General features: G+C 41.2%; 3 protein-coding genes and 1 long non-coding RNA gene across 4 annotated transcripts; all 4 read left to right on the top strand.

The window, feature by feature from the left end:
- The first annotated feature begins 4,072 nt into the window (after window positions 1-4,072).
- Window positions 4,073-5,440, top strand: LOC131023073 (uncharacterized). The gene has a single exon (XM_057952616.1). It carries the CDS (start codon window positions 4,073-4,075, stop codon window positions 5,438-5,440), a length of 1,368 nt encoding a protein of 455 aa, XP_057808599.1.
- Window positions 5,441-44,208: 38,768 nt separating this feature from the next.
- LOC131023072 (uncharacterized) lies at window positions 44,209-44,598 on the top strand. The gene has a single exon (XM_057952614.1). The coding sequence runs from the start codon at window positions 44,209-44,211 to the stop codon at window positions 44,596-44,598; it is 390 nt and encodes a 129-aa protein (XP_057808597.1).
- Window positions 44,599-57,710: 13,112 nt separating this feature from the next.
- LOC131023071 (uncharacterized) lies at window positions 57,711-60,242 on the top strand. Its single transcript, XM_057952613.1, has one exon. The coding sequence runs from the start codon at window positions 57,711-57,713 to the stop codon at window positions 60,240-60,242; it is 2,532 nt and encodes an 843-aa protein (XP_057808596.1).
- A 2,976-nt stretch (window positions 60,243-63,218) lies between these two features.
- Window positions 63,219-66,166, top strand: LOC131019864 (uncharacterized). Its single transcript, XR_009100509.1, has 3 exons — window positions 63,219-63,275; window positions 65,195-65,273; window positions 65,869-66,166. It is a non-coding gene; the product is annotated as an uncharacterized LOC131019864 (long non-coding RNA).
- The last annotated feature ends 5,923 nt before the right edge of the window (window positions 66,167-72,089 follow it).

Raw genomic sequence — 72,089 nt, 5'->3', positions numbered from 1 at the left:
TCGCAGGACAAAAGGGACCAGGCCAACAACCACCTGAACCAAACACAAGCCAGAGCCATAGGGAGCCAACACTAAACCAAAGGAACGAGAGAGACTCGGAAACACGTGAAGAAGGGGCAATCTCCCAAAGCCAGCGGACCCAGGACCACCCACAAACCAACAGAAAACAAATTAAAAACCAAGAAAAGGACAGAAACTTCTCTGGAAGACACAACTCTCTTAAATGACAATACGAACATAAGGTAGGCGTCTCCTGTCATCGCTAACCAGCTGGAGGATATCTGGAATTGCAAAGGGCCAGAGTCCTTCCTCCTCCACCGAAGAGGCCATGAAGTCAGCAACACGATTCCCTTCCCTGTAAATGTGAGTGATAATAATATGGAGCTCAGCAATGGAAGAAAGTACTTTCCGCCAACGGCTAAAGAACCTCCAAGGAACCGTGTGGGAGCGCGAACGGAAGAGATCGACCATGTAAATGCAGTCCGTGTCAATCCACACATAATCCCAACCCTGCACCACAATCTGCTCTAAAGCATTGATGAGGGCAAGAAGCTCCGCCTCAAACGCCCAGCCACGGCCAGCAGAGAAATGGAAGCAACCTAAAACAGACGAGGAATCCCGAAAAACTCCTCCAGCATGAATAAGGGGAGGGGAGCCATGAACCGAGCCATCAATATTAATCTTCCGCCACGGATGAGGAGGAGAAAGCCAGAACACATAAATGTAAAAAGTAAGGCGACGGGGTCTACCCGGCAGCCCAAGACCATGCAGAATAAGCAGCTCCTCAACAAAATTAGCCATCTCCCCCAAACTGAAACGACAGGCTTCCAGGATGAAGGCTTTGACCTGAATAGCCAGAGCCACAGCAGAAATCGGAGCCTCATAAAAAATAGCTCTGTTCCTGATGTTCCAGAGGCTCCAAATGGCAGACATAACACCAACCCGCCGGAGATTGTTCACCTGCTTGCTCACAGGCCTTTTCATAGCCCAAATGATCAAACTCCCAATCTCCTAGATCGACAAACCATCCACCCTGAACTAAGTGAAGAGGGAGCCCCAAACCTGTCTAGCAATAGCACACTCCCAATACTGATGACTGATATCCTCGTTCGCATTCCTGTAAAGAGGACACCAACCCGGACCAATGTAACCAGAGCGACGCATAGAACTGGCTCTAGGGAGCCTGTCCAGAAGAAACGCACCAAGTCACAATGGACGGGTGCACTGGAATAAGCGGCGCCCCAATCCACTTGCCCCAATCCACAGCCACCCAACTAGGACGAACATGATCCATGGCAAGCGCAGAGGAGAGATCTCCAAAATGAGAATGAGTCCAAGCCCGGCGATCCTCCCCACCACTGATAGGAACAGGCAGAATGTCCAAAAAAGCCTGCAAGAAGTCTAGAGTGAAGTGCCAAGTGTCATCAAAATAATAGTCCGAGATAGGCTGCATGAGAAACTGATACTCGACAGCCAGGATCCCAATCGTGTCAACCAGCCGGTAGCCAAGCCAGCTATCTAACCAGAACATAATAGAAGAGCCAAAGCCAATAGAGCAATGCGTGTCACTGACCAAAGAGCGGATAGAATCCCGCGAACCCAACCAAATCGTAGAAGAAAACCAAGGAGAATGGGGCCGCAAACAGGAATCCAAATAACGTTGTCGGAACAATTGAAACCCAAGGAATCTGAAGTGATCAACAACCACCCCAACCTAAGCATGAAGCTCTGACTGATGTGAGAGAAAGACTTAACGTTCAGCCCATCCTGGGCCTTAGGAGCACAAACTCTATTCCAAGCCACCGAAGACCGTGGCTTGGATTTGGTGCTGCCCGTCCAAATAAAGGACCGACAAGCACGATCCAGGTCATGCAGCAGCTTAGCCGGCCACTTGTAAATCAACATGCTATGAACAGCCGCACTCTGAATGACTGAGGTGACCAAACAAATACGACCCGCCATTGACAGTTGCATGCCTTGCCACTTAGGAAAGTGAGCAATAATACGATCCCGAATGCAAGCCTGTCGAGCAGAAGAGGCTCGGCCTGCGAAGATAGGTACCCCCAAATAGACAAAAGGCAGGGAACCAGAGGAGAAGCCCAAATCCCTATGAAGCCAGAGACGCAACTGAAGGGGGACCCCTTTGCCAAAATAAACCGTGGACTTGGCTTTATTGCAGAATTGACTAGAAACGTTAGCATAAATCTGGAGAATAGACTCTATCATCCTGCAACTGCGTTGATAAGCCCAGGTTTGTGCTCTGTTTTTATGTGTATTTTAAGTCTAGATCGAGTCTTTTTCCTTGTGTTTGTGTCGTTTGGTCGCCTGGGAGGGCGTAGTTCAATGGCAGGGACCAGCTTGTGGGAAAGAGGCCAAAATGCCAGAGAAACGAAGTGCCAGAGGATTCAAAAAGGCCAGAGGAATCAAAGCCGCCAGCGAATTCAAAAAGGCCAGAGAAATCAAGACGCCAGAGCGGAGGTCATTCCTCTGGACGCCAGAGCGGAGGTCATTCCTCTGGACGCCAGAGCGGAGGCCATTCCTCTGGACGCCAGAGCAGCGGAGTCGGCTTTGCCAGACGAATCAGCCGAGCAGCGGAATCCTCCAAGCAGCGGAATCAGCCGAGCACTCCAGGGGTCGAAAGTGTTGTCACCTCTCGTGAAAGAGGTATGTGCCGGAAGCAAAGGGATTTTGGAGGCAAGACCATCCCTTATGCCCATAAGTACCGCACGAGAGCTGGCAGGCAAGAGAAGGAAGGAAGGCAAGAGAAGACGGAGGCACAACAGACGGGCGAGGAAGGATTGCAAGTGAGAGTCCGAAAAGGGCGGAAGGCGGCAGCTATCCAAAAGAGACCGATAAGGCCAAACCACAGCCTTATCCAAAAGGAAACATATCTTCATGAAGATTAGGTCTGAAAAAGGATACGCATCTCCATGCTTGCATGGATCCGGCCACACATCATGGGCTGGGTCTTGCTGCCCTAGTTACTCCTATAAATACCCGAAGAGCTTCACAAGCCAAAGGTGCTGAAATTTCGTTCTGTTGTGCATTGTTTGAGAGTTGAAGCTAGCCCAGGCTGTGGGCATATTCTCGTACTTTACTGTTTATGTTTTTCACGGCACTTTCGGCCGTAGGTACTTCTATTTTCATTTAAGTAATTTCAATTCCAGTTATGTTTTCCTTTATATCTTTTGCTTGTGTTATTTACGTTATGGTTGGCTAAGTTTATATTCTGATTTGGGTAAGATGATCTAAGCATGAATGAATAAACTCGAGAGGTCTAATTTGAGCATAACAACTATATGAGCATATTCCCGATACACTAGGTTTGATTCCAATAAGGCTTTAACAACTTGGTTAATTAATTGATCACTAGTTAACTAGGGAGTTTTGGTCACAAGTAATAATTTGGGTATAAGGCGAGTTGCCATCGACCTCCAAAATAGTACAACTGGTGTTGGAGCCGTGACTGCTGTGAAATATCGGCGTAAGAGTCAAGTGGGTCTATCTAATTCTTAAAGCATTATGGGCAAAGCACAACTAGTGATAGGCCATCGCAGAGAGCGTGGATGTTGTCCGGGGTAGTTGATTTCCATTAGCTGACCCTTCTAAGGGATCATAAACTTAAAGGATAGATTGGGCAGGGGGTTTGTTGTGTGCGTGACGAGTGACAATAGGGGCACAATAATTCTTAAGCCTATAACCACTAGTATGCAAATATAGTGATTAATCTTTGCACCAATGATCGAGTGTTAATTCATGTTTAGTGATTCAAACCCAAGTCAGAATTATTTTGTTATTTGATTTATCTCCTTTGTTATTTCAGTTTAGGTTGGATACCCGTTCTGCCCATAACCACGTTTTGGTCGGAACACTGCAGAAAACAAAACCTTTTTAGTGACACCCTTGCAGGAGAAGTTACTGCTCAGTTCCCTGTGGATTCGACTCTGGACTTACCGCTAGCTAGTCTAGTTGTGGGCACAGGATTCATCAAATTGGCGCCGTTGCCGGGGAATTGAGAGCGCTAGTAATTTCTTTTGTGATTTTTGTGTGAGTTTTGCCTTCACGTTTGTGTATGCGTCGTACCAGGAGTGCAGGTAACGAAGATCTTTTGTTCCACGAGGAGATTGAAAGACTTGCTCGAGAGAACAACGCTGCTAGACGCAGGGCAGAACAAAAGGCACAGGCAAGAGAGAGACAGATAGAAGCAGAGAGACAGATAGAAGCGGAGAGAGAGATGGCAGATAATCCAGAAGGGCAGAATGACAACGCCAACAAGACTCTCCGAGATATGATGTTTCCGAACAACTTGAACCTCCGGCCATCAGCCATAGTACTACCGGAGATTATTGGAAATTGGGAGCTGAAGCATACTCTGATCCAGATTTTGCCCAAGTACAGTGATATGCCCGGAGAGGACCCTCAAAGACATCTCCAAGACTTTGAGATGGCATGTGGAACAGTGCGCACCGCTAGTCAAGCACTTGGCGAATACATCCGACTCCTTACTTTTCCGTTCTCTCTGTTAGAAGGAGCGAGGGAGTGGTTGTATGATTTGCCCGAAGGAAGCATTCGGACCTGGCAGGAGTTGCAGAGCAAGTTTTTGGAAAAGTACTTCCCAGCTGCTCGGATCCAAAATCTGAGGACTCGAATAAGCAACATAAAGATGGGATTGGCAGAAGTTCTATATGAGTACTGGGGAAGGTTCAAGCAGATGCTGGCCAAATGCCCACAACACCAAATACCGGATCATGATCTTATTTGGTATTTCGTGGAAGGACTCCGAAGGCAAGATAGGCAATGGTTACACGCTGCATGTGGAGGATCAATCTTAAACAAATCTGCAGCGGAAGCTTTCAAGCTCATAGCCGACATGGCAGAGGAATCGAGAGATGAGGAAGGGACTATAGTCAGAACTACTCCAGTGCCGGCTCCTTCTGCCCAAGACGATAAGTTGGACAAGCTTTGCAACATGTTCGAGAAATTTATGACAAATCAAGGAACACCCAATCAAGGGATCCCCAACATTCGGAAGCCTGTGAAGGCATGCCAGCATTGCACGGCGACTTCACATGCAACCGATGAATGTCCACAACTTTTCGAAGATGAAGAGCTTAATGCTATTGGGCAACAGCAAGGAAGAAGCAATGGAGGACAAAGCCAGAAACCTTTTGAGCCCTACAGGCAGCAGTACAACAATCAAGGATGGAGGCAACATGAGAACCTGAGGTATGGCAACAACAACTTTTTGGGGCCAAACCAAGGGCGGACGAGTAATCCACCGCAATACTCGCAACAACTGCAACAGGCAAGAGGATCCTCCCTATCAGAGCTCGTGCATCAAATGGCCCAACAACAAGTGAAGTTCCAGCAAGAGACCGAAAAGTTCATAATGGAGACTAGAGGAGGAATGCAAAATGTGAACTCCCTGAAGGAATATTAAACTGAATTAATACTCGGTTTGCCCCGAAGATCGTTTCTTGGAATATTATTAATTTATCATACAACGATTAATCCCTAACATGCTCCTATGAATTTAACAGTTGCACATTGGAGTTAGAAAATACCTGAAGAATTCCTAAGAATTCGTCAATCCGTCGCTGAACAGGTCAGCCAACTTCAACGCTCTGTTTGACCCCTCAAACGACCTCCAATCGTATTTTGTGCAGAAATACGACTTCTTCGTCTTCAAAAGAGCTTTCCGTGGCCGTCTGTTTCACCTCAATCGGACTTCTTTAGAGGAAGTTATGGCTGTTCTTCGGAGACTGCCAGAACTTGATTTCCTGCGAAAATCTGACTCCAGCTCAGATCTTCTGAACTGTATCCCGCTCAGCTTTCACCGTTGGATGGACAACGTTCTATGAAAGTCCCAAGAGAGAATGCTCCACTCGATTTCCTGCGCCCCACACAGCTCTCAAAACCCTAATTTTATCAGTGTGTTTTCCTGAGAGCTGACAGCTGTATTTATAATAAAATAAATACGTGTAGGCACATAATTAGTGTAGGAGGAGTCTTTCTCTTCTTCTAGGGCTAGGAGACTTTGGGCCAGTCCAAGGACCAGATACAAGGAATAAAGATGGGCCTCAAATAAATTAATTTATCTATGGTCAGCCCAGACCATAATTAATTTATAAATATCAGTTCATTCCACTAGAGAACCAATATTGACTTACCCCTTTATTGCCGGTGATGAGTCGGGGCTTGTATTTAGACTTATTAAATCCTCGTATTTAAAATCTCCGACATCCATTAATTAATTATAGGCTCTGACAGCCTTAATTAATTAATCTCTTTTGTAATCCTTAAGCAGTACCACTCAAACCTTATTATTGCGCCTGAACTTAATCAACCTGCAGGGTTTAGCGCAATAAACATTATTGAGCTCCTTAAGGGGATGTCATTATCCTATACGGATACGAGTACTAATACAGATAATCAAATATCATATATTAACCGCTATCACCCAAGGTACAGAGTACTCAAGTTACTATATAACTCTCACCCATAGTAAGTCAAAGTGATATACGAATCAACATATATATTTGAAATCTTATTAGTATTAAGATCTTATAAGTTACCGAGATCTTTAATTCTTCACTTAAGTCAGATAGAAGAATATATCTCACTCTGGTCCTATCAATACGTAATGACGTACTAGTATAGATAAGTAGTCAAGACAAACTACTTCCATCTATACCGCAGCCTAAACCAATAACTTGTCCTAGAGTTATTTCGGCTGTGATTATATTATATCTCTTAAGGTTATTGCAATTATATGGTCTTCTGTGATCTACAACACACCATATAATCTACTTATATAGAGATAAAGAACATACATATGCAATCATGAACACAATCAGATAGGAGATTAGATAGTGAACTTTCGGAAACATTGTATACAAGCATAAAACGTTCTTGCTTTCAGTATACAAATCCAACAATCTCCCACTTATACTTAAAGTTTCCTAAGTGGGTGGCATCAACCGCATTCCCATCTTTCAATGACCATTTGCGATAAGCCTTTTGTGAAAAGATTAGTAGGTTTCTCCAATATGTGAGAATTTATTCTATGAGCACAAAAACCTCGATTTACGAATAATCGTATAACTTGGTACTTACTATCCATGTGTTTAACCCCTTGTGGTTCTTGGATTCCTTAGAGTTCGCAACTGCACTTGAGGTATCACGAAAGTGATGCTCTCACGCAAACTAGGAATTACCCTTAGATCCTGGAGGTAGTGGTCAAACCAAAAGGTTTTACCTCCCAAGAAAAACACATAGCTCGAGGTAATTATTCTTTGTTCCGGTTAGCCTGGAAATCCAAAATCATATAATCCAAAAAGGAACTAAACTGTCTAACTAGTAAACTATCCTTATTCTCTAGTCATGGACTTGAGAATATAATTTACCACAGTTCAGTGTCCACGCTAATTGCATAGCAAATATAAGATCTCGTACATAGTAATCCATACATGAAGCTATCTACTGCGGAAATGTAGAATACTGATGCATGCCATGGAGGCCCAAGTAACGTTGCATATGTGGGCTGATTTAATAGAGTCTTTTATTTTGTTTTATCTTATAATTTTCGTGGGTTATGTTAGGGTGGCTGAAATTAGGCCTTAGTTGAGTCAATTTTGAGTTTTATGCCTTGTTTTGACTAAAGATATGTTTCCTTATTAGATTAGGAGTTATTTTCCATGTTTATTCTCCTAGTTTGGTTAGGTTTTCGCATACCTTATTTGTAGTCTTTATGATGGACGAAAATTAGGGTTTCTTTTGCTTGTTAGTCAAGTTAGGTTTAGTCTTTACTTTGCCTATATATAAGGCTTTGTGTTGGACGAAATATCAACATACTTTTATCAATAAACTTGTGAGTTTTATTTCTCTCTTGAGATTTCCGAATTCCTCTTGATTATTCCAAGACGAATTCAATTTATCCGGCGTAACGGCGAGTCAACCATCCCTCGTCGCGTGTCATTCATCGTCCCCGAGTTGCTGCGTCAACTTCACGTTGGGGTTTAGGGATCCGTTCGCCTAAATCATTCCGTGGGTTAGATTCAGAGGTTTTGGGATACCATATTTTATCTATCTTTAATTTTATTCGTTCGTTTTTCAGTCTTCCGCTTGCGTATTCGATTTGATCGGCAAGGATCATATCAAATACTGCCTTCATTTCCTCAACCTCAACAGGCATCTTAAGACATAGTCTTTAGATAAAGGAACGCCATATCTAAAAGGTAGCAATCCTTTCTTGGCGGTATTCATACTAAAACGAGCATTCACAGTATCAATGTAAGACACTCGAGATAAGCCCAACATCCTTTTCTAGTGATCCCTTATATCTTTGATCACAGAGACGTATACTGTACCTCCTTAGTCTTTCATCGAGATTATAGGCTAGTTTACCAATCAGACAGTCTATCTCCTTTGGGTTACACCGATTCGGATTTCCAGGCTGACCGGGATGAGAAGAGATCTACCTCTGGATATGTGTTTACCTTGGGAGGTGGAGCCGTATCATGGCGGAGTGCAAAGCAGAAATGCATTGCAGACTCCACCATGGAAGCCGAGTACGTAGCTGCTTCCGAAGCTGCTAAAGAGGCTGTATGGTTCCGGAACTGATGCAGCCCAAGGTTCGTTGGTGCAAGACCCGGTGCATGTTCCTGTTGGTTCGGTTACAAGAGCACGAGCCAAGAAGTTCAAGGAGAGCTTGATGAGCTTAGTTCAAGAAGTGTGGGCTCAAGAGTTGATGAAGAAACCCATTGGAGATGGTGGAGTCGGTCCAAGTCTAATTAATCTCATTACATGCGAGTGGGCCGAAGCTTGAAGATTTGATTTATTTTGAAGACTTCATTTATTTATTTCAGTATTGTTATTTTTCGCAGCCCATTAGTTTAAAGGGCTTGTTATTTTCGGATTTTTAAAGTAAGGGCCTTGTTTGGCCTATTAGGGCTTGTTTTTAAGTTGTTTCCTTATTAGACTAGGTTTAGTTTTGCCTATATATATGGCTGCTACATGTTGGACCAAAATTAACCTATTTTTATCAATAAACTTGTGAGTTTTATTTTTCTCTAGAGAATTCCGAATTCCTATTGATTATTCCAAGACGAATTCAATTATCGACGTAACGGCGAGACAACCAACCCTCGTCGGGTGTCATTCAGCGTCCCCGAATTGCTGCGTCAACTTCACGTTGGGGTTTAGGGATCCGTTCGCCTAAATCATTCCGTGGGTTAGATTCAGAGGTTTTGGGATTCCATCTTCTGTTCGTGTTTTCAAGTCTTCCGTTCGCGTGGTGTTCGATTGATCGGCAAGGATCATTTTCTTGCAGCATCTTGTTCCTACAGTTTCACTGGCATCGTATAGAGATTTTGGGGCAGTTTCTGCGTACTTTTTTCCGATTTTTGTTTAATTCTCGTTGTGTTTTCTGGAGTCCTTGGGTAGTATAGAGCCTTTCGGGACAGTTTCTGCGTACACTGTTTCCGGTTTTCGTTTACTTCTCGTTGTGTTTTCTGGAATCCTTGGGTAGTATAGAGCGTTTTGAGCTTATTTCTGCGCAGTACTTTTTGGGTTTTTCAGTCTGTGTTTTTGGTTCTCGTTTTCGTTTGGAGGTTTCCCACCCTTTTCGTGTCCGTTTAGTGTTGTTGGTGTGGTCTCTTGTGGGACGTTTCATTGAGTGCTCTCGTTTAGACAGTTTGGGCAATCTCGTTGGTACAGTTGGTTTTTGAGTTCCGTTGGTAGATTGAGGGAATTTGATTCCTTGAGAGAGAAATTGAGCGGAAAAAGGCAAGAGTGGTGAGATTATTAGAGGGAAAAAGCCGTGATTTGTGTGATACATGAGCGCTGAGTGATTTCATCTTGAGTGATACACGAGTGTTTGTGAGGTGGTGAGGTCCTTTTATTTTGTTTCACTAACCGTTTCTTGTTTTCTGTCTGTGTCACTATGTCTAAGAAAGATGAACAGGGTGCGGATTTGAGCGATAGCCCTGTTATGGATCCACAGTTAAAACTCGTGGTGGAGGCACTTCGCTCAGAATTTGGCAAGATGCTACACTCAGAAATCGAGGGAGTGTACGACAAGATCGAGCTGATGGAGCAGTCTCATTCTCGAGAGACCACTTTCACACGAGGAGGTCGCCGCGGGCGAGGAGGCCGTGGTGGTGGCGGAGGTCGATTCCACCGTCCGTATGAGGAGCATGTAGATGATACAGGTGTAGACAATTAAATTGTCGTCGAATTAAATCGTGCCACGTGTAAATTCATGAATTAAATATTCAATTATATTTTCTATTTTATTAAATGGGATTTTATTCCTAATTAAATAGATATATATGATTAATATTTAATATAATGAATTAATGGGCTTATTGGCCACCTAAGGCCCTAAGGCCCATACATGAAGGCCCAAAGCCCATAAAGCTGATATGATCCTGCCGATCAAATCGAACACCACGCAAACGGAAGACATGAAAAACGAACAGAAGATGAAAATCCCAAAACCTCTGAATCTAACCCACGGAATGATTTAGGCGAACGAATCCCTAAACCCCAACGTGCAGTTGACGCAGCAACTCCGGGACGCTGAATGACACCCGACGAGGGATGGTTGACTCGCCGTTACGTCGATAAATGAATTCGTCTTGGAACAATCAAGAGGAATTCGGAATTCTCAAGAGAGAAATAAAACTCACAAGTTTATTGATAAAAGTATGCTGAAAATTCGTCCAACATAAGAAGCCTATATATAGGCAAAGTAAAGACTAAACCTAACTTGACTAACAAGCAAAAGACACCCTAATTTTCGTCCATCATAAAGACTACAAATAAGGTATGCGAAAACCTAACCAAACTAGGAGAATAAACATGGAAAATAACTCCTAATCTAATAAGGAAACATATCCTTAGTCAAAACAAGGTATAAAACTCAAAATTAACTCAACTAAGGCCTAATTTCAGCCACCCTAACATAACCCACGAAAATTATAAGATAAAACAAAATAAAAGACTCTATTAAATCAACCCACATATGCAACGTAACTTGGGCCTCCATGGCATGCATCAAAAGCCCATGAAGCCCATCTCTAAAATCTATAAATAGAGGTGTTGGGGTGCTCATTATAACAACGTGAAGGGGCGGAAGATCGAAGAGTATAAAGAATTCTCTCTAGTATCACAAGTTGAAGTGGAAGATTGAGGAGTTCAAAGAATTCTATCAAGTATCAAGTATTCATCAAGTATCCTTCAAATCTTCAAGATCTTCAAGGCAACATTCAAGTATCCTTCGAATATTCAAGTATTTGAGCATTCAACATTCAAGTATCCTTCGAATATTCAAGTATTTGAGCATTCAAATCTTCAAGTATCCTTCGAATCTTCAAGTATTTGAGCGTTCAAATCTTCAAGTGTCTTCAAGAATTCTATCAAGTCTTCAAGTATTCTTCAAGTATCTTCAAGTGATCAAACCTTCAAATCTTCAAGTGATCAAGGCGTTCTTACAAATTCCAAGAACGATCTTCTTCAAATCAAATCAACCAAGTCCCAAAGCTTCAAGGCGTTCTTACAAATTTCTAAGGACGTTTTTCTCAAATCAAATCAAGTTCAACGTTCAATCCAAAATCATGACTTAAGTCCTTTGGATTGGCGTCATCAAAACAAGTATTTCAAGAACCTTCGAGTTTGTTCAAGAATCAAGTGGAAGAGAAGAATCAGAGGATTAACTAGAGATTGCAACCCGCATAAATCTATCTTCAAATCTATCAAATTATCTTTGTAACGCGTTTTTGTATTTTATCAAATTGAAATACAAAAAATTTGTGTTTACAAATTTTGGCACGCCCGGTGGGACATCTCTACCTCTCATCTCTACTCTTCACCAAAAATCTTGAACAATGTCAATTCAACCAAATACAACTGCTCCAACTTCATCTAAAGGTTCTTCGGAAAGCATCGGTATGATCACGCGAAGCAAAGCAAAATTGATGCAAGAGATGTCCAAGTCGACCTCTCGTCTTCCATCTATCCATGAAGAAGATGACAACTTTGAGAAAAGCTTCACATTCCCAACTGAAAATTATCAACTCCATGCAAGTGTCATGATGACAAACACTTCCACCATGGAGGATCAACTCTTGAACTTGACAAAGATGGTTGAATCTCTAACCAAGCACATCCAAGAGCAAGATGCCCAGATTGCAAAGCTCAAAGGAGAAAAAGGAGATTCAAGCCACGCCAACAACGATAAGGAAGGCGAAGAAAGCGAAGAAGATGGAGAGAATAACGATGAAGAAATCTCCAAAGACAAGCCAAAGAGTGATGGAAAAAGGCCTTCAGGAAATGATACTCTCTTCTCGTCTGGTGGCCTCATTCCCATCGACCAACTCAAAGAGTTCATCGAAACAACAATGAAGAATAACTCCGGTGGAAGCTCCAAATCATCGTTGACTTACTCCAAGCCATATACTCGGCGAATTGACAGTATGAGGATGCCTCTTGGCTATCAACCACCAAAATTTCAACAGTTTGATGGCAAAGGAAATCCGAGACAACATGTGGCTCATTTCATTGAAACATGCAACAACGCTGGTACTTATGGAGATCATTTGGTCAAACAGTTTGTTCGCTCATTGAAAGGTAATGCCTTTGATTGGTACACCGACTTAGAATCAAACTCAATTGATAGTTGGGAACAACTGGAGCATGAGTTCCTCAACCGCTTCTATAGCACTAGAAGAACTGTCAGCATGGTGGAGCTCACAAGTTTGCGTCAATTCAAAGAAGAGCCAGTCATTGACTACATCAACCGATGGAGAAACCTTTGTCTCAACTGCAAGGACCGATTGTCTGAATCATCTGCCATCGAAATGTGTATTCAAGGGATGCATTGGGGCTTGCAATACATCTTGCGAGGAATCCAGCCAAGAACATTCGAGGAACTAGCCACAAGAGCTCATGATATGGAGTTGAGCATGATGGCAAGCGGGATCGAAGAACCACCCATCCGAGAACCTCGTAAATTCAAGCCAGAATTCAAGAAAGGAAGCAAACCATCCGATGAAACACCAAAGAAAGAATCCATGGCGATTAAGGCAACTTCGGTGAAATTCTTAAAGAGAGAAGCTGGACAAGAAGGCAACCAGAACTCTCCACGAGACAATCAGAACTCTTCCCGAGACTTGGGGCAAAGAAGACCTACCTTGAAAGAAATGCAGCAAAAAAAATATCCATTCTTAGACTCTGATGTTTCAGGAATTTTTGATGACCTGATCAAAGAAAAGCTTATCGAGTTGCCAGAAATGAAGCGACCAAATGAATCAGGGAGGACAGACGATCCAAGTTACTGCAAATACCATCGTCTGGTTGGGCACCCCATACATGATTGCTTCATCTTCAAAGACAGGGTCATGCGGTTAGCTCGAGAAGGGAAAATATCTCTTGAAGAAGACGCTACTGCTGTAAATATGGTCTCCACAGACTTGAATGACATAATAGAAGGTATTGGAGCTCTGTATGACACATCCAATCAAGTAGATGAAGAACCTGAGCTAAATATGGATGAAGACGATGATGCATTGGCAATCACATTCTCCAATGAAGACTTGCAGCTTAGATCTGAACCTCATAACAGGCCATTGTTCGTGAGTTGTTATACACAGGAGCAGAAGGTCAATCGAATTCTCATCGATGGAGGCTCGGCAGTCAATATCTTGCCACTAAGGACTTTGAAGCAATTGGGAATCCAAGCAGAAGAGCTGTCAAACAGTCGATTGATGATTCAAGGTTTCAACCATGAAGGGCAAAGAGCTCTTGGAACTATAAGGCTGCGATTGCAGATGCAGGACATGGAGTCCACAGCGTTGCTTCATGTGATTGATGCAAGGACATCCTACAACATGCTTCTGGGTCGACCATGGCTTCATGAAAATGGTGTTATTCCTTCTACATTGCACCAATGCTTCAAATACTATCAAAATGGCGCCGTAAGAAAAGTGGTTGGTGATCAAAAGCCGTTTACGGAAGCAGAATCACATTTTGCTGATGCTAAGTTCTATTTGGAAAGAACCAAAGTCTCAATGGTGAAAGATGATACATCACATGACGAGTTGAGATCTTGCCAGGAGAAAAAGAAGGAAGAATCTTTTCTGAAGATGGAAGGATTCACCATGCCTTTAACGAAGATTGATGCCAAGAAGCCAATTCACCAACCATTTGAAGGGTTTGTCCGACCAAAGCAAAGTAGCATCACAGAGCATGAAGATCTCTCAAACAAAGAACTCTCAAAGCACTTTGGTCCGAAGGCATATAAACTCCTCGTGAATGCTGGATACAATCCTCAAGAAAGCTCTATGTCAAGGTCTCATTTGGAAAAGACTGATAACGCAGGCCAAAACTCCAAAGCAGGTTTGGGATATACAGTGCAAAGCCCCATTCGAATTGCCATCAAGAGAGCCACTGCTAACTATGCTAGCACCAAGCAAATCCTGAAATCTTCAAGCAATCGGAGAACCCAAAGGGTTTATATTTTCAATAGGATGGGTAGAAGAGAAGCTCAACAAGTATCTGTCTTTAAAAGACTTGGCAAAGACAAATCATGGAAACGAAGCAAGACAAAAGGGAGTGATGAACTGCACATAACAGAGAAATGGAGAAGTTTGATCCCTCCTCGAATGAAAAGATACACCACTTTGCTTATGTCATGTGGGAAAGAAATGAAAGCTCGAATGAAGACCACCATCTTCACACGAGATGCCATAGATCAAGAAGATAGAGAAAGTGTGGCTTCCTCTTACTACACTACTAATAGTGCTAGTAATCCAGTTCCTCTTCCTCATACTACTCAAAGTCAAGTGCGCCGTGAAATTGCAAGTCTCGTTAGAAGTGGCGTTATCACAACAGGCGTCGCAGAGAATATAGCCTTCATACGTCAGAGAAATGAAAGCATAAAGAAGTGTTTTGATTGCAAAGATCATCGCCGAAAAGATGAAGACATTGTCACAGCAAACCATATCACCTCCTGCGAGAAAATGGTCGTTGGAGAAGAGAATTCGCACTTGAGCCCCAAAGAACTGGAAACTCTGGATGAAGAGAGACTAGAAGTCCAGCAAAAATTGGAATACTATCAAGCTCTTCCTTCAAGATCCTTCAACAAAGCAGTGCGAGCGCCCTCTTTTCAAATTGGAGACATGGCCCTCGCTGCAAGGAGGCCAATTGTTATCACTCTCAACGGAAAGTTCTTGAAGTACTACTATCCTTGAAGGGTGGTAGAAGTTGAAGCATGTATATATGTGTATAGTTATTAAAAAAAAAAAAAAAAAAAAAGAAAAAAAAAAAGCCAAAAAAAATAGAAAAGCAGAAAAGCCAAAAAAAAAAAAAAAAAAAAAATGAAAAGCAGAAAAGCCGAAAAGATGAGTCAGATGAGAAACCAGAAATGAAGAAAAACAACAAAATGAAGCGTATGAAGACAGCTCCTTGACGCACGAGCCTAAACTGCATGTTACTCCTGGCCCGCATGAGTATAAACTGTGCACGGCACCCAATCTCAAACACTTGTTGATCCTATGAACTACGTTTTGACTTGATCCCTTTCAAAAAGGGTACGTAGGCAGCTTAGATAATTTCTAAGTTCAGTCATGAATTGTGTTTGGCTCTTTTCAATTTATATCATCAAAGTTATGATTTAAGTTGATTATGTGAAGCCGAATATGTCTCAAATTGGGAAGAAAATCAAGCCATCAAAAGAAGCACAAGCATTTGGAGAAGATGTCAAAATATCCATCACAAACCAAATAAGAATCATCAAGAGAGAAATAATAGAAATTGCGGTTTGCACCAATACTAAGCAAATGGGTCTTGATCCTCCAAAGTTCTCTGAGCATATATCAAAAGTGACTCTGAAGTCTTCAAAATTCCGCAGCATTTCCTCATCAACATGTGCAACTTTATGTTTGTCAAACTCTCTTTTGAATTCTGGGATTGCACCTCGGACAATATGAAAAGAGGCACTATCTTGCTTAAAGGACAACGTCATCTCTGCCTTCCACCTCTCTATCATAGCAAGCACTTCCTTGATCAAAGCAATTCGGACGATGGCTTCATTCTCCTTGGCTTAAGCATCAAGAAGAAAATACTCAATCTTCTCGAGCCGTTGTGCAGAATTCTCCCAACTTCGTGAGATGCCAAACATAACAACAACCTCACTCTAACCAGATTCAAACAATCCCAGGCCTGAGCGCACCCAAGACCTGTCAAAGAATTGAGTCATCTGCCATTGAGGTCAGCTATGCATCGACAAATTCACTTCTCTCCAAGCTAAAGTTGAAGCCACTCATGAAGTTGAAACACACGTTCGCCAAACATAATAGAACACCATTGAGTCATCTAGCCTGCTCAAATGCGCGTAAAGAGAAAATGTAACCAGCAATCTTCAAAGGTTGGACTCGCAATGGCCCAGATCCGAGCGCACCCGAAATCTGATTAAAAGCCAGTTGAGCCACCTGAAGTGCAAAGTTTACATCACTCAAATAAGGTCTTAGATGGGCTGCTGCCAGATTTTTGGATGAACTCTCCGGACATGGTCTTCAGTCAGGTCGGTGGAGACGTCGAGAAAGAAAAATGACAATAGATTCCGAACTTTGCAAATACTCAAAGCATCTCGTTTGGGGCAAAATCTGCCATGAAGTTGGTTAATGAGACCACGCCCATCTTGAATACAGCGATGGAATAAAGCATCAGTCTTTTGAAGATCACCATCATTAAGTTCTTGCGGCCACCAACTACAAGAAAAAGAAAAAGAAAAAAAAAAAATCAGACTTAGAAATTTACTTGTATTAATAAAAGGTGAATTCAAGATTTGGTCAAAAAAAAAAAAAAAAAAAAAAGAAAAGGGAGGCATCTTAAGTTTTCGTTTCAAGCATATGGCCAAACAAAAAAAAAGAGAAGCATGCTTAGATAATTGATTGATGGATAGAATGGGGCCAAAAAAAAGGGAGAGCCCAATTTTTTCCTTCTCTCCAAATTCTCTTGGGCCTGTTTGAATAATTGGTTGAGTAAAAAAAAGAAGAGCCCAAAGAAAGGGCCCAAATCTCCTTCTCACTCAACACAAATCTCCCTCATCGTCTAAAAAAAGAAGAAAAGAGGAGTTTACCCTCTCATTTCTCTCGGTTGCCTCTCTGCCGCCGCCACTGCCTTCACGACGGTACCGCCGCCGGCGAGCGCCCCCCCTCTTCCTCGATATCTCCCTCTTTTCCTCACACAACCGTCATCGTATCTCTGCCAGCAAGAGACAGGGACACAGCATCGCTTTTCTCCCTCGCGAAATCTGCCATTGTGGCTCCTCCTCTTCCGGCGAGGTCGACGCATAGTCGGTTGGTGTTGTCGTCACTGACTGTCCTCCCTTAATACTAACACTCCTCTCCGGCCGCACCGACAACGCCATCAAGAACCACTGGAACTCCACCTCAAGCGCAAGTGCTCCTCCCTCACCTCCGACGACGACGCCCCGCCGCTTAAGAAATTCGCCAGCGCCGGCTCGGGGCCCATGTATTTGAGCCCCGCCAGCCCGTCCGGCTCGGACTCCAGCCACACCAGGTCGCCCCATCGCCTTCTCTCGATCTACTCCATCTCTCCTCTGTCCGAGAACCGCTGTTGCTGCTCCAAAGACTTCGATCTTCCGCGAAACGTCACCGCTGAAACCTGGAATCCGACCGCAAGGCTGCCGCTCTTCACTGGCTGGAATACACGGAGGCGTCGCCTTATTAAACACCATCGCTGGAGTTGTCAAACGCGACTCATTTAGCCTTGGAATGCTGGTTCGCCTTCCTCAATCATATGTTCCAAGCCTCTGTTGATTCATCTCTCGATGGAAAACTTCGATGCTGAGCGGGTATGGGGGCAGATAGATTGACCTCCAAGCTCTCCCTACAACTCCTACTCCATGCTGGTCTCAGCTGCCGGGGCTTCGCTCGACCATTTCTCGACCCATATGCATCTGATAAAGTTGGCCAAAGTTTATGAAGTCAATCTCACTCCCCGCTCTCGGCGCACTCACAGACCGCTGCTGTTCACTGCTGCTAAAGCCCACGAGTCAGCCGCCGTTGGTCCACCGACGACGAACTTTCGGTCCTTTGAAAGGACCAGCTGTATCGTCGTGTCTGCTACTTCAGTGAAACGAGGTTGCCGAACGCCGTCGCTTCTCAGAAAACGAGGCACCGCTGCCCCTACCCTATCCATGCAGAGAACAAATAAGAATGATGAAATAACAGCTTGTAGTAAGCCAAAGACAGAAGCTCGAAATGAAAGAGAAATGGTGAAAAGGAACCAACCTCGATGTAACACGGTTTCTGCGTCGTCAATACAGCCCTTTCGCTGCTCGAAAACTCTCGACCTCTTCACCTGTGCTCGACGAACCCAGCAACACGCCAAGTTCTAGTCCTCCGACCACCTTCAACCCTCCGTCGGCACTCCGCGAGAACTAGAAGCAAGCCGAGCTTTGTTTTGAGAACTATAGCTATAGCTATCAAAAGATACTACAGCTATCAAATGAAAACTCCTAGAACAGGCTACTGTAGGCAGCCGAGAAAGAGGAAGCTGCGTTTGTTTTAAGATGCAATACATAGGGAGGGTTTACTCTATTTATAGAGGAGAAAAAGGAAGAAGCAGAAGCAAAACCAGAAGAAAAGAAAGAAATAAAAAAAGGAAGAAGAAGAGATTCCCTAGCCACCAATGTGTACGAGAACAGAGTGGAGTTCTAGCTGTACACGAAGGAAAGAAACAAAACTCCAGCTGTATCAAAGAGAAAAGCACCCCAGCTGTTTCTATAGTTTTCTGCAGAGGCTCCATGGCCTTTCGCAAACTTTGATATGCCTAAAGAGGCAAAGTTGTTGCAAAGAAAAATGGTGGTACAAAAATGGTGGAGTTCTAGCTGTACAAAAAAAAAAAAAAAAAAAAAAAAAAATGGTGGAATACTCTACAGTACATGCAAAAAAAAAAAAAAAAAAAAAAAAAAAAAAAAAAAAAAGCAAACTTGAAATGAGAAGTGCCATGTGAAGCTTCCGAAAATGGCTTAAGGAAAATGTGGTTTGGGCTGATAAGTTTATTAGCCCACAAATATTTGTTTTGGACCGAAAATGGTCCCAAATATTAACTAGGGGTGGTAGTTACACACCTCAAAATGTAATTAAGCAATTAATCTTTAATTGCCAAAAAAAAAAGAAAAAAAAAAAAATCAATCAAATTGAAAATCAAAATCAAAATGAAGAACTCCTAAATACGAGTATAAACTATTTACAAAAATCAAAAAAATTCAAGAACTCCTAAATACGAGTATAAACTATTTACAAAATTCAAAGAAATTCAAAAACTCCTAAATACGAGTATAAACTATTTATAAATCCAAAGAAATTCAAGAACTCCTAAATACGAGTATAAACTATTTACAAAAATCAAAAAAATTCAAGAACTCCTAAATACGAGTATAAACTATTTACAAAATTCAAAGAAATTCAAGAACTCCTAAATACGAGTATAAACTATTTATAAATCCAAAGAAATTCAAGAACTCCTAAATACGAGTATAAACTATTTACAAAAATCAAAAAAATTCAAGAACTCCTAAATACGAGTATAAACTATTTACAAAATTCAAAGAAATTCAAGAACTCCTAAATACGAGTATAAACTATTTATAAATCCAAAGAAATTCAAGAACTCCTAAATACGAGTATAAACTATTTACAAAATTCAAGAAATTCAAGAACTCCTAAATACGAGTATAAACTGTTTATAAATTCAAAGAAATTGAAAAACTCCTAAATACGAGTATAAACTATTTAAAATTTCAAAATAAAATGAAGAACTCCTAAATACGAGTATAAACTATTTATAAATTCAAAGAAATTCAAGAACTCCTAAATACGAGTATAAACTATTTACAAAATTCAAGAAATTCAAGAACTCCTAAATACGAGTATAAACTATTTACGAAATTCAAAGAAATTCAAGAACTCCTAAATACGAGTATAAACTATTTAAAATTTCAAAATCAAATGAAGAACTCCTAAATACGAGTATAAACTATTTACAAAATTCAAAATCAAGAACTCCGCGATAAGAGTTTAAACTATCAAGATATATTTCGAGACTCGTCTATTACCAAAGACGTTTCGTCCATAAACAAGTCTCGATGGGGCAATTTGTAGACAATTAAATTGTCGTCGAATTAAATCGTGCCACGTGTAAATTCATGAATTAAATATTCAATTATATTTTCTATTTTATTAAATGGGATTTTATTCCTAATTAAATAGATATATATGATTAATATTTAATATAATGAATTAATGGGCTTATTGGCCACCTAAGGCCCTAAGGCCCATACATGAAGGCCCAAAGCCCATAAAGCCCATGAAGCCCATCTCTAAAATCTATAAATAGAGGTGTTGGGGTGCTCATTATAACAACGTGAAGGGGCGGAAGATCGAAGAGTATAAAGAATTCTCTCTAGTATCACAAGTTGAAGTGGAAGATTGAGGAGTTCAAAGAATTCTATCAAGTATCAAGTATTCATCAAGTATCCTTCAAATCTTCAAGATCTTCAAGGCAACATTCAAGTATCCTTCGAATATTCAAGTATTTGAGCATTCAACATTCAAGTATCCTTCGAATATTCAAGTATTTGAGCATTCAAATCTTCAAGTATCCTTCGAATCTTCAAGTATTTGAGCGTTCAAATCTTCAAGTGTCTTCAAGAATTCTATCAAGTCTTCAAGTATTCTTCAAGTATCTTCAAGTGATCAAACCTTCAAATCTTCAAGTGATCAAGGCGTTCTTACAAATTCCAAGAACGATCTTCTTCAAATCAAATCAACCAAGTCCCAAAGCTTCAAGGCGTTCTTACAAATTTCTAAGGACGTTTTTCTCAAATCAAATCAAGTTCAACGTTCAATCCAAAATCATGACTTAAGTCCTTTGGATTGGCGTCATCAAAACAAGTATTTCAAGAACCTTCGAGTTTGTTCAAGAATCAAGTGGAAGAGAAGAATCAGAGGATTAACTAGAGATTGCAACCCGCATAAATCTATCTTCAAATCTATCAAATTATCTTTGTAACGCGTTTTTGTATTTTATCAAATTGAAATACAAAAAATTTGTGTTTACAACAGGATTTGAGGATGAGGAGGATGGCGGCAGAACGTGGCAAGATAACAATCTGGGCAACATCAAGATGAACGTTCCTCCCTTCCAAGGGAAGAATGACCCAGAATTGTATCTTGATTGGGAGAGAAAGGTGGAGCTTATGTTCGATTGCCACAACTATTCAGAGCTCAAGAAGGTGAAGTTGGCAGCAATTGAGTTCTCCGATTATGCACTTGTTTGGTGGGATCAGATGGTGACGAGTAGGAGGAGAAACAGTGAGCCGCCCATTCAGACTTGGCAGAAGATGAAGGCTGTGATGAGGAAGCGTTTTGTGCCGAATCATTACTACCGCGAGCTTTTCAACAAGTTGCAGACTTTGAGGCAAGGCAGTCGGAGTGTGGATGAGTACTATAAGGAGATGGAGGTTGCCATGATTCGAGCGAATGTGGTGGAGGAGCGAGAGGCGACCATGGCGAGATTCTTGACTGGTTTGCATTGGGATATTCGTGATAAGGTGGAGTTGCAGCACTACGTTGAGTTGGAGGACATGGTTCATATGGCCATCAAGATCGAGAATCAACTCAAGAGAAGGGGCAACAACAGCAACAACCAGCGCCAGAATCAGGGCAATTGGAGGCAATCGCAACCAGTTTCTAGTGGTTCCTCATCAAAAGGGAATCAATGGAAAAAGGAGGCACCGCCGAGAGAGGAGAAGAAGCCGTTCATTAGGTCCCGACCCGAGGGATCCGGTGCAGCAAATCAGGGCATTTCGGCCGTTTCTGATGGTCGAAATCGAGATAAGAAGTGCTTCAAGTGCCAAGGCTTCGGGCATATTATGAGTGACTGCCCGAACAGGAGAATTATGATCTTGAGAGATGACGGCGAAGTCGTGATGGATGGTGATGAGACCGATCCTGATATGCCGAAATTGGAGGATGGAGATGGTACCGATGATGAGGAGGAGTGTGAGGAGATTTTCACGCCCAATAGACAGCTTTTTGTAGCTAGGAGAGCCTTGAGTGTCTAAACTCATCCCAATGAGCGAGAGCAGCGGGAGAACCTCTTTCACACGAGATGTCTTGTTCAAGACAAGGTATGTAGTGTGATCATTGATGGCGGGAGTTGCACGAATGTGGCTAGTAGAGCCATGGTTGAGAGATTGGGGCTGACCACGGATAAGCATTCCAAGCCGTATCGTTTGCAGTGGCTAAATGAGACAGGCGTCATCAAAGTGACGAAGCAAGTGAAGGTTCCGTTTCGCATTGGGAAGTATGAGGATGAGGTTGTGTGTGATGTGATCCCTATGCAAGCGAGCCACATCCTGTTGGGGCGACCGTGGCAGTTTGATCGCCGTGTTATTCATGATTCGTCGTATCAAGCCATACCCAATCACCGGGCTCAAACACTACTTTGCGACGTCCTTTGTTGGCTTGCTCGGCATACTGCTTCGTGCGCCTCTCAATATTCAGCCTTGCCTTCTCATGAATCTGCTTCACAAAATCAGCCTTTTTCTTGCCATCAAGGTTAGTATACTCATGCTCAGGTAAGGGAGATAAATCCAATGGAGTCAAAGGATTAAATCCATACACAATCTCAAATGGTGAAAATTGAGTAGCAGAATGAACAGAACGATTATAAGCAAACTCAACATGAGGCAAACAATCTTCCCAAGACTTAATGTTCTTCTTGATAATAGCTCTAAGCAAAGTAGACAAAGTCCGATTCACTACCTCTGTTTGACCATCAGTTTGTGGATGACAAGTAGTAGAAAACAAAAGTTTAGTACCCAACTTACACCACAAAGTCTTCCAAAAGTAGCTTAAGAACTTCGAATCCCTATCAAAAACAATAGTCCTAGGCATGCCATGCAATCTAACAATCTCTCTAAAGAATAGATCAGCTACATGAGATGCATCATCAGATTTATGACATGGAATGAAATGTGCCATCTTAGAAAATTGATCAACAACCACAAAGATGGAATCTCGACCACGCTTAGTCCTAGGCAAACCTAACACAAAATCCATAGAAATATCAATCCAAGGTGCTGTAGGAATAGGCAATGGTGTATACAATCCATGGGAACTCACCCTAGACTTAGCTTGTTTACATGTAACACATCGACCACAAATTCTCTCAACATCACGTTTCATATGAGGCCAAAAGAAATGCTCATGCAGAACAGCTAAAGTCTTAGCAATGCCAAAATGTCCCATCAAACCCCCGCCATGAGACTCAAGCAATAACAACTCACGTAAAGAACATTTAGGAACACATAACTTATTCTTCTAAAAAGATAGTTATCATGCCTAAAATACTCTCCACTCGCAGCTCTCGCACATGCTAGATAAATCTCACCAAAATCAGCATCATGCTCATACAAACTCTTGATACACTCAAAACCAAGCAACTTAGCATCTAAGGTAGAGATCAAGGCATACCTCCGAGAAAGTGCGTCAGCCACCACATTCTCTTTACCTTGCTTGTATTTGATGACGTAGGGAAACGTCTCAATGAATTCCATCCACCTCGCATGCCGCTTGTTCAACTTGTGCTGCCCCTTCAAGTGTTTCAACGACTCGTGATCCGTGTGAATGACGAACTCATTGGGCCACAAGTAGTGCTGCCACGTTTGCAAAGCTCTCACCAATGCGTACAGCTCCTTATCATACGTGGGATAACTCAACGTCGCCCCGTTTAGCTTCTCGCTGAAGTACGCAATGGGTCGTCTCTCTTGCATCAACACTGCACCAATGCCAACACCAGAAGCATCACATTCAATCTCAAAAGATTTGGAGAAATTAGGAAGAGATAATACCGGGGCGTGGGTCAATTTGTATTTCAACTGTTGAAATGCCTCATCTTGCGCCTTGCCCCACTTAAACTCCACATTCTTCTTGATGACTTTCGTCAATGGTGCTGCAACACTGCTAAAATGAGGCACGAATCGCCTGTAGAAACTAGCAAGTCCATGAAAGCTTCGAACTGCTGCAACGTTCGTCGGCGTTGGCCACTCTTGGATAGCTCGTATCTTCTCGTCATCAACCTGTACACCCTGCGCACTAACAACAAAACCAAGAAACACAAGCTTGTCCGTACCGAAAATGCACTTCTTAAGGTTAGCAAACAACTTTTCCTTGCGAAGCACATCTATAACAGACCTCAAATGTTCAACATGCTCATCATGATTCTGGCTATAAATGAGGATATCATCAAAGTAGACAACAACAAATCTGCCAATGAAAGCACGCAAAACATGATTCATAAGACGCATGAACGTACTAGGCGCATTAGTCAAACCAAAAGGCATAACTAACCACTCATACAAACCAAGTTTTGTCTTAAAAGCAGTTTTCCATTCATCACCTTCCTTAATCCTAATCTGATGGTATCCACTACGCAAATCGATCTTAGAAAAGACACAAGAACCATGCAACTCATCTAGCATATCATCTAAACGAGGGATAGGATGGCGATACTTTACCGTGATGTTATTGATGGCTCGGCAATCACAGCACATCCTCAAAGACGAGTCCTTCTTTGGTACAAGTAGAACGGGTACCGCACAAGGACTCAAACTCTCCCTCATATGCCCTTTGGCCAATAACTCGCCAATTTGCCTCTCTAACTCCTTTGTCTCCTCCGGATTGGTTCGGTAAGCTGGTCGGTTCGGCAGTGTAGCGCCGGGCACAAAGTGAATCTGATGCTCATTCCCTCGAATTGGTGGTAAATCGACAGGTGTATCGTCGGGAAAAACATCATCAAACTCCTGCAAAACAGAACGAATAGAAGGGAGTAGAGAAGAGAGATCGTTAGTAATAACCAAGTTCTCCTGATATCGCAACAGCATGATCGGCCTCTCCTCCTGTACACACCACTTCAAATCTCTAGCCCGAGCAAGAAAGGACTTATGAATCAACCCATTCTCCTTCTTCTCCACGGGCTGCTCCTTTGACTTCACCTTGTCCGCCTCCTTTTGCAATTGCACTTGATCCTCATAAACTTGTTTAGGAGTAAGAGGAACAAGCGACACCTTTTTCTGCTTGTATTCAAATGAATATTTGTTGGTAAAGCCATCATGAATAACACGGCGATCAAACTGCCACGGTCGCCCCAACAGGATGTGGCTCGCTTGCATAGGGATCACATCACACACAACCTCATCCTCATACTTCCCAATGCGAAACGGAACCTTCACTTGCTTCGTCACTTTGATGACGCCTGTCTCATTCAGCCACTGCAAACGATACGGCTTGGAATGCTTCTCCGTGGTCAGCCCCAATCTCTCAACCATGGCTCTACTAGCCACATTCGTGCAACTCCCGCCATCAATGATCACACTACATACCTTGTCTTGAACAAGACATCTCGTGTGAAAGAGGTTCTCCCGCTGCTCTCGCTCATTGGGTTGAGTTTGGACACTCAAGGCTCTCCTAGCTACAAAAAGCTGTCCATTGGGCGCGAAAATCTCCTCACACTCCTTCTCATCATCGGTACCATCTCCATCCTCCAATTTCGGCATATCAGGATCGGTCTCATCACCATCTGTTACGACTTCGCCGTCATCTCTCATGATCATAATTCTCCTGTTCGGGCAGTCACTCATAATATGCCCGAAGCCTTGGCACTTGGAGCACTTCTTATCTCGATTTCGACCATCAGAAACAGTCGGACTGCCATGATTTGCTGCACCGGATCCCTCGGGTCGGGACCTAACGAACGGCTTCTTCTCCTCTCTCGGCGGTGCCTCCTTTTTCCATTGATTCCCTTTTGACGAGGAACCATTAGAAACTGGTTGCGATTGCCTCCAATTGCCCTAATTCTGGCGCTGGCTGCTGCTGTTGTTGCCCCTCCTCTTGAGTTGATTCTCGATCTTGATGGCCATGTGAACCATGTCCTCCAACTCAACGTAGTGCTGCAACTCCACCTTATCACGAATATCCCAATGCAAACCAGTCAAGAATCTAGCCATGGTCGCCTCTCGCTCCTCCACCACATTCGCTCGAATCATGGCAACCTCCATCTCCTTATAATACTCATCCACACTCCGACTGCCTTGCCTCAAAGTCTGCAACTTGTTGAAAAGCTCGCGGTAGTAATGATTCGGCACAAAACGCTTCCTCATCACAGCCTTCATCTCCTGCCAAGTCTGAATAGGTGGCTCACTGTTTCTCCTCCTACTCGTCACCATCTGATCCCACCAAACAAGTGCATAATCGGAGAACTCAATTGCTGCCAACTTCACCTTCTTGAGCTCTGAATAGTTGTGGCAATCGAACATAAGCTCCACCTTTCTCTCCCAATCAAGATACAATTCTGGGTCATTCTTCCCTTGGAAGGGAGGAACGTTCATCTTGATGTTGCCCAGATTGTTATCTTGCCACGGTCTGCCGCCATCATCCTCTTCGTCAAATCCTGTATCATCTACATGCTCCTCATACTGACGGTGGAATCGACCTCCTCCACCACCACGGCCTCCTCGTCGACGTCGGCCTCCTCGTGTGAAAGTGGTCTCTCGAGAATGAGACTGCTCCATCAGCTCGATCTTGTCGTACACTCCCTCGATTTCTGAGTGTAGCATCTTGCCAAATTCTGAGCGAAGTGCCTCCACCACAAGTTTTAACTGTGGATCCATAACAGGGCTATCGCTCAAATTCGCACCCTGTTCATCTTTCTTAGACATAGTGACAAAGAAAACAAGAAACGGTTAGTGAAACAAAATAAAAGGACCTCACCACCTCACAAACACTCGTGTATCACTCAAGATGAAATCACTCAGCGCTCGTGTATCACACAATTCAACGGCTTTTTTCACTCTAATAATCTCACTCTCTCGTGCCTTTTTCCACTCAATTTCTCTCTCAAGGAATCAAATTCCCTCAATCTACCAACTGAACTCAAAAACCAACTGCACCAACGAGATTGCCAAACTGTCTCAACGAGAGCACTCAATGAAACGTCCCACAAGAGACCACACCAACAACACTAAATGGATACGAAAAGGTGGGAAACCCCCAACGAAAACGAAAACTACCAGAAACGCAGACTGAACAACCCAAAAAGTATTGCGCAGAAACAGGCTCAAAACGCTCTATTCTACCCAAGGATTTCAGAAAACACAACGAGAAATAATCGAAAACTGGAAAAAAGTGTAAGTCGAAACTGTCCCGAAAGGCTCTATACTACCCAAGGACTCCAGAAAACACAACGAGAAATAAGCAAAAACCGGGAAAAAAGTACGCAGAAACTGCCCCAAAAGGATCTATACGATGCCAGTGAACTATGGGAACAAGACTATAGGTTCTGAAAAAAAAAAAAATCAAGAACCAAACGAAAATTATGACGTATGGATTTATATGGATGTGTGTAAGTCGTATGATGGTGGATGTGTATAAGCGTGTATGTTTATGAGTAAATCAGACCACGCAGATAACTGAATTCAAAAGATATTATGGTATTGAAATCACAGCAGAAGAAAATCAGACGCAGAAAAAGGAACAGAAAACTCGGACGTAGAGAACCCTAAAAACGCAGAAAACGGAAACCCTAAAATTCTACCCTTGACATAGAAACGAAAACGAAACCTGGATACGAAACGCGGCTCTGGTGCCAAATGATACGATCCTTGCCGATCGATCGAACACAACGCACGCGGAAGACTGAACTGGAACGGAAAGGATGGAAATCCCAAAACCTCTGAATCTAACCCACGGAATGATTTAGGCGAACGGATCCCTAAACCCCAACGTGCAGTTGACGCAGCAACTCGGGGACGCTGAATGACACCCGACGAGGGTTGGTTGATCTCGCCGTTACGTCGATAAATTGAATTCGTCTTGGAAAAATCAAGAAGAATTCGAAACTCTCAAGAGAGAATAAAAAACTCACAATTTGATTAAAGGTAGGCTGAAAATTCGTCCAACACATAGTAGCCTTATATATAGGCACAACTAAACCTAGTCTAATAAGGAAACAACTTAAAAACAAGCCCTAATAGGCCAAACAAGGCCCTTACTTTAAAAATCCGAAAATTAACAAGGCCCTAACTAATGGGCTGCGAAATAAAGCTAAGTAAATAAAAATTGAAGTCTTTCACACTTCGGTCCACTCGCACGTAATAAGATTAATCAAACACGGGCTCAATTCGCCAACTCCACAATCTCCAATTGGCTTCTTGATCAACTCTTGCTTCCAAACTTCTTCAACTAAGATCATCAAGCTCTCCTTGAACTTCTTGGCTCGAGCTCTTGTAACTGGACCAACAGGAACATGCACCGGGTCTTGCACCAACGAACCTTGGGCTGCATCATGGCTGCACATGCGCAAGGAAAGGTTTCCATTGCAGCGGCGATCCAAGTTACTTCCTAGAGGTGACGGGCCATTTCAAGTGTTGGAGCGCATCAATGACAATGCCTACAAGTTGGACTTACCAGGTGAGTATAATGTGAGTGCTTCTTTTAATGTGACTGATTTGAGTCCTTTTGATGTAGGTGATGCTTTGGATTTGAGGACAAATCCTCTTCAAGAGGAGGGGAATGATGCAGCCCAAGGTTCGTTGGTGCAAGACCCGGTGCATGTTCCTGTTGGTCCGGTTACAAGAGCACGAGCCAAGAAGTTCAAGGAGAGCTTGATGAGCTTAGTTCAAGAAGTGTGGGCTCAAGAGTTGATGAAGAAACCCATTGGAGATGGTGGAGTCGGTCCAAGTCTAATTAATCTCATTACATGCGAGTGGGCCGAAGCTTGAAGATTTGATTTATTTTGAAGACTTCATTTATTTTATTCAGTATTGTTATTTTTCGCAGCCCATTAGTTTAAAGGGCTTGTTATTTTCGGATTTTTAAAGTAAGGGCGTTGTTTGGCCTATTAGGGCTTGTTTTTAAGTTGTTTCCTTATTAGACTAGGTTTAGTTTTGCCTATATATATGGCTGCTACATGTTGGACGAAAATTAACCTATTTTTATCAATAAACTTGTGAGTTTTATTTCTCTCTAGAGAATTCCGAATTCCTCTTGATTATTCCAAGACGAATTCAATTATCGACGTAACGGCGAGACAACCAACCCTCGTCGGGTGTGATTCAGCGTCCCCGAGTTGCTGCGTCAACTTCACGTTGGGGTTTAGGGATCCGTTCGCCTAAATCATTCCGTGGGTTAGATTCAGAGGTTTTGGGATTCCATCTTCTGTTCGTGTTTTCAAGTCTTCCGTTTGCGTGGTGTTCGATTGATCGGCAAGGATCGTATCATACACAGAAATTGATACGATCCTTGCCGATCGATCGAACACAACGCACGCGGAAGACTGAACTGGAACGGAAAGGATGGAAATCCCAAAACCTCTGAATCTAACCCACGGAATGATTTAGGCGAACGGATCCCTAAACCCCAACATGCAGTTGACGCAGCAACTCGGGGACGCTGAATGACACCCGACGAGGGTTGGTTGATCTCGCCGTTACGTCGATAAATTGAATTCGTCTTGGAAAAATCAAGAAGAATTCGAAACTCTCAAGAGAGAATAAAAACTCACAATTTGATTATAGGTAGGCTGAAAATTCGTCCAACACATAGTAGCCTTATATATAGGCACAACTAAACCTAGTCTAATAAGGAAACAACTTAAAAACAAGCCCTAATAGGCCAAACAAGGCCCTTACTTTAAAAATCCGAAAATTAACAAGGCCCTAACTAATGGGCTGCGAAATAAAGCTAAGTAAATAAAAATTGAAGTCTTTCACACTTCGGCCCACTCGCACGTAGCTCAATTCGCCAACTCCACAATCTCCAATTGGCTTCTTGATCAACTCTTGCTTCCAAACTTCTTCAACTAAGATCATCAAGCTCTCCTTGAACTTCTTGGCTCGAGCTCTTGTAACTGGACCAACAGGAACATGCACCGGGTCTTGCACCAACGAACCTTGGGCTGCATCATTCCCCTCCTCTTGAAGAGGATTTGTCCTCAAATCCAAAGCATCACCTACATCAAAAGGACTCAAATCAGTCACATTAAAAGAAGCACTCACATTATACTCACCTGGTAAGTCCAACTTGTAGGCATTGTCATTGATGCGCTCCAACACTTGAAATGGCCCGTCGCCTCTAGGAAGTAACTTGGATCTCCGCTGCAATGGAAACCTTTCCTTGCGCATGTGCAGCCATACCCAATCACCGGGCTCAAACACTACTTTGCGACGTCCATTGTTGGCTTGCTCGGCATACTGCTTCGTGCGCCTCTCAATATTCAGCCTTGCCTTCTCATGAATCTGCTTCACAAAATCAGCCTTTTTCTTGCCATCAAGGTTAGTATACTCATGCTTAGGTAAAGGAGATAAATCCAATGGAGTCAAAGGATTAAATCCATACACAATCTCAAATGGCGAAAATTGAGTAGCAGAATGAACAGAACGATTATAAGCAAACTCAACATGAGGCAAACAATCTTCCCAAGACTTAATGTTCTTCTTGATAATAGCTCTAAGCAAAGTAGACAAAGTCCTATTCACTACCTCTGTTTGACCATCAGTTAGTGGATGACAAGTAGTAGAAAACAAAAGTTTAGTACCCAACTTACACCACAAAGTCTTCCAAAAATAGCTCAAGAACTTCGAATCCCTATCAGAAACAATAGTCCTAGGCATGCCATGCAATCTAACAATCTCTCTAAAGAATAGATCAGCTACATGAGATGCATCATCAGATTTATGACATGGAATAAAATGTGCCATCTTAGAAAATCGATCAATAACCACAAAGATGGAATCTCGACCACGCTTAGTCCTAGGCAAACCTAACACAAAATCCATAGAAATATCAATCCAAGGTGCTGTAGGAATAGGCAATGGTGTATACAATCCATGGGAACTCACCCTAGACTTAGCTTGTTTACACGTAACACATCGATCACAAATTCTCTCAACATCACGTTTCATATGAGGCCAAAAGAAATGCTCATGCAGAACAACTAAAGTCTTAGCAATGCCAAAATGTCCCATCAAACCCCCACCATGAGACTCAAGCAATAACAACTCACGTAAAGAACATTTAGGAACACATAACTTATTCTTCCTAAAAAGATAGTCATCATGCCTAAAATACTCTCCACTAGCAGCTCTCGCACATGCTATATAAATCTCACCAAAATCATCATCATGCTCATACAAACTCTTGATACACTCAAAACCAAGCAACTTAGCATCTAAGGTAGAAATCAAGGCATACCTCCGAGAAAGTGCGTCAGCCACCACATTCTCTTTACCTTGCTTGTATTTGATGACGTAGGGAAACGTCTCAATGAACTCCATCCACCTTGCATGCCGCTTGTTCAACTTGTGCTGCCCCTTCAAGTGTTTCAACGACTCGTGATCCGTGTGAATGACGAACTCATTGGGCCACAAGTAGTGCTGCCACGTTTGCAAAGCTCTCACCAATGCGTACAGCTCCTTATCATACGTGGGATAACTCAATGTCGCCCCGTTTAGCTTCTCGCTGAAATACGCAATGGGTTGTCTCTCTTGCATCAACACTGCACCAATACCAACACCAGATGCATCACATTCAATCTCAAAAGATTTGGAGAAATTAGGAAGAGATAATACCGGGGCGTGGGTCAATTTATATTTCAACTGCTGAAAAGCATCCTCTTGCGCCTTGCCCCACTTAAACTCCACATGCTTCTTGATGACTTCCGTCAAAGGTGCTGCAACACTGCTAAAATGAGGCACGAATCGCCTATAGAAGCTAGCAAGTCCATGAAAGCTTCGAACGGCTGCAATGTTCGTCGGCGTTGGCCACTCTTGGATAGCTCGTATCTTCTCCTCATCAACCTGTACACCCTGTGCACTAACAACAAAACCAAGAAACACAAGCTTGTCCGTACCAAAAATGCACTTCTTAAGGTTAGCAAACAACTTTTCCTTTCGAAGCACATCCATAACAGACCTCAAATGTTCAACATGCTCATCATGATTCTGGCTATAAATGAGGATATCATCAAAGTAGACAACAACAAATCTGCCAATGAAAGCACGCAAAACATGATTCATAAGACGCATGAACGTACTAGGCGCATTAGTCAAACCAAAAGGCATAACTAACCACTCATACAAACCAAGTTTTGTCTTAAAAGCAGTTTTCCATTCATCACCTTCCTTAATCCTACTTTGATGGTATCCACTACGCAAATCGATCTTAGAAAAGACACAAGAACCATTCAACTCATCTAGCATATCATCTAAACGAGGGATAGGATGGCGATACTTTACCGTGATGTTATTGATGGCTCGGCAATCACAGCACATCCTCAAAGACGAGTCCTTCTTTGGTACAAGTAGAACGGGTACCGCACAAGGACTCAAACTCTCCCTCACATGCCCTTTGGCCAATAACTCGCCAATTTGCCTCTCCAACTCCTTTGTCTCCTCCGGATTGGTTCGGTAAGCTGGTCGGTTCGGCAGTGTAGCACCGGGCACAAAGTCAATCTGATGCTCAATCCCTCGAATTGGTGGTAAACCGGCAGGTGTATCGTCGGGAAAAACATCATCAAACTCCTGCAAAACAGAACGAATAGAAGGGGGTAGAGAAGAGAGATCGTTAGTAATAACCAAGTTCTCCTGATATCGCAACAGCATAATCGGCCTCTCCTCCTGTACACACCACTTCAAATCACTAGCCCTAGCAAGAAAGGACTTATGAATCAACCCATTCTCCTTCTTCTCCACGGGCTGCTCCTTTGACTTCACCTTGTCTGCCTCCTTTTGTAATTGCACTTGATCCTCATAAACTTGTTTAGGAGTAAGAGGAACAAGCGACACCTTTTTCTGCTTGTATTCAAATGAATATTTGTTGGTGAAGCCATCATGAATAACACGGCGATCAAACTGCCACGGTCGCCCCAACAGGATATGGCTCGCTTGCATAGGGATCACATCACACACAACCTCATCCTCATACTTCCCAATGCGAAACGGAACCTTCACTTGCTTTGTCACTTTGATGACGCCTGTCTCATTCAGCCACTGCAAACGATACGGCTTGGTCAGCCCCAATCTCTCAACCATGGCTCTACTAGCCACATTCGTGCAACTCCCGCCATCAATGATCACACTACATACCTTGTCTTGAACAAGACATCTCGTGTGAAAGAGGTTCTCCCGCTGCTCTCGCTCATTGGGTTGAGTTTGGACACTCAAGGCTCTCCTAGCTACAAAAAGCTGTCCATTGGGCGCGAAAATCTCCTCACACTCCTCCTCATCATCGGTACCATCTCCATCCTCCAATTTCGGCATGTCAGGATCGGTCTCATCACCATCCGTCACGACTTCGCCGTCATCTCTCAAGATCATAATTCTCCTGTTCGGGCAGTCACTCATAATGTGCCCGAAGCCTTGGCACTTGAAACACTTCTTATCTCTATTTCGACCATCAGAAACGGCCGGAATGCCCTGATTTGCTGCACCGGATCCCTCGGGTCGGGACCTAACGAACGGCTTCTTCTCCTCTCTCGGCGGTACCTCCTTTTTCCATTGATTCCCTTTTGATGAGGAACCATTAGAAACTGGCTGTGATTGCCTCCAATTGCCCTGATTCTGGCGCTGGTTGCTGCTGGTGTTGCCCCTCCTCTTGAGTTGATTCTCGATCTTGATGGCCATGTGAACCATGTCCTCCAACTCAACGTAGTGCTGCAACTCCACCTTATCACGAATATCCCAATGCAAGCCAGTCAAGAATCTCGCCATGGTCGCCTCTCGCTCCTCCACCACATTGGCTCGAATCATGGCAACCTCCATCTCTTTATAATACTCATCCACACTCCGACTGCCTTGCCTCAAAGTCTGCAACTTGTTGAAAAGCTCGCGGTAGTAATGGTTCGGCACAAAACGCTTCCTCATCACAGCCTTCATCTCCTGCCAAGTCTGAATAGGCGGCTCACTGTTTCTCCTCCTACTCGTCACCATCTGATCCCACCAAACAAGTGCATAATCTGAGAACTCAATTGCTGCCAACTTCACCTTCTTGAGCTCTGAATAGTTGTGGCAATCGAACATAAGCTCCACCTTTCTCTCCCAATCAAGATACAATTCTGGATCATTCTTCCCTTGGAAGGGCGGAACGTTCATCTTAATATTGCCCAGATTGTTATCTTGCCAAGTTCTGCCGCCATCATCCTCTTCGTCAAATCCTGTATCATCTACATGCTCCTCATACTGACGGTGGAATCGACCTCCGCCACCACCACGGCCTCCTCGCCCGCGGCGACCTCCTCGTGTGAAAGTGGTCTCTCGAGAATGAGACTGCTCCATCAGCTCGATCTTGTCGTACACTCCCTCGATTTCTGAGTGTAACATCTTGCCAAATTCTGAGCGAAGTGCCTCCACTACGAGTTTCAACTATGGATCCATAACAGGGCCATCGCTCACATCCGCACCCTGTTCATCTTTCTTAGACATAGTGACAAAGAAAACAAGAAACGGTTAGTGAAACAAAATAAAAGGACCTCACCACCTCACAAACACTCGTGTATCACTCAAGATGAAATCACTCAGCGCTCGTGTATCACACAATTCAACGGCTTTTTTCACTCTAATAATCTCACTCTCTCGTGCCTTTTTCCACTCAATTTCTCTCTCAAGGAATCAAATTCCCTCAATCTACCAACTGAACTCAAAAACCAACTGCACCAACGAGATTGCCAAACTGTTTCAACGAGAGCACTCAATGAAACGTCCCACAAGAGACCACACCAACAACACTAAACGGATAAGAAAAGGTGGGAAACCCCCAACGAAAACGAAAACTACCAGAAACGCAGATTGAACTACCCAAAAAGTACTGCGCAGAAATAGGCTCAAAACGCTCTATTCTACCCAAGGATTGCAGAAAACACAATGAGAAATAATCGAAAACTGGAAAAAAGTGTACGTCGAAACTGTCCCAAAAGGCTCTATACTACCCAAGGACTCCAGAAAACACAACGAGAAATAAGCAAAAACCGGGAAAAAAGTACGCAGAAACTGCCCCAAAAGGATCTATACGATGCCAGTGAACTATAGGAACAAGATGCTGTAAGAAAATTTTCGGAAATTCTATAGGTTCTTGAATTTTTTTTTTTTTTTTTTTTGAACCCTAACAGACTATAGGTTCTGAAAAAAAAAAAAATCAAGAACCAAACGAAATTATGACGTATGGATTTATATGGATGTGTGTAAGTCGTATGATGATGGATGCGTGTATGTTTATGAGTAAATCAGACCACGCAGATAACTGAATTCAAAAGATATTATGGTATTGAAATCACAGCAGAAGAAAATCAGACGCAGAAAACGGAACAGAAAACTCGGACGTAGAGAACCCTAAAAACGCAGAAAACGGAAACCCTAAAATTCTACCCTTGACACAGAAACGAAAACGAAACCTGGATACGAAACGCGGCTCTGGTGCCAAATGATACGATCCTTGCCGATCGATCGAACACAAAGCACGCGGAAGACTGAACTGGAACGGAAAGGATGGAAATCCCAAAACCTCTGAATCTAACCCACGGAATGATTTAGGCGAACGGATCCCTAAACCCCAACGTGCAGTTGACGCAGCAACTCGGGGACGCTGAATGACACCCGACGAGGGTTGGTTGATCTCGCCGTTACGTTGATAAATTGAATTCGTCTTGGAAAAATCAAGAAGAATTCGAAACTCTCAAGAGAGAATAAAAACTCACAATTTGATTATAGGTAGGCTGAAAATTCGTCCAACACATAGTAGCCTTATATATAGGCACAACTAAACCTAGTCTAATAAGGAAACAACTTAAAAACAAGCCCTAATAGGCCAAACAAGGCCCTTACTTTAAAAATCCGAAAATTAACAAGGCCCTAACTAATGGGCTGCGAAATAAAGCTAAGTAAATAAAAATTGAAGTCTTTCACACTTCGGCCCACTCGCACGTAGCTCAATTCGCCAACTCCACAATCTCCAATTGGCTTCTTGATCAACTCTTGCTTCCAAACTTCTTCAACTAAGATCATCAAGCTCTCCTTGAACTTCTTGGCTCGAGCTCTTGTAACTGGACCAACAGGAACATGCACCGGGTCTTGCACCAACGAACCTTGGGCTGCATCAGAAATAACGTTAGCGTAAATGAATCTGTGCATGCAGTTTTCATAATGAAGATATCATAAATAAACGATAGCGCTATCAAAGTACTCATCATGCATGTACCACATCTACAACTCATCATTATCAAAGGTACTGAGAAGTAGGCCTCCCTCTCAAGTACCGTGATCGGCCGACCCGAAGACGGCTCGCAGTCACCTTTGTGCACAAAATCCCGCTTGTGGCAGGACCGAATTCGTCTCATCAGTAGAGGGTAACACACAAGCTCAACATCAAAAATTGGCAAGTCAAACAGTTCTCAAATATCATTTAACTCAAATCATTTGATAAGCTCATTATATCATTAAATCATTTTAGAAAGCTCATACGATATATGTATACTCAAAATATTGCCCACCTGAAGTCCTTCGCTAATCCTGGAAAGAAATCAGGCAACTTACTTCTTCGTCTCGCTCGGGCCTTCATATGTCATCATCACATCGTCATCGTCATCGAAGGTTCATGTGATAAAACAAACCTTAGTCAGAAACTCAATTTCTAAATCCAAACTCATCTTAACTATAACTTCTCACTCAACGTCTATTTACCCATTGAAACTCAATCCCTAGGTATACTCGGCTTCTAAGGATTCACACGTCCTATTATCGACTTAACTCTCAACTCGGCTCAAAACTCATAGCAATCAAGCACATAAACAAGTATAAACACTTAACCATATGAAAAACACACATAGACAAGTCAAAAACGAACTTCACTCTGCACTGACTCAATTTTAAAACCTCACCAGACTCTGTACAGAACTCTCCTGGGGTCTTAAATTATACCAAAACAAACCTCTTTGAGTCTAGTTTCATTTAAAAAAAAGTAGGATAAAAAACTCCAAGTATTTTAGGAGATATGACTGTTTTACTACAGTCTACCATATTCGGCAGTTTTTAGCAACCGAAAAGTTTGAATTTTGAAAAAATAGTAAACGTTGTCAAAAAGGTCTGAACTTTGGTGGGTACTTAGCTAAGACACTCCGGTATCAACCATAAAAATTTGGGTTCAAGAACACTATTGGCTACTCACCGATCAATTCGGCAGAACGTAGCAGTTTTAGTTTTACATTTTATAAAAATAGTAAACGAGGTTCAAATGACTTGAAATTTTATCGGTATGCTCAAAACTCTCAAATATACTTACCATAAAATTTTCATGGTGTTTGGGTATCAGAAACCCCTCGAAAACAGTAGGTCAGTGCGTCATGAAAAACGACTCCGAAACATACACACAAGCAAACATGCTCAACTCAACATTTCATCAAAGCAAACTCATCAAAGCTCAATTTAAGCACTTATAGCACTCAAAAACATTCAAGTACAACATAATACTCATAATACTCAATCTTGACTCTTTTCTTTCATCATGAACTCAAATCTCATGGAAAACGTTTCAACGAACGCATCAAACAAATTGTCTTTCATTTTCATGCTCGGATTTACTCAAATACTCAAACATGATCTTTTACATCATATAACTCATTATATCCGTATTTATTCTCTTTATATCATGTAAACTAGATTTTAATGAAAATCCATGTATCAACATAAAACTCTTAACAAAACATGACAAAAATTCACATAATGGTCATAGAGCAATTTAGACCTCATTTTACCAAGCATTAAACTCACATCATATAAGAACTCAAAAACTCATACAAACTAAACTAAGTCAAAATTTTATTTAGCCTACAATAGACTTAATCAAAGATACAAAGACACTACTATCATGCTTAAAAACATATATCTTAAGCCAAAATCACTTAATAACACATAGACCAAAAAGTCCTAATTTTTACTAAACTAAACTCTTTGAAAATTTATAAACACATATGAATCTTTAATCCATTCATAGATCTATCATTATTAACCAATTAATCTCACATATAAACCATCAATTCACAAATTAGAGCATAGATACACATATCCCTAATTTTATTAAACTAACTCACATCCAACTCATCAATTGACATCATATACTCAAATTACTCCATCAATCATCATCATATACATCTCATGGACTCATCTACATCATCAATTCATCATTTAAATCATTGACTCAAAAGTTCCCATTTTTGGGTAAACTAAATTCCATCGAAGTTTCACATCTTAAGGCACATACTTCACAACACACATCAATCATCAACACACATCATGTAAATCTCATTTTTCACCCCAAATCAAGAAAAGAAAAAGAAAAATTTTTGAAGGGGTGAAGACCCACTTTTTCGAAAATTTTGAAATAGGGAGGGGGTGATTTTCTTGCTTCAATCTTTCAAGAATACACACACACAACATCCTTCAAGCAAGATTTATGGAAAACATGGTCACTTACCCAAATTTCTTACCAAAGTTCACACTTTCTCACTCTAACTTTGGAGCTCTTCTTCAAGGATTCTCTTGAATATAAGTGGATAGAATGTGTTTATGGAATATTTTAGAGTGGATTAAGGTGTTTGGTAATATTTTTGGAAGCTCCGAAGGTTTTCTTCAATGGAGGAAAAATGGAGGAAATGAGAGATGAGGGAGAAGGGTGTTAGGCGAAAATGATGAGTGAGGGAGAGAGAGATGGCCGAAAATTGTAAGTGAGGGAGAGAGAATTTGCTTTACAAGATTTAATTTGATCTTGTGAATCTTAAAGAAGATTAGAAGATCTTATAAAATATTTTGTGATCTTAGGGAATATATGCAATTAATGCATTGATCTCTCTCACTCTAATCTCTACACTTTCAATCTCTACTCTCTCAATAAACACACTCTCAATCTCTACTCTCTCAATCTCTACACTTGGCAAATTTGTGGCATTTAATCATATGGTAGAGAAATTAAAATAAAGTGTGAGAAGGGTGATTAAATAAAAATCACAATACTATGGAAATGTTACTCATTAATAAGGTACCATAGTATAATTATTCATGTGACCAAAAATGATAATTATAGCACTAATATTAGTGCACTCACTCAATTATAATATTTCTCTTCGTAGGAAAAATAATTTAAAAATATTATGCTTGGAAAAATTTTCATAAATCGGCATCATTCGATTTCTCGATAAAAATAAACCACACTTGCTTTGGAAACTTAATCAAAATTCCAAATGCTAAAGTCTCAAATAAAAAATCATAATAACTTGGTCATAATGACACACGTCACAGAAATCACATAATCAATCAGTCACGTAAATTCACATAACATGATATGGATAGAAGTGGACGAAGGACCCGTTGGATATAATGACCCAAGAACCCGACGTATGTGAGTAGGCAGCGGACTCCCTAGATCGAGAATCTAGTTTGATCAACCCCTAAGAGCGTAGAAACCTCGACCCGTTGGCTATATAATCAGCCAAGAACCTCGGTATGGATGAACGCCACAAGACCTTGCTCAAGTGTCTTGATAAGTTCTAAAACAAGAGAAAAACTCAACAAAGAGAATTCAACTCACTAAGCAAGAATGCTAATTTTCGTTTATATCAATGGTGTCTTAATACAAGTGATTTACAAGACTATTTATAGGCTCAAAAGTGACTTTTGGGAGCCTAACACTAATGTCAATACTTAAGACTCATAATTGAAATAAATACACACTAAAATGTAACCACAAATGGCTTTTCAACTTGGCTGCACATTTTTGGACGAAAATCCTCTTATTTTATCTTCAATTGGGCTTCAAAAATCAAATGTGTAATAAGCCATCACTTCAAGTAGGAACAAGCCCATCAACTTGAATAATATTCACCATTTGGCCCAATGTAGATTGGTCTTGGACTTGGGCTTTAATTTGAGCAACTAATTCCAACACTAATGAACTCCTTTATTTGTTGTGTAGTGACCCTTGTTTTTATTAACTCAATAACCTGACTTGTAATCGATAAGTTGTCCGGCCCTGCTCACATCATTCCCTTCTTCTTCAAGAAGATTCGTCCCGAATCTTATTTCCAAAAGAAAGATCAGTGTGTAGGAATACCCGATCCAACCTTCCCGGTTTGAATACGCGATTTTCATCCTTGACTTTGATAGTTGCACATAGTTCCATACCCAAGTGATCGACCTTCGTTGCTTCAGGGTACACCTCGATACTGTCATGATTATTAAACCACGACTTTTGGAAAGATGATTGGTTCATAAACGAAGGCAATCCCACTGGTACTACCAATGAATAACGAACCAGACCCGCACGACTTCCCTCAACAATAACTTTGCTCTCCATTGCATCTTGGTCACAAGCAGCCACGCCTCCTTCATGTTGGTTGGTGGAAAAAACTGGAGCAACAAGAACAATTGGATTAGGATCCTCGAGATCTTCGACAACAATCAAAGCACCCATGTCGAAATCTAGAATAATCTTCATATCATCACTCCTTTTCTCCTCATTAGGTTGAGCCTCCAATTGCGGTTCAGAAGTAGAACTTTGGATGGTCGGCACTTGAGAACAAATTTGCTTTTGTGAAGATTCCAATAGCCTTCCCAGCTCTTCATTGGCTGCCATGAACTCCTTCAACATGAGCTTGGTTTTCATGTGATGAAGATTTGCACGCCGTTGACGCTCCATTTGCTGACGATGATTTGCATGACTCCACCGCTCCAATCTCTCCAAACAATCAGCTTCCATAGTATTTCTATATATATATTTTCCTAATTTTTTTCTCTTTTTTTTACGTACAAGAAGTAACAATAAAGGAAACCAAAAAAAAATATTGGAACTTTGCAGATTTTTTTTTTTGGCAAGTATTTTTGTAGGACAATGAGGATGAATATAAGAGATATATGAAAGGATGAAGAAAATAAAAGATAGAGTTTGGATCAATACCAGATTGCTCTGATAACCAAATGATATGGATAGAAGTAGACGAAGGACCCGTTGGATATAATGACCCAAGAACCCGACGTATGTGAGTAGGCAGCGGACTCCCTAGATCATGAATCTAGTTTGATCAACCCCTAAGAGCGTAGAAACCTCGACCCGTTGGCTATATAATCAGCCAAGAACCTCGGTATGGATGAACGCCACAAGACATGCTCAAGTGTCTTGATAAGTTCTAAAACAAGTGAAAAACTCAACAAAGAGAATTCAACTCACAAAGCATAAGCAAGAATGCTAATTTTCGTTTATATCAATGGTGTCTTAATACAAGTGATTTACAAGACTATTTATAGGCTCAAAAGTGACTTTTGGGAGCCTAACACTAATGTCAATACTTAAGACTCATAATTGAAATAAATACACACTAAAATGTAACCACAAATGGCTCTTCAACTTGGCTGCACATTTTTGGACGAAAATCCTCTTATTTTATCTTCAATTGGGCTTCAAAAATCAAATGTGTAATAAGCCATCACTTCAAGTAGGAACAAGCCCATCAACTTGAATAATATTCACCATTTGGCCCAATGTAGATTGGTCTTGGACTTGGGCTTTAATTTGAGCAACTAACTCCAACACTAATGAACTCCTTTATTTGTTGTGTAGTGACCCCTTTTTTTATTAACTCAATAACCTGACTTGTAATCGATAAGTTGTCCGGCCCTGCTCACATCATAACATCACATCAAAGCAGTCGGCAAACACAGACAACCTAGACGTCTCTCTGACCGACTCTTTTCATCAAGGTTCTCACTCTTTCTTCCTCGACTCTATGTCAGACTCATTATTACTATTTTCTTAATAGGACAGTAAATCTCTGATAACTCGGTATCTGGTAAAACTATTCCCGGTAGTCGGAAATAAAATAAAATCTCAACTCAATTCAATCAGCATCTCTATCTCAGCTTATTTCTCGAATCTCATCACTCTAACTCTATCATCGGTTTATTCACCCGTATCACTATTTGAAAGACAAACTGTCTTATCTGTCATAAAAAAAATAGTCTCGCATCTCGACATCTCAGTACTCTTAATAGTGTTAAGACACTATCTCACAACATAAGGAAAAGTACGGGGTGTTACATGTATTCTTCTGTCTGACTTAAGTGAAGAATCAAGATCTCGGTGACTTAATAGAATCTTAATACTAATAAGTTTTCAAATATATCTGTTAATTTGTATATCACTTTGACTTACTAGGGTGAGAGTTATATAGTAACTTGAGTACTCTGTATCTTGGGTGATAGCGGTTAATATATGATATTTGATTATCTGTATTAGTAACCGTATCCGTATAGGGTAATGACATCCCCTTAAGGAGCTCAATAAGGTTTATTGCGTTAAACCTTGCAGGTTGATTAAGTTCAGGCGCAATAATAAGGTTTGAGTGGTACTGCTTAAGGATTATAAAGAGATTAATTAATTTAAGCTGTCAGAGCTCTAATTAATTAATGGATGTCGGATATTTTAAATACGAAGATTCAATAAGTCTAAATACAAGCCCCGACTCATCACCGGCAATAAAGGGGTAAGTCAATATCGGTTCTCTAGTGGATGAACTGATATTTATAAATTAATTATGGTCTGGGCTGACCATAGATAAATTAATTTATTTGAGGCCCATCTTTATTCCTTGTATCTGGTCCCTGGACTAGCCCAAAGTCTCCTAGCCCTAGAAGAAGAGAAAACGCCTACTACACTAATTTTGTGCCTACATGTATTTATTTTATTATAAATACAGCTGTCAGCTCTCAGGAAAACACACTGATAAAATATTAGGGTTTTGGAGAGCTGTGGGGCTCAGGAAACGTGAGGAGCATTATTTCTCTCTTGGGACTTTCATAGTTCGTTGTCCATCCAACGGTGAAAGCTGAGCGGGATACAGTTCAGAAGATCAGAGCTGGAGTCAGATTTTCGCAGGAAATCAAGTTCTGGCAGTTTCAGAAGAACGGCTATAACTTCATCCACAGAACTCCGATTCAGACGAAAGAGGCGGCCACGGAAAGCTCTTTCGAAAAGGAAGAAGTCGTATCTCTGGACAAAATACGATTTGAGGACGTTTGAGGCTCCAAACGAAGGCTTGAAGCTGACTGGTCTGTTCAGCTGCGAGTTTGACGAATTCTTCTGAATTCTTCAGGTATTTCTGAACTCCAACGTGCAGCACTTAAATTCATAGGAGCATGTTAGGATTAATCGTTGTATGACAAATTAATAATAATCCAAGAAACGATCATCGGGCAAACGGAGCATTAATTCAGTTTAATATTCCTTAAAGTTTCATGATCACATTTGCAAGAATATAGATTGATGGATTTATAGGGTATCCCTAGAACCTAGATACTTGAGAATGACGAATGAGAAAATGATTGAACATCACGAATGTTTCGTTTCCTTCGGGAGGCGATAGTTTCTCTTAAACTCGAAATGGACTGGAAAGATACGTACTAAGTTGAAAGCAATGCAAGGAGTTTTGTTTTTGTATTTTGAGGGTTTTGAAGACCCAGAATTACCAAGTTCGGGATAATATTTTCCGTGTAACTGGGAAGTGATTATGTTGGACCTGGCCAGTCCGCATGATCCAAACCTCAGTAGACGTCATTTGGGTTGTTAAACCCACGTGTTCAACTTTTAGTTGAAAAGCCGGATGGGTTCTTACTCTAGATCATTTTGTTCGACCTAGTAGTTACTCATTTCTACCATCTGGTTATTCGTTTGAGTTTCTCAAATAAATTTTTTTCTTGCAACACTTTGTTTTGATATTAGTCAAGAATTGAGCCCTTGCAATTGTTGAGTTTATCCAGTGATTTCTTTTGATCAGTAAGGACTTAGATTGTTTGTTATGGTGCTTTCATGATTGAATCAAGATGAATATGTTATGAATCGAGGAAAGGAATATGCTGATGATCTTTTATCTTTGAATCACAGAATGCCTCCTAGACGTGCCCCAAGAAACCAAGTAGATGTAGAAATTGAACCGCCATGAAGGGTTGAGGAACTTTTCCTCAAACAAAGCCCGCCTTCATTTAATGGAGTTGGGAGTCCAGTGGATGCTGAACTTTGGATTAGGGCGATGGAGAGGATTTTTAATTTCCTCCATTGTAATGCACAAGAACGTTTGTCATGTGTGGCGTTCCAGCTGACTGGGTCAGCAGATTTTTGGTGGGAGGCCAAAAGAAAGGCAATGCCCCCTCAACAGTTAGCAAATTTGTCTTGGGAAGACTTTAAAACGGAAATATATGACAAGTACATTCCAAAAAGCTACCGCAAGAGAAAGGAAACGGAATTCTACAGTCTCAAGCAAAATAAGATATCTGTAACAGAGTATGATTGTATTTTCTGCGACATGTCCCGCTATTCTCCACAACAAGTGGATACTGATGAAAAGATGTCGGAGAAGTTTCGTTCTGGTCTTAGGCACGAGATAAAAATGGCACTCGCCAGTCATGGTGATCTTACTTAGTCTGAGGCGTTCAGTAGAGCTTTGGATGTCGAGGCAGCTATGCCCGAGGATCGCCCAGCTCAAACTCAAGCTCAGAGGCTACTATAACAGTCAGGACGAGAAGAGGCCTTGGCAGGGAAACATGGTGCCACAAGGGCAAGGACAAGGACAACAGACTCACCCAGGACCCGTTGGAAATAATCAGGGTCAACTCAGGGCACCCTTGTGCCCAAAGTGCTCCAAACAACATCATGGTGTATGTCTGGCTGGCAGTAATAACTGCTTTAAATGTGGTCAGAAGGGTCATTTTGCTAAGATTTGTCAAGGCAAGGCACCAGGGAGCATGGGAAGGCCGAATCAGTCGGGCCAAGCCCTATCACTCAGAGCCATTCAGGGCCAGCAACTGCCATATCCACCACAGCAACATCAACTTGCACCTCGCCCACCACAACCTCCTCAAGCTAGAGCCTACGCCCTGCACAAGAACAATCAGGGAAATAACCAAGGAAACCTGGCAGGTATGGGCATGTTACTCAAAACGCCTATTGTACTTTTGTTTGACACGGGTGCTTCACATTCTTTCATTGCAAGTGCATGCGTCGACACTCTAGAACTCAAACAGGAAAGAGCTAATCAGAATATGAGAATTTCTTCACCAATAGGAGGGGTGATGAAAGTTACACACGTTTGATCGAACTTAGATTTGAACATAGGGTCACTTAGGGTTGTAGCGAACAACTTGCATGTTATACCAATGTGGGATGTGGACTTAATCCTAGGAATGGATTGACTAGCAGAGAACTATACCACGATTTTATGCAAGGAACGGGAGATCTCATTCAAATATCCAGGGAAAGACGCTTTGAGTTTTCACTGGATAAGTATGGGTAGGAACATACCAGTCATTTCAGCCCTGCAAGCAAGAAAGATGATGAACAAGAAAGACTGCCGAGCTTTATTGTGTACCTAAACGGAGAAGCTGGAACAGAATGAGCAATCGATGATGTGGAAGTTGTACGAGAATACAATGACGTTTTTCCAGATAACTTGCCAGGACTACCACCAAATAGGCAAGTGGAATTTACCATTGACTTGGAACCAGGATCAGCACTAGTTTCAAAAGCACCCTACAGGATGGCTCCAAGGGAATTGGAAGAACTGAAGATCCAATTACAAGAATTATTGGACCTAGGTTTCATCAGACCCAGTGTATCTCCATGGGGAGCGTCGGTTTTGTTCGTCAAGAAGAAGGACGGCACTTTGAGAATGTGCATCGATTATAGAGAGTTGAATAAGCTAAAGCTCAAGAATAAATATCCTGACGATTTGTTCGATCAACTCAAGGGCGCGAGCGTGTTTTCAAAAATTGATTTAAGGTCTGGGTATCACCAGTTAAAGGTCAGACAAGAAGATATACCTAAGACGGCGTTTCGAACAAGATATGGCCACTATGAGTTTGTATTTGTGCCTTTCGGATTAACAAATGCGCCAGCTGTATTCATGGACCTCATGAATAGAGTATTCCACCCTTACTTAGACAAGTTTGTCTTAGTATTCATAGATGATGTCCTCATCTATTCCAAGAACGAAGAGGAACATCAAGAGCACTTAAGGACTACCTTGCAAACACTAAGGGATGAACGACTTTACGCCAAATTTAGCAAGTGTGAGTTTTGGCTTAAAGAAGTTACATTTTTGGGACACATCGTGTCATCAGAAGGAATCAAAGTGGACCCCGCTAAGGTGGAAGCGGTGCAAGGATGGAGGTCGCCAACAACTCCAAATGAGATAAGAAGTTTCTTAGGATTGGCTGGCTACTATCGAAGATTCATTGAAGGATTTTCAAAAATAGCAAGACCAATGACGCAGTTACTTAGGAAAGGAATCAAGTATACTTGGACTGATGAGTGCGAGAGGAGTTTTCAGCAGCTCAAGGACATGCTAACTACTGCACCAGTGCTAGCAGTTCCAGAACCAGACAGGGAATATGTGATCTACACGGATGTGTCGAAAAATGGACTAGGTTGTGTGTTAATGCAAGAGGGAAATGTGATAGCATATGCATCGCGACAACTTAGACCACATGAACTGAATTATCCAACCCATGATTTAGAATTAGCTGCAGTGGTGCATGCACTGAAAATCTGGAGACATCACCTATACGGAGTTAGGTGTGAGATATTCACCCATCATAAAAGCCTGAAATACTTTTTCGAGCAAAAGGATTTGAACATGAGACAAAGAAGATGGCTCGAACTAGTAAAGGATTATGATTGTGGTATAAACTACCAACCAGGCAAGGCCAATGTAGTAGCCGATGCATTGAGTCGTAAAGTCTCGTCTAAATTAGGATACCTTCTCACGAGGGAAGATGAACTCGTTAAAAACTTTGACAAGATGAGGATAGAAGTGATTAAACCACCTAGTACTATAGCGAGTGTTGTTGCGATGATACCCAGTTTGAGAAAAATGGTGGTAGAAGCACAAAGGAAGGACGAAAAGATGGAGAAGCTACAAGGATGGAGAAGTGATGCAGTTCAGAGTAGAGGTCAGGATGCGGAGCAAAGCCGAATTTCAGAGGCTGCACAGAGTGAAGATCCGGTGCACGTGCCCGTTGGTCCAGTGACGAGAGCTAGGGCCAGGACGTTCAAGGCCAATTTAATGACATTGGTGGAGGAAATCTGGAGGCAGGAGCTGAAAAGGCCAATTGGATAAGGCCGACGGATCAGAGTTCAAAGGTGGTAAACCTTATTGCTTACCGAGTTGAACCACCAGAGAAGTCTCGATTCCTCTGGCTTTGCCAGAACAGCGAAATCATGCCGCCCAGAGAAGACTCGATCCCTCTGGCCTTGCCAGAGCAGCGGAATCGTTACCCCCGGGAAGAAGCGACTGGGCAGAGAACTCACGTTGAGTCTGCCCGAGCAGAGAACTCAAGTGGAGTCTGCCCGAGCAGAGAACTCAAGTGGAATCTGCCCGAGCAGAGAACTCACGTTGAGTCTGCCAGAGCAGAGAACTCAAGTGGAGTCTGCCCGAGCAGAGAACTCAAGTGGAGTCTGCCCGAGCAGAGAAACCCGCCAGAGAAGACTTGATTCCTCTGGCCTTGCCAGAGCAGACTCGTTTCCAATGCATTTTTTCAGAGGAGTCCTCGCTGGGGTTTCTTTTGACTTGTTGAACAAGTTCCGTTATTTCTTTAATTTCTGTTTATTTCCTTGTTACGTAGGGTTTCCCGTTCCCTATAAATAGGGCTGTTATGTGTTTGAAAAGTTAGACAATTTTTGATAAAATATAACAGTGAGTTTAATTCTCTCTCAAGTTTCGAATTCTTCTTGATAAACAAGGATTCACCTATCGACGAATCGACGAGTTTCTTCATCCCTCGCCGTGTGTCATTCAGCGTCTCCGAGTTCTTGCGTCAAATGCACGTTGGGGTCTAGGGAATTATTCGCCTAGATCATTTCGTGGTTTAGATTCAGGGGTATTGAGGCAATCCATCTTTATCTGTTCTTTTCTGTTTGTTACGTTCAATTTCAGTCTTCCGCGTATAAATCAAATAGATCGGAGTTTTCCTTATCTATTACGTTATTACTGTGTTTTTCCGGTGAAACTTCCATAATTCTCGGCAAAAGAGCATATCATCTGGTATCAGTTTCCGGGTTTCGCAAGGGTTACGCTATCTATATATTTACCAAAAAAAAAAAAAAAACAGCAAAAAAAAAAAAAAAAAACAGAGCACAATCAACACGATCTGTCGAAAACAAAAAAAATGAAACAAGCAGAAAGCAGTACATCTTCAATTTGTGTTTACCCCGTTGTGTTTTACTTCATTATTTGGGTTTAATCGCTCGTTGTGGTATTTGTATGTTTCTGCGTAGCACTGATTTTGGGTTCCAGTCTGCGTTTAGGCGTCTCTCTTTTCTTTGTCGAGTCCTATCTTATCTGTGTATTTTGCTGTGGTTCTTGTGAGGCGTGACATCGAGTGCTCTCGTCGAGTGCGCTTGTTGATCTCGTTGTGCCGTTGGTTGGTGATTTCCCGTGGTAGATTGAGGAATTTGTTTCTTTGACAGAGAATTTGAGCGGAAAAAGGCAAGAGTGGTGAGATTAGTAGAGGGTAAAAGCCTTGAATTGAGTGGATAAACGAGCGCTGAGTGTTTTCATCTTGAGTGATACACGAGTGTTGGTAAGGTGGTGAGGTCCTTACGTTGTTTTTGTTGTTTCACTAACGTTTCTTGTTTTCTGTCCGTGTTGTTATGTCTAAACCAGCTGAACAGGGTATAGACTTGAGTGATAGCCCTGTTATGGATCCTCAGTTCAAACTAGTGATGGAGGCTCTTCGCTCCGAGTTTGGCAGGATGCTACATTCCGAACTCGAGGGCGTGTATGACAAGATCGACTTGCTGGAACAGTCTCATTCGCGTGCACCCACTTTCACACGAGGAGGCAGACGCGGGCGAGGAGGCCGTGGTGGTGGAGGCGGCCGATTCCACCGTCAGTATGAGGAGCATGTTGAGGATACCGAATTTGAGGATGAGGACGACGATGGAAGAGCATGGCAGGACAATAATCTGGGCAACATCAAGATGAACATTCCTCCTTTCCAAGGGAAGAATGATCCCGAATTGTATCTTGATTGGGAGAGAAAGATGGAGCTTATGTTCGATTGCCACTCCTATTCAGAGCTCAAGAAGGTGAAGTTGGCAGCGGTTGAGTTCTCAGATTATGCACTTGTTTGGTGGGATCAACTGGTAACGAGTAGGAGAAGAAACAATGAGCCATCTATTCAATCTTGGCAGGAGATGAAGGCTGTGATGCGGAAACGTTTTGTGCCAACTCATTACTACCGTGAGCTTTTTAACAAGTTGCAGACCTTGAGGCAGGGCAGTCGGAGTGTGGATGAGTATTATAAGGAGATGGAGGTTGCCATGATTAGAGCCAATGTGGAGGAGGAGCGAGAGGCGACCATGGCCAGATTCTTGGCTGGGCTGCATTGGGATATTCGTGATAAGGTGGAGTTGCAGCACTACGTTGAGTTGGAGGACATGGTCCACATGGCCATCAAGATAGAGACTCAACTCAAGCGGAGGGGCAACAACAGCAGCAACCAGCGCCAGACTCAGGGCAAGTGGAGGTCGTCGCAACCCGTTGCCAGCGGTTCTTCGTCCAGAGGGATCCCCTGGCAGAAGGAAGCCCCGCCGCGCGAGGAGAAAAAGCAATTTGTTCGGTCCCGACCAGAGGGCTCCGGTGCAGCGAATCAGGGTAGTCCGACCGTTGTCGATGGTCGAAATCGCGATAAGAAGTGTTTTAAGTGCCAAGGGTTCGGGCATATTATGAGTGACTGTCCGAACAGGAGACTCATGATAATGCGCGATGACGGCGAAGTTGTGACGGATGGGGATGACACCGACCCTAATATGCCGAAATTGGAGGATGTCGATGATACCGCTGATGAGGAGGAATGTGAGGAGATTTTTGCGCCCAATGGACAACTTTTTGTAGCTCGGCGAGCCTTGAGTGTCCAAACTCCACCCCCGGAACGTGAGCAGAGAGAGAATCTTTTCCACACGAGATGTCTTGTTCAAGACAAGGTATGTAGTGTGATCATCGATGGCGGGAGTTGCACGAATGTGGCTAGTAGAGCCCTGGTTGAGAGATTGGGGCTAACCTCGGAGAAGCATCCCAAGCCGTATCGTTTGCAGTGACCAAGCAAGTGAAGGTCCCTTTTCGCATTGGGACGTATGAGGATGCGGTGGTGTGTGATGTGATCCCTATGCAAGCGAGCCACATCCTGTTGGGGCGCCCGTGGCAATTTGATCGCCGTGCAATTCATGATGGTTACACCAACAAATATTCATTTACATACAAGCAGAAGAAGGTGTCGCTTGTTCCTCTTACTCCTACCCAAGTTTATGAGGATCAAGTGCAATTGCAACGGGAGGCGGACAACCTAAAGTCCAAGGAGCAGCCTGTGGAGAAGAAGAAGCAGGGGCTGAACCATAAGTCCTTTCTTGCTACGGCTAGTGATTTGAAGTGGTGTGTTCAGGAGGAGAAGCCGATCTTGCTGTTGCGTTATCAGGAGACTTTGCTTATGTCTAACGATCTCTCTTCTCTACCCCCTTCTATTCGTGGTGTGTTGCAGGAGTTTGTTGATGTCTTCCCCGACGATACACCTACCGGTTTACCACCACTTCGCGGGATTGAGCATCAGATTGACTTTGTGCCCGGTGCTACTTTGCCAAACAGACCAGCCTACCGCACCAACCCGGAGGAGACGAAGGAGTTGGAGAGGCAGATTGGTGAGTTGTTGGCCAAAGGGCATGTGAGGGAAAGCCTGAGCCCTTGTGCGGTACCAGTTCTCCTTGTACCAAAGAAGGACTCGTCGTGGAGGATGTGCTGTGATTGCCGAGCTATCAATAACATCACGGTAAAATATCGCCATCCCATTCCTCGTTTAGATGATATGCTCGATGAGTTACATGGTTCTTGTGTCTTTTCTAAGATCGATTTGCGTAGTGGATATCATCAGATTAGGATTAAGGAAGGTGATGAATGGAAAACTGCTTTTAAGACAAAACTTGGTTTGTATGAGTGGTTGGTTATGCCTTTTGGTTTGACTAATGCGCCTAGTACTTTCATGCGTCTTATGAATCATGTTTTGCGTGCTTTCATTGGCAGATTTGTAGTTGTTTACTTTGATGATATCCTCATTTATAGCCAGCATTTTGATGAGCATGTTGATCATTTGCGGTCTGTTATGAACGTACTTCGAAAGGAGAAGTTGTTTGCTAACCTTAAAAAGTGCATTTTTGCTACGGACAAGCTTGTGTTCCTTGGTTTTGTTGTTAGTGCACAAGGTGTACAGGTTGATGAGGAGAAGATCCGAGCAATCCAAGAGTGGCCAACACCGAGGAACATTGCAGCAGTTCGAAGCTTTCATGGTCTTGCTAGCTTCTATAGGCGATTCGTGCCTCACTTCAGCAGTATTGCCGCACCTCTGACAAAAGTCATCAAGAAGAATGTGGAATTTAAATGGGACAAAGCGCAAGAGGATGCATTTCAGCAGTTAAAATACAAATTGACCCATGCCCCGGTATTATCTCTTCCAAATTTCTCCAAATCTTTTGAGATTGAATGTGATGCTTCTGGTGTTGGTATTGGTGCAGTGTTGATGCAAGAGAGACGACCCATTGCGTATTTCAGCGAGAAGTTAAATGGGGCAACGTTGAGTTATCCAACGTATGATAAGGAGTTGTATGCATTGGTGAGAGCTTTGCAAACATGGCAGCACTACTTGTGGCCCAACGAGTTTGTCATTCACACGGACCATGAGTCGTTGAAACACTTGAAAGGCCAACACAAGTTGAACAAGCGACATGCGAGGTGGATGGAGTTCATTGAGACGTTTCCCTACGTCATCAAATACAAGCAAGGTAAGGAGAATGTTGTGGCTGATGCACTTTCTCGAAGGTATGCCTTGATTTCTACCTTAGATGCTAAGTTACTTGGCTTTAAGTGCCTCAAGAGTTTGTATGCGAGTGATGCTGATTTTGGTGAGATTTATATAGCATGTGAGCGAGCTTCTAGTGGAGAGTATTTTAGGCATGATGATTTTCTTTTTAGGAGGAATAAGTTATGCGTGCCGCAATGTTCTTTACGAGAATTGTTATTGCTTGAGTCTCATGGTGGGGGTTTGATGGGACACTTTGGCATTGCTAAGACTTTGGCTGTTCTGCATGAACATTTCTTTTGGCCTCATATGAAACGTGATGTTGAGAGAATTTGTGGTCGATGTGTTACATGTAAACAAGCTAAGTCTAGGGTGAGTTCCCATGGTTTGTATACACCATTGCCTATTCCTCACGCACCTTGGATTGATATTTCTATGGATTTTGTGTTAGGTTTGCCTAGGACTAAGCGTGGTCGTGACTCCATCTTTGTAGTTGTTGACAGATTTTCTAAGATGGCACATTTTATTCCTTGTCATAAATCTGATGATGCATCTCATGTGGCTGATCTTTTCTTTAGAGAGATTGTTAGATTACATGGCATGCCTAGAACTATTGTTTCTGATCGGGATTCGAAGTTTTTGAGCTATTTTTGGAAGCCTTTGTGGTGCAAGTTGGGTACTAAACTTTTGTTTTCTACTACTTGTCATCCACAAACTGATGGTCAAACAGAAGTAGTGAATAGGACTTTGTCTACCTTACTTCGAGCTATTATTCAAAAGAACATTAAGTCGTGGGAAGAGTGTCTTCCTCATGTGGAATTCGCTTATAACCGTGCTGTTCATTCTGCCACTAAGTTTTCTCCATTTGAAATCGCGTATGGATTTAACCCTTTGACACCTTTGGATTTGACTCTGTTACCCGAGATTGAGCAGGTTAACATGGATGGCCAGAACAGAGCAGACTTCGTGAAGAAGATCCATGAACGTGCCAGAGCCAACATTGAGCGCCGCACGCGGCAGTATGCTGAGCAAGCTAATCGGGGTCGTCGCAAAGTAGTATTTGAACCCGGTGATTGGGTTTGGCTGCACATGCGCAAGGAAAGATTTCCAGAGTAGAGGCGCTCCAAGTTACTCCCTCGGGGCGATGGTCCATTCCAAGTATTGGAACGGATCAATGATAATGCCTACAAACTAGATTTACCCGGTGAGTATAATGTGAGCGCTACATTCAATGTTACTGACTTAAGTCCCTTTGATGTAGGCGACGCTGTGGATTTGAGGACAAATCCTTTTCAAGAGAGGGGGAATGATGCAGTTCAGAGTAGAGGTCAGGATGCGGAGCAAAGCCGAATTTCAGAGGCTGCACAGAGTGAAGATCCGGTGCACGTGCCCGTTGGTCCAGTGACGAGAGCTAGGGCCAGGACGTTCAAGGCCAATTTAATGACATTGGTGGAGGAAATCTGGAGGCAGGAGCTGAAAAGGCCAATTGGAGAAGGACCGACGGATCAGAGTTCAAAGGTGGTAAACCTTATTGCTTACCGAGTTGAACCACCAGAGAAGTCTCGATTCCTCTGGCTTTGCCAGAACAGCGAAATCATGCCGCCTAGAGAAGACTCGATCCCTCTGGCCTTGCCAGAGCAGCGGAATCGTTACCCCCGGGAAGAAGCGACTGGGCAGAGAACTCACGTTGAGTCTGCCCGAGCAGAGAACTCAAGTGGAGTCTGCCCGAGCAGAGAACTCAAGTGGAATCTGCCCGAGCAGAGAACTCACGTTGAGTCTGCCAGAGCAGAGAACTCAAGTGGAGTCTGCCCGAGCAGAGAACTCAAGTGGAGTCTGCCCGAGCAGAGAAACCCGCCAGAGAAGACTTGATTCCTCTGGCCTTGCCAGAGCAGACTCGTTTCCAATGCGTTTTTTCAGAGGAGTCCTCGCTGGGGTTTCTTTTGACTTGTTGAACAAGTTCCGTTATTTCTTTAATTTCTGTTTATTTCCTTGTTACGTAGGGTTTCCCGTTCCCTATAAATAGGGCTGTTATGTGTTTGAAAAGTTAGACAATTTTTGATAAAATATAACAGTGAGTTTAATTCTCTCTCAAGTTTCGAATTCTTCTTGATAAACAAGGATTCACCTATCGACGAATCGACGAGTTTCTTCATCCCTCGCCGTGTGTCATTCAGCGTCTCCGAGTTCTTGCGTCAAATGCACGTTGGGGTCTAGGGAATTATTCGCCTAGATCATTTCGTGGTTTAGATTCAGGGGTTTTGAGGCAATCCATCTTTATCTGTTCTTTTCTGTTTGTTACGTTCAATTTTAGTCTTCCGCGTATAAATCAAATAGATCGGAGTTTTCCTTATCTATTACGTTATTACTGTGTTTTTCCGGTGAAACTTCCATAATTCTCGGCAAAAGAGCATATCAAGAAGGAAAGGAGAACTCGAGAATTATCATGAGGAATCAGACAATGCTATCTTCTTTGAAGGGAGGATATGCATCCCACATGACGATGAACTTAGGAATAAGATAATGAGTGGAGCTCATGACACTCCTTACACTGCCCACCCAGGAAGTACTAAAACGTATCAGGTTCTAAAAGAGAATTTCTGGTGGGAAGGAATGAAACGAGATGTGGCCTCATTTGTTGAAAGATGTCTTGCTTGTCAGCAAGTGAAAGCTTTGCACCAAAGGCCTTACGGTGAGTTACAACCTTTGGATATACTGAAGTGGAAATGGGATGATATTGCAATGGACTTCGTCACAGGATTACCGAGATCAAAACAAGGTAACACGGCTATATGGGTCATTGTTGATAGACTTACGAAGTGTGCTCACTTTATACCAATCCCAATCACTCATGGATCAGATAAGTTAGCCCAACTTTATGTCAAAGAGATTATACGTTTGCACAGAGTACCAAGGACAATTACATCAGACAGAGATTCCAAGTTTACATCTAGATTCTGGATAAGCTTGCAGAAAGAACTAGGAACGAGGTTAAATTTTAGTATATCTTTTCACCCACAGACAGATGGTCAGTCTGAAATGACAATTCAGACACTAGAAGATATGTTAAGAATGCTCGTGCTAGACAGGGGTGAAAGTTGGGAACATGTTTTACCGCTCATCGAGTTCGCATATAATAACAGTCATCAAGCCACTATCGCTATGGCACCTTATGAGGCATTGTATGGGAAGAAATGTAGATCGCCACTTTACTGGGATGAAGTGGGTGAGAGAAGAATTCTAAGGCCGGATACAGTAGTCGAGATGATTGAGATCGTCCGTCAAATTAGACAAAAAATCAAGGAGGCCCAGGATAGACAAAAGTCATATGCTGATGACTCATCCTAAAACACCTAGCGGATGGACTCGAATTTATACGATGTCGTCCTAGGGTGGTAAGGTGACTCAAGTCGTCTCACAAGGAAGACTTAGCAGGGCTCTAATCGTGCTACTCACAGGAAACAAGAAAGGAAACCTAAACACTCTAATCTGGTAGTTGGGTCTGACACTCTCTCTTTAAATCTAGGCGTAATTAAATAAAGCTTGTAAAATTATCTAATGCAGAATCAACAGAAAGCATATAAATCTATCTAGGCGAAAATAGGAAGCAGATTAAGAACGCAGGGAACTAATAAACCTAGGGTTCTAGCTAGCAATCTAGAAAGCATTAGATAATTCAATAAATCATAAACAACGATTATCTAGGCGAGAATAAAGAACAACTAATTCATCAAGTAAACTCGAAGCAACAATAATCTACGCAAAGGAAATAAACTACCATTCAATCCAAAGAAAACATAAACTGAATTCTTACAGCGAGAACAATCCGAAACTTCAATCCGATGTAATGAAAACTAACATGATCTTTAATCTACAAGCCAAAAGATGTTCGTTGATGGTTTAACTACTCTAAAACTAAGAGAAAACAAGTGGAAATCGCCAAGGAGGCTGCTGGGGTCCAAGGTGTGAAGAAAAACCCTAAAAATGGGCTTAAATACGGAAAATCCGTAACTGCCAAAATGCCAGGGACGGCGGCGCCGTCCTACGGCACCGCCGTGAGTGCCTTTTGCAGATCCTCTCCAAACATTGCACGGCCCGCGCCGTGGGGCCGCGGCCGCCGTCTCGGCCGCCGCCGTGCCACGGCGGCGGCCGTGAGCCTGCCTTCGAAAATCGCCCGAAACAATGCCAAAACGCTCGGCAACTCACGAATCTTGCACGTGACAATAGTACACCCAAAAAGATCATCGAGCACGTGAAATAAAGGGCAAAAAGTCATGAAACACGCTCGAATGCACAACAGAAACACACGCAAAAACTACCCAAAAACGAGGTAAACAACCCCCCCACACTTAAATCCTTGCTTGTCCTCAAGCAACAATCACAACATCGACAGAAAATCCACAAGCGATTCTTCTCACCAAGCAAAACACCAACCTGATGGAGACGCATCCAAGCTGGCCAAGGACAAGATGGATCCTTTGATTATTCAAAGTGGGCCAATCACAAGAGCTAGAGCCAAAAGAATAAAGGAGTCCATGATGCTTTTAGTTGGTGAAATTAAAGCCCAAGTCCAAGACAATTCTACATTGGGCCAAATGGTGAATATTATTCAAGTTGGTGGGCTTGATGCTACTTGAAGTTTGGGCTCATTAAGCTATCATATTTTGGAGGCCCAAATTGAAGAATAAAGTCCACATTTTCGTCCAAATGGGTGCAGCCCACAAAATGCTCATTTTAAGTTACTTTTTTTATGTTTAATAAGTGACTTTTGGTGTCCAAGAGACATACCAAGTGTTTTGGAGTTACATTTGTGATTTTATGTGCCTTTTTAATGGTTTTAAGTAGTGGTAAGGGAGTGGGGCTCTCAAGAGACCTTTTTTAGCCTATAAATAGGCATGTAATCACTTGTATTAGAGACACCATTGATATAAACGAAAATTGCTTATGCTTAGTGAGTTGAATTCTCTTTGTTGAGTTTTTCACTTGTTTTAGAACTTATCAAGACACTTGAGCAAGGTCTTGTGGCGTTCATCCATACCGAGGTTCTTGGCTGATTATATAGCCAACGGGTCGAGGTTTCTACGCTCTTAGGGGTTGATCAAACTAGATTCTCGATCTAGGGAGTCCGCTGCCTACTCACATACGTCGGGTTCTTGGGTCATTATATCCAACGGGTCCTTCGTCTACTTCTATCCATATCATTTGGTTATCAGAGCAATCTGGTATTGATCCAAACTCTATCTTTTATTTTCTTCATCCTTTCATATATCTCTTATATTCATCCTCATTGTCCTACAAAAATAGTTGCAAAAAAAAAAAAAAATCTGCAAAGTTCCAATATCCCCATTGTTGTTACTTCATATAAACTAAAAAAAAAAAAAAAACCGAAAAAAATATATATATATATCCAAAAAAAAAATCCAAAATTTCTATTTCAGTTAAATTTTCCTTAGGCGGTTCATACACTTGTTCCAAAATATCAATTCTTGCATCCAAGGGCTGAAGTTTGGTGAATTTTACTTGTCTTGTTCTTTCTTGATTTGTTTTAGTTCATTTGAAATTCTTACAAACGAGAATTGAGTGGTAAAAGGCATTGAGTGGTGAGTTTATTTGAGGGGTGGTAAAAGCCTACGAGTGATACACGAGTGTTTGTGTGAGGATATATTTGTGTGATACACGAGTGAATTGTGAGGTCATGGAAAACACAAATCCTATTGAATTTACATTGCAAGCCATGCAACAACAATTTGCAAGGTTTGGAGCTGTTATGGAAAATGTAACAGAACGATTGGAGAGGCTGGAATTTCAAGCACCACCAAGGAATGAGGAGGAAGGAGAGAGCGAAGGAGAAGATGATCACACATCAACACATCGAAATGAAAGGCGAGGAGGAGGTAGAAGAAGAAGACATCAAAATGAAGTTGATGGTGACTTGGGAAGCATCAAATTGAAGATCCCAACATTCCAAGGAAGGAGTGATCCTGAAGCCTATTTGGAGTGGGAGAGAAAGGTGGAGCTCATCTTTGAGTGTCACAACTACTCCGAGGAAAAGAAGGTTAGACTTGCTGCAATTGAATTCACTGATTATGCAATAGTTTGGTGGGATCAATTGACAACAAATAGAAGGCGCTATCGAGAGAGACCAATTTCCACGTGGGAGGAAATGAAAAGCATAATGCGTAAGAGATTTGTACCTTCTCATTATTTTCGTGAATTGTATCAAAAATTACAATCTATGAATCAAGGTACTAAATCTGTTGATGAGTACTACAAAGAGATGGAGATTGCCATGATTAGGGCAAATGTTGAAGAGGATAGAGAGGCAACCATGGCTCGATTCCTATGCGGGCTGAATAAGGAGATTGCAAATATCGTGGACCTACAACACTATGTGGAGCTGGAGGATATGGTTCACATGGCCATGAAAGTGGAGAGGCAATTGAAGAAGAAGGGAACCTTTCAAAGGAATTTTCCAACAAGTTCTCAATCTTCAAAGTCGAAGGAGTGGACTTCGTCTAAGTCAAATTTTGGGGCAGCCTCTAAACCTCAAAATGATGTGTCCAAATTCAAGTCCAACGAAGGCGAAAAGGGCAAAGGTATCTCTAATTCTACATCTTCTACTAGAAATAGAGATATCAAATGTTTTCGATGTCAAGGTGTTGGACATATTGCATCTCAATGTCCAAACAAAAGGGTGATGGTCTTGAAGCCGAATGGAGAAATCGAATCTGAAAGTGAACATGATGATGATGATGATGAAGATGATGAACAATTGGAGGAGATTGTACCGGAACATGGTGAGCTTTTGGTGGTTCGAAGGGCTCTAAACGTGCAAATCAAACAGGAGGAAGAACAAAGGGAGAACATCTTCCACACAAGATGTTTAGTCCAAGGTAAAGTTTGCATGTTAATTATTGATGGTGGTAGTTGTACCAATGTTGCAAGTGGCGAGATGGTGGAGAAACTGAACTTAAAAACTGAACGGCATCCTCATCCATATAAGCTACAATGGCTTAATGAATGTGGTGAAATTCGTGTGACCAAACAAGTTCTAATTTCATTTTCTATTGGCAATTATAAAGATGAAGTTCTTTGTGATGTGGTGCCAATGCATGCTAGTCACATTCTTTTGGGGAGGCCATGGCAGTTTGATCGAAGGGTGACCTATGATGGATTCCGCAATCACTACACCTTCAAGCACAACAACAAATCCATCATGCTTGTTTCTTTGACACCTCAACAAGTTCAAGAGGACCAGCAGAAATTGTCTCAAGCAAGGAGAGCTCGTGAGGTTGAGGGCAATAAAAGTGAGGTAGTCAAAAAAGAGTCGAGTGAAAAAAAGAGTCGAGAGAAAAGCAAGAGTGAGGGAAAAGAAAAACAGAATTTTTATGTGAGAACAAAAGAAATAAAGAGTGCAATAGTCGAAGAAAAGAGTGTGTTCATTTTGGTGTACAAAGAGTCATTCTTTAGCACTAACGAACTAACCCCATCTTTGCCTAGTACTTTTGTGTCTCTTTTGCAGGAGTTTGAGGATGTCTTTCCCGAGGAAGAACCAAGTGGATTACCTCCTTTAAGGGGTATTGAGCATCAAATTGACTTTGTTCCCGGAGCTGTTCTACCAAACCGACCAGCTTATCGAGCCAATCCGGAAGAGACTAAAGAGATCCAAAGGCAAGTCCAAGAGTTGTTGGAGAAAGGAAAGATTCGTGAGAGCATGAGTCCATGTGCTGTACCGGTGATTGTTGTGTCCAAGAAAGATGGATCGTGGAGAATGTGCACGGATTGTCGAGCAATTAATAAGATCACGGTAAAGTATCGCTATCCTATTCCTAGGCTAGATGATATGCTTGATGAGTTATATGGGGCAATTGTGTTTAGTAAAATTGATTTGAAAAGTGGTTATCACCAAATTCGAATTCGAGAAGGAGATGAATGGAAAACTGCTTTCAAAACAAAGTATGGTTTGTATGAGTGGTTAGTCATGCCTTTTGGATTAACTAATGCACCTAGTACTTTCATGAGATTGATGCATCATGTTTTGAGAAATTTCATTGGAAAATTTGTGGTTGTTTACTTTGATGACATCTTGATCTATAGCAAAAATGTTGAAGAACATCTTGATCATTTGCGTGCTGTTTTAGACACTTTAAGAAAAGAGTCATTGTATGCTAATCTTAAAAGTGTTCTTTTTGCATGGATAAAGTTGTTTTTCTTGGTTTTGTTGTGAGTGCTAATGGAATTGAAATGGAAAAAGAGAAAGTGAAAGCTATCTTAGAATGGCCAATTCCTCAAAATGTGGCACAAGTTAGAAGTTTTCATGGTCTCGCTAGTTTCTATAGAAGATTTGTTAAGGATTTTAGCACGATTGCTGCACCTTTGAATGAGATAGTGAAAAAAGATGTTGGTTTTCATTGGGGGGAAAAACAAGAACATGATTTTAATATCCTTAAAGAAAAACTAACTTCTGCTCCTATTCTTGCATTACCTAACTTTGATAGAATGTTTGAGCTTGAATGTGATGCTTCTGGAGTAGGAGTAGGTGCTGTTTTGTTGCAGGATGGAAAGCCAATTGCTTATTTTAGCGAAAAGTTGAAAGGAGCTCAATTGAACTATCCAACCTACGACAAAGAGTTATATGCTTTGGTAAGAGCTTTGGAAACATGGCAGCATTACTTGTGGCCAAGAGAGTTTGTAATTCACACGGATCATGAATCTCTCAAATACCTCAAGGGTCAAGGTAAGCTTAGCAAGAGACATGTTAAGTGGGTGGAATTCATTGAATCTTTTCCATATGTGATCAAGTACAAAAAAGGGAAGGAAAACATTGTGGCTGATGCGTTGTCTCGAAGGTATGCTTTGATCACTACTTTGAGTTCTAAGCTTCTTGGTTTTGAGTCAATTAAGGAATTGTATGCCCATGATTCTGATTTTGGTTCTATATATTTAGCTTGTGAGCATGCTGCATTTGATAAGTTCTATAAGCATGAGGGCTATTTATTTAGAGAAAATAAATTGTGCATTCCTAAGTGTTCCATGCGTGAATTGCTTGTTCGTGAAGCTCATGGGGGTGGGTTAATGGGACATTTTGGTGTTCATAAGACTTTGGAAGTTTTGCATGAACATTTCTTTTGGCCTAAAATGCGTGTTGATGTTGAGAAAATTTGTGGAAGATGCATAACTTGCATGCAAGCTAAATCAAAATCACATCCACATGGTTTGTATAAACCATTACCTATTCCTAGTGCACCTTGGGAGGATATTTCCATGGACTTTGTTTTGGGTTTGCCTAGAACACGAAGGGGTAAGGATTCAATTTTTGTGGTTGTTGATAGATTTTCAAAAATGGCACACTTCATTCCATGTCATAAGAGTGATGATGCAACTCACATTGCTGATTTATTTTTCAAAGAAATTGTTCGTTTGCATGGAGTTCCAAGAACAATTGTGAGTGATCGTGATGCTAAGTTTGTGAGTCATTTTTGGCGTGTGCTTTGGAATAAATTGGGAACTAAGCTTCTGTTTTCAACTACATGTCATCCTCAAACTGATGGTCAAACTGAAGTAGTTAATAGAACTTTGTCTCAATTACTTAGAATTTTGATTCAAAAGAACTTGAAAATTTGGGAAGAATGCTTATCTTTTGCTGAATTTGCTTACAATCGAAGTGTTCATTCTGCTACTAACTTTTCTCCGTTTGAAGTTGTTTATGGTTTTAATCCATTGAGTCCACTTGATCTAATTCCAATACCAATTGAGGAGCGTGCTAGTCTTGACGGGAAAGCCAAAGCTGAAATGGTGAAAAAGTTGCATGAAAAGGTGAGACTCAATATTGAGAAAAGAACGGCGCAATACATCAAGCAAGCCAACAAGGGCCGAAAGCAAGTCATATTTGAGCCGGGAGATTGGGTGTGGCTACATTTGAGAAAGGAGAGATTTCCTTCAAAAAGAAAATCCAAGTTGCAGCCAAGAGGAGATGGACCATTCCAAGTGGTTGCAAGAGTGAATGATAACGCTTACAAACTAGACCTTCCAGGTGAGTATAATGTAAGTGCTACTTTCAATGTTGCTGATTTGTCTCCTTATTTTGGTGAATTAGATTCGAGGACGAATCCACTTGAAGAAGAAGGGAATGATGGAGACGCATCCAAGCTGGCCAAGGACAAGATGGATCCTTTGATTATTCAAAGTGGGCCAATCACAAGAGCTAGAGCCAAAAGAATAAAGGAGTCCATGATGCTTTTAGTTGGTGAAATTAAAGCCCAAGTCCAAGACAATTCTACATTGGGCCAAATGGTGAATATTATTCAAGTTGGTGGGCTTGATGCTACTTGAAGTTTGGGCTCATTAAGCTATCATATTTTGGAGGCCCAAATTGAAGTATAAAGTCCACATTTTCGTCCAAATGGGTGCAGCCCACAAAATGCTCATTTTAAGTTACTTTTTTTATGTTTAATAAGTGACTTTTGGTGTCCAAGAGACATACCAAGTGTTTTGGAGTTACATTTGTGATTTTATGTGCCTTTTTAATGGTTTTAAGTAGTGGTAAGGGAGTGGGGCTCTCAAGAGACCTTTTTGAGCCTATAAATAGGCATGTAATCACTTGTATTAGAGACACCATTGATATAAACGAAAATTGCTTATGCTTAGTGAGTTGAATTCTCTTTGTTGAGTTTTTCACTTGTTTTAGAACTTATCAAGACACTTGAGCAAGGTCTTGTGGCGTTCATCCATACCGAGGTTCTTGGCTGATTATATAGCCAACGGGTCGAGGTTTCTACGCTCTTAGGGGTTGATCAAACTAGATTCTCGATCTAGGGATGTAATACCCCGTTTCCCTGAGTTAAATTTAGAATTTATTTTCAAAATTTAGAAGTAAGATGATTCACGCCGGATATAAAAAAAAAAAAATGAATTTATTTTTAATTCCAACAAAAATAAATATGATTTACAAAAACATTTGTAAATTTAGTAATTAAATTTATATGCATTGAATATTTATTTAATTTAGCATTCAAGCATTTTCATGAGCTATTTATTTAAGCAAACATTGAAAGATTATTACAGTTTTCATAGTACAACCCGGAAGACTTTTTATTTTATTTTATTTAATTCAATATCTACCTACTCCCATACCCACTACACCCACCTTTTCGCAACTTACATAGCTGGGTTGATGCTTCCATCTTCCAACCCACAACAATCAATTCAAGAAATGCTTTGCAGATCATCCCAGGCCCCCAGCTCAAAGAACCATCACAAGGTTTCATCTTTTAAAAACTCCATTAATTGTTTTGCTGCGTGTTTAAGGCACATCCATTTTATGCTTCATAATAGAAAGATTTAAACTTTCCCCAAGCAGAGATACACCAACTCACATTCGTTGCATCATTCCATCAAGATTTATATACATATGTGTATTTCGCAAAAAAACAAAATGATGTTTTATATAGAAGAACAATATACTTATATTTATGTTTTTTTTAAAACAAGAAAATGAATAGAATGAAGCATGAGTTTTTGAGTCTTGAGCTTGTTTTGCTTTTAAATCGGGGCTGAGGTGGTGGTGAGCGGCGACAGGCGGCGGTTGTGGCTTGTTGCTGTTCCACGATCTGTTGCAGGGAGTCGGGGGCGACAATCGTCGTTACCTGAGAACTGTGAGAGAGATGGGCGGCTGTGGGTTCTGCGGAGGGAGGCAGGGCACGGCGGCGGTGCCGCTGCTGCCCGGCCACGGCTGGAGAGAGAGAGGTGGTCTGGTCCGGGCTGATTTGCGTCGAGACTTTTGAGCAGTCGAGAGAGAGGAAACCGAGGCAAAGGAGAAAGGAAGATGATGTGGTGAGTCGACGGAAGCGGCGCCGGTCGTGGTGGCTCCAGCCTTCGGCTGGAGAAGATGAACCAGGCGCGGCGGCGACGGTGGCTCGGCTGCTGTTGCCCGGAAGGCCGAGAGAGAGATCGCGAGGAAGGTCAACGGCGGCAGTCCACTTCTTCGGCTGTCGTCGGGCGATCTGTGAACGGACGGAGAGAGAAAAGAGATAGGCGGATGCCGGTGGCGTGGAGCTACTGGTAATCGTCGGTCAAGCTTGAGCATGAGAGAGACGGTGGTGGCGGTTTTGGCCGCTGCTCGCCGGAGATCGAGACTAGGGTGGAGGTTGAAGGAGATATAGGTTGAGGGAGATGGAGGCCGGTCGCCGGCTGTCTCGCCGGAAGGAGCCGCGGCCGTGGGATATGGCTGAGAGAGAGAGCCGCGATTGAAGAGAGAGAGAGAGAGAGAGTAAGATGGGGAGCTGCGTTTGTGGTTGTGTGTGTGCGGCTGAGGGAGGAAGAAATAAGGGAGATAGGGTTTGGGCTTATTTTTGGGCTTGAGCTTATGGGCTTTGCTTTTCTTTTTGTTGGGCCGAAAATATCAAAGGTTTTGGGCTGGGTTTTATTTAATGGGCAGTTGGGCCAAAATTTAATTAGGTTTGGGCCGAATCAGTTGGGTTTTTATTTTATTAAACAGTTGGGCCTTTATTTTATTTAGCAGTTGGGCTTGAGTCTTTGGGCCAAGTCAGTATTGGGATCAGTTTATTTAATTTAATTATGGGCCGATTTTTATGAGTACTTGGGCCGAGATTTTTAATTAAATGGGCTGGGTTATTTCTTATTATGGGCCGATTTTTATGAGTACTTGGGCCGAGATTTTTAATTAAATGGGCTGGGTTATTTCTTATTTTTGGGCCGATTTTCTTTTATTAAACTGGGCCTTTGATTATTTTAAATCATGGGCTGCCCAAGTATTTATTTAATTGGATTTGTGCAGATTTTATTTAAAAGGAGCTACACTATTATAATTAATTAGACTTATTAAGTTTAATTAATTATTTTCATAGAGTAAATTTTTATAATAATATTAAATTATTATTATAAGCATATTTTCAGTAAATTACTTATTATATGCTAAGCATGACATGATTTGCATTATATCTTGCAAAAAGAATATTTATTATTCAATTGGTTTTATTTATAATTCCAATTATTAAAGAAAGATGAGTAAGAATATTGTTGGTGTTCTTAACTCAAGAGAAATGTTTTTAATTATTTACTCATTAAAAACCCGGCTAAGTGAATCATAGAATGTTAAGCACTACACCATGACTTAAGATTAGATTCAAGGAGACCTATTAAGAATAGAATTTCTTGTAGGCTTTGTGGACCAAGGGGATTAGCACTGCTTTCCCAAGACAGGTTATGTGATTATGATCTTCAGGCTTTGCCTATCCAGGTGGGCATTACTTTTACTATACGTATATAGAGATCCCCTGCGTGTCGTAGGCCTCTTATACGAATATATGCATGAGATGATTTTAACTGTTAATTTCAGTTTATTATTATGCCCAAATGATAAATGACTCTTATGAAATGAAAATGAAATGTTCATGAAATGAAATGAAATGTTTATGAAATGATTGACTGCCAAAAATGTTTATGTTTTTATATGTATCCTATCTGTGTTGGTTCGCCAACTTTAAAGGAAATCCAATTGGGATCCTATGCTAGACAAAGGTCGCTAGCTAGGGTTAACGTGTACACTCATGGAGACCGCGAGTCGCTTGCGACCGGTCTTGGCGTCCGTGGTAAGGAGGCCTCCTTCCCGGCGCGTGACAGAAAGGACAGATATGGATCATATAGACTGAAAATGGGATGCGCATCCACCTTTATGAAAATGAAAGAAATGTTTTAGTAAGCGCAGGTCATTCAAGAAAACCCATGTGTGTTACTGTTGGCAGTTCAATTTATATATGTATGCATGTTGTATTTTCGGCTATGCCCACTGAGTATTTTTATACTCAGCCCTGCATGTATTTCTAAATGTGCAGGTTGAGCAGTTGATGGAATGGAATGATGTTGAGCGGGTGTTCATTTGACATTTCAAGAAATGTAACCTTGAGTATACATCTTCATATGTATATCTCACACGTTTTCCGCTGCAAAACACTTTGATTAGGATAGCTCTATGTTATGAAGTTGTTATACGTGTTATTGGGTAACCCACCTTAATCAGTTCTCATTTATGTGTATGTTTTATAAGTATTCAAATAATCATATATGATCCTAGCATTTTATCTATTAGTGACATTTCCATATACTTTAATGTTAAGTAATTGTCCATTTCCATTTCTTATTGTTCACCCCAAGTCATAACCCCTGTTAACCCGAAATTGGGATAGTGGGCTGTGACAGAGTGGTATCAGAGCGGTTCGTTCGCTCTGGCCCTAGAAACCTTATTCTAAAGAGTCGAGTCTAGTTTGATTCTTTAGACTTACACGGGTTCATATGGCACCGCTCAACACTCCATTGCATCGTGCTCAATCAAGGAAAGAAGGTAACTGCAGTTTCAACGTTTTAAAGATGTTAATGTTCTAAAATGCTTCATGAATATGTTTATGTGAAGAGCATGTTATGATGAAATGTTGAATATTTTGCCTTTCATGGCATATTTTCGCAGTCTATGATGTTATGATCAGATGAATGATAGAAAAGTGACATATGTTTTTCCAGAGAACATAGATTGTTATAAGTTGCATGATCACAATTTTAAAAGAACATAGACTACTAGATTAGTAGTATATCTCTACAATCTAGATTCTTAAGGTGATGATGTAGAAGAATGAACGAGAACTTAGAGCGTTTCAGCTCCCTCAAGAAAACAATGATTCTTTTGAACTACAAAGAAGAATGGAAAGATATGTACGAGGTAAAGGAAAAACACAGAATGACGATACGCGACGAATTCAAGGTAAACGTTGCATCAAAGGTTGAACCATAGTCTCTACGTTCAAATGTTCAAGTACGACGGAATATCAAATCGACTTTTGCTACAGGATAGATTTTATGAATAGAGTATTTTGCCTGTGTACGTATATCTGTGTGTATATGTCTTAAGAGAGGTTTGGGGTTTAAGATCAATAGGATAGGGAACCTTAAGATAAGTTTAATTGTCATAATGAACTTATGTTTTGTTATGTATAGTATGTTCATGGCCCTTCAAGTTCGGGACGATGTTTCTCGTGTGACTGGGAGGTGATGATGTTGGACCTGGCCAGTCCACATGATCCAAATCTCAGTAGACGTCTTTTGGGTTGAAAACCCATGTGTTTCAACTTTCGGTTGAAAAGCCAGATGGGTTCGTACTCGAGGTCATTTTGTTCGACCTAGTAGTTAATCATTTCATACCCTCTGGTCATTCTTTTGATTCTCTTGAACAATTTCTACAACACCTTGCTTTGATATTGTGTTGAGTTTGAGCCTTGCAACTCGTGAGTTGTCATAATAGATCCCCTTGTTTGATAAGACCAAGAAATGTTAGTCTACCGATGTAGTATACTACCCAAACTATGACTTCATATTATTGTGTCTCATTGTGATTGGTTGAGATTAGTTTTTGTCCTATAAATGATATCGACCACTCATTACGATAAAAAATTCAAAGTTTAAGCTAAGACCGTAATATAGTGTTCGAGTACGAGGACTTAAGTTAATTGGTCTATGATAGTTTTAAGATAGATTCATAGGAAAGTGTTATGCATGTGATAGGTAACAAGAAATGGGTTGATGACCATTTTGGTCTTTGAAAAATAGGATACCCCGTAGATGAGCCCTAGGAATGAGGTAGGAGCAAAATGAACCGCCGAAAAAGGACGAGAGAACTTATTCTCGAGTAAATCTCGTGTATATAAATTGGAATTAGGAATCCAATTGATATGAGGAGAGACCCGAATCTATTCTAGATCGGAAAGTTAAAGTACTAAGGAATAAGTCGATACCCTTAGTAATAGTTCTTTGGAAGCACTATGATCAAGAAAAGGCGATGTGGGAACTCGATTCTAGCATGAATGAGAAGTACCCAGAATTATTTCCTGTGGTACAAATTTCGGAACGAAATTTCTTTTAAGGGGGATAGTATATCATACCCCGACTTTTAATCCCTGATTAAGGGCTTTATTATTAATAATTAGGGTTCGGCATCCATTAATAATAAAAACCGGTTTGATTTATCTGATGTGATTTGATCGTTATATATGTGTTTTAATGTGCTTAGTTAAAGGAAATTTTTATAAATGTGGTGCATAAGTTTTAATTGGTGAGTTAAGTGTATTTATATGAGCCACATGAATTTTAAATTATGCATGAAGTCATGAATTTTATCTAAATTTGATAGTACATGTAACACCCCGTACTTTTCCCTATGTTGTGAGATAGTGTCTTAACACTATTGAGAATATAGAGATGTCAGAGAGATTGACTGTCCTATTAAGAAAATAGGAATAATGAGTTGGAAATAGAGTCGAGAAAGAAAGAGTGAAAAACCTTGATAAAAAAAAAAAAAAAAAACTTGATAAAAAAATCGGTCGGAGAGACGTCTAGTTTGTCTGTGTTTACCGACTGCTTTGACGTGATATTATGTGAAATTACGTGACTGATTGATTATGTGAGTTTTGTTACGTATGTCATTGTGAGCAAGTTATTATGATTTTTATTTGAGGATATTAGCACTTGGAATTTTAATTAAGTTTCTAAAGCAAGTGCAGTTTATTTTTACCGAGAAATCAAAGAATGCCGGTTAATGAAAATATTTCCAAGCATATATTTTGTTTTTTAAAATTATTTTTCCTATGAGAGGAATATTATAATTGAGTGAGTGCACTAATATTAGTGCTATAATTATTTTATGTGGTCACATGAATAATTATGTATTGGTATTTTATTAATTAGTACATTTCCATAGTTTTTGTGATTTATTTTTGATCACCCTTCTCACACTATTACTTTAATTTCCCTACCATGTGACTAAATACCACAATTTGCCAAGTGTAGAGATTATTGAAGAGAGTGTAGAGATTAGAGAGATAGTGTAGAGATTAGAGAGAGAGATCAAGGCATTAATTGTCAATATTTCCTTAAGATTACAAAATCCTCTTTAAAGATCACAAGATCATTTACAATCTTGCAAAATCCTCTCTCACTACTCACTCATCATTTTCGACCAACACCTCTCTCCCTCTTTCTCTCACTTTCCTCCATTTTCCTCCATTGAAGAGACCTTCGAAGCTTCCAAAAATTTTACAAAACACCTCAATCCACTCTAAAATCTTCCATAAACACATCCTAGCTACTTATATTCAAAAGAATCATTGAAGAAAGGCTTCCAAGCTAGAGTGAGAAAATGTGAGTTTTGGTAAGAAATTTGGGTAAGTGGTCATGTATTCCATAAATCTTGCTTGAATGATGTTGTATGAAGAAAGAAAATCACCTCTCCCTTGTTCTTAAAATTTTCAAAAAAAAAAAAATGGGTCTTTACCCTTCAAAAATTTTTCTTTTTCTTTCCTTGATTTGGAAAAAAAAATGAGATCTATGTGGTGTTTGTTGATGATTGATGTGTGTTGTGAAAGTATATGCTTTGAGATGTGAAAGTCGATTGAGTTTAGTTTACAAAAAAAATTGGGAAATTGTGAGTCGATGATTTATATGATGATTGATGATTATTGAGTTAATATATATGAATATCTTGATGATTAGCCATGAGATATAGATTTTTCTATTCGGTTAGTTTACCTAAAATTGGGATGTTGAGATCCTATGAATCAATTGATGTATTGATGATGGATTTGAGTTTATGAGATGATCTAGATGATTAATGATGGATGAGATTGAAGCTTGAGGTTGAGAAATGAAAAATGAAAAGTGTTAGTTTGAGGAAGAAGATGACATACATATGTATCTATATGTGATCTTGTTTTATGATGTTGATTTGTGCTAATTGGTAACCTAGGATGTTAGATCTATGATTTGATCAATAGGTTATACATGATTAGTGATATTTTCAAAAGAGTTTAGTTTAATAAAAATTAGGACTTTTTGCCTATGTGTTATTAAAGTGATTTTGGCTTAAGATATATGTATTTGAGCATGATATTAGTGTATAATTATATTTGAGTAAGTCTTTTGTTGGCTAAGAAAATTTTTGACTTAGTTTAGTTTGTATGAGTTTTTGAGTTTTCATATTTTGAGAAGTCGATGATTGATGAAATGAGGTCTAGTTGCTTTATGACCATTATGTGAAAGTTTGTCATGTTTTATTAAGAGTTTTATGATGATACATGAAGTTTCATTAGAGTTTAGTACATGATAAAAAGGGAATCTATATGTGTATAATGATTTATATGATGAATGATATCATGTTTGAATAATTGAGTAATTTTTGTGCATGAAAATGAAAAGAGAATTTTAATGATGCGTTCATTGAAACGTTTTACTAGAGATTTGAGGTTATGATGTAAGAAGAGAGTCAAGATTTGAGTATGATGAACATTATAATGTGCTTGAATGTTTGTGAGTGTTATATGTGTTTAAAATGAGCTTTGATGAGTTTCCTTGAAGGAATGTTGAGTTGAGTATTTTAAGAGTTTGAGATGAGATTGTGGTAAATTTCGTAGGCCTACTGACCTACTGTGATCGACGGTTTTTCAATGTCAAAAAGCTTTGAAAATTTTATACCAAGTCTCTACATGAGTCTTGAGAACATCGGTAAAATTTCAAGTCATTTGGACTTCATTTACTATTTTTATAAAATACAAAACTGAAACTGCATATTACTACCGAGAGTTTCAGAGAGCAGGGGAAAGAGTCATTCATTTCAGTAGCTTCCTGTGTGATCTAGCTTTCCAAAATTTTTATGGTATTAACCTTATTGTGTTAGCTAGATATCCACAAAATGTGAGCCCAGTTTGACAACATTTACTATTTTTCAAAAATCCAAGTTTTCGATTGCTCAAAACTGCCGAATATGGTAGACTGTAGTAAAACAGTCATATCTCCTACAATACTTCGAGTTTTTGACTCTACTTTTTTTTATGAAAATAGACTCGAAGACCTTTCTTTTGGTATGAGTCTCGAGTCCAGGAGGTGTCGGAGTAAGAACAGGTTAGATTTGAAAGTTGAGTCAGTGTAAAAACAGTGCATGTTTTGATAATGTTTAATTGTGTTTTCTTATGTGCCTTATGTGATTGTGTTGTCTATGTGTTGAATGAGATTAGACGAGCCTTATATGAGAGATAAATCGAGACTTAGTATCATGATTTTCTTGAAACCTATCCTTGAACTTAAGGATTTGAGATGAGTGGAGAGTTTATATAGAGTTGAGTAAAGAGACAGAATATGAGATAGAGCATGAGTTAAGGCTTTATGAGTATGGATTTTTAAAAGGATTAAAATGTTTTAAATCAATTCCTTTTTAATGGAGTTTAAAATGCTTATTTAAGTCATTTATAAATGAATAATGAGAAATGCGTAAAGGAGTTCGTAAATGAATCGCGGCATGAGATTTTCAATTTCCCTAGTAAACTAGGGAGATATTATGAAGGAACAAGCAATGAACGAGACTCTCACCACCGAGTCACTACAACAATTGGAGAAGGAAAAAGTTCACGCACAAACAAGATATGTACACCACCTCAAGATGGAGGTAAAGAAAAAGGAAATGGAGGGAAAACACTAGAACTAAACTTAAGGTATAACCCAACCCCAAGGCTAGTAGGCTCAAGGTAAGAGAGTGAATGCTTTGGCTAAAGTGCCAGAAGCTACAGCAAGAATAAAGTTGGAACGCCACCACAATGGAAACTTAGAAACCCCATTAAATAATCATTTGGAAATGAGAAAATGAGTTTACATAGCAGAATGAGTGCCATTAATCTTTAAATGAAAGTTACCAGAATGATGAGAAAAGTTTGATGTTAGAATTTCCTAGTCAAATCTGAGAAGGTGACTTAGGACGAAGGAAACAATTAAGGTAGTTCACCACTTTACTAAGATGAAGTGGGTGAAAGAAAGCTGTTAGGTCCTGAACTGGTCCAACAGATGGTTGAGAAGGTCGACCACATTAAGCAAAGAATTAAAGAAGTTCAAGATAGACAAAAGTCTTACGCCGATAAACGCCGATCGGAGTTAGAATTTAATGTTGGGAATCGAATTTTCCTCAAAGTCTCTCCCTCAAAGGGAGTTATACGTTTTGGAAAGAGGAGCAAGTCACGACCCCGTTATA

Source organism: Salvia miltiorrhiza, chromosome 4 (assembly GCF_028751815.1).
Source record: "Salvia miltiorrhiza cultivar Shanhuang (shh) chromosome 4, IMPLAD_Smil_shh, whole genome shotgun sequence".
Lineage (NCBI taxonomy): Eukaryota > Viridiplantae > Streptophyta > Magnoliopsida > Lamiales > Lamiaceae > Salvia > Salvia miltiorrhiza.
Note: the sequence above shows the minus strand (reverse complement) of the source record. Positions and strands in the feature narration are given on the sequence as shown.

Bases quoted from the DNA above. Each gene is read 5' to 3' on its own strand.
- LOC131023072 (XM_057952614.1), top strand. From the start codon at position 44,209: ATGGAGAGGATTTTTAATTTCCTCCATTGTAATGCACAAGAACGTTTG.
- LOC131023073 (XM_057952616.1), top strand. From the start codon at position 4,073: ATGCGTCGTACCAGGAGTGCAGGTAACGAAGATCTTTTGTTCCACGAG.
- LOC131023071 (XM_057952613.1), top strand. From the start codon at position 57,711: ATGGAAAACACAAATCCTATTGAATTTACATTGCAAGCCATGCAACAA.